This window comes from Rhipicephalus microplus, chromosome 8 (assembly GCF_043290135.1).
Source record: "Rhipicephalus microplus isolate Deutch F79 chromosome 8, USDA_Rmic, whole genome shotgun sequence".
NCBI classification, from domain to species: domain Eukaryota; kingdom Metazoa; phylum Arthropoda; class Arachnida; order Ixodida; family Ixodidae; genus Rhipicephalus; species Rhipicephalus microplus.
This window is the reverse complement of record NC_134707.1, coordinates 75,182,249-75,254,337: the sequence shown is the minus strand read 5'-3', so window position 1 is coordinate 75,254,337 and position 72,089 is coordinate 75,182,249. Positions and strand designations below refer to the sequence as shown.

General features: G+C 45.8%; 1 protein-coding gene across 2 annotated transcripts; it reads left to right on the top strand.

The window, feature by feature from the left end:
• The first annotated feature begins 31,574 nt into the window (after nucleotides 1–31,574).
• On the top strand, nucleotides 31,575–43,173 carry LOC142769170 (uncharacterized). 2 transcript variants are annotated; one of them, XM_075872141.1, is made up of 5 exons: nucleotides 31,575–32,096; nucleotides 37,099–37,153; nucleotides 39,307–39,395; nucleotides 42,568–42,727; nucleotides 42,825–43,173. In XM_075872141.1, exons 1-5 carry the CDS (start codon nucleotides 31,950–31,952, stop codon nucleotides 43,085–43,087), a joined length of 714 nt encoding a protein of 237 aa, XP_075728256.1. In that variant the 5' UTR covers nucleotides 31,575–31,949; the 3' UTR covers nucleotides 43,088–43,173. The 2 variants fall into 2 exon arrangements, with proteins under 2 accessions (XP_075728256.1, XP_075728257.1); XM_075872142.1 differs by having other exon boundaries at nucleotides 31,957–32,096; nucleotides 37,091–37,153.
• The last annotated feature ends 28,916 nt before the right edge of the window (nucleotides 43,174–72,089 follow it).

Sequence of the window (72,089 nt, the reverse complement as noted above, 5' to 3'; positions counted from 1 at the left end):
TGAAATAGCCGATTCACTATCTCGAGCCACACTTGATGGCCCTGTGATCTCGGTACTACCAGAATCGGAACACATAGTGTCGATCAGATATAGAAAATGGGCTATTTATACGGATATTATGGAAAATATTACTAAACATACGGACTATCAGCACCTAACATACCCCTGGAAACCTCAGTGGAGTCAATCTAAAAAGTTAGCAGTTATTTTAACCAAATTTCGATGCCGTGTCCCTCCATTAAACTTTTACTTGCACAGAGCTGGTCTGGCGATATCCCCCCTGTGTCCATTCTGTGAAGAAACGGAAACAATAGAGCATTACTTTATAACATGTAAAAACTATTCATTAATTAGGAAAAGACTTTTAATTGTTCCTTTTCAAGCAGTAGGTTTAAATTTAACTGCAGATAATGTTCTAAGTTTCGGTGCCTTTAGCTTGGGACATTGCCACAGGAGCGTATTCGATGCTGTATGCAATTTCATTCGAGAATCAAAGCGCATGTCATAATAATGCCTGCTTAAATATATTTCTGACGACACTTGTCTAATTTTGAATGAAATTTGCATATTCATTTGATTGTGACCGGGTGAGATAAGCTCGATTGTCTGGTCTACTCAAAATTTCTGTCTTCCACTGTAGTATTACCTCACCTTTTCTCTTCTTGATTCAATCTTTAATTATTTGTTTAGTTTAATATTCCTTTTTAGTTAATGATTATTTTCTATTACATCATTAGTTTTTTGATTAAGGATAAACCTTTTAATATATATCATTTAGGATACTTCTAGATTTCATGGCCAATCCCCCATAGTGGGTATGTGCCAGTGCGAAGGGGCAACAACAACAACAACGACTGTCGCTGTCGTAAATCATCGCTGAGTGTCCGCCAATAAACCGCTTAACAATTTGGTGGAGAGTGCTGAGAGTGCTGTGCCCTTCAAATACCTTCGGTCCGCATTCGATGCCCTTGGAGCTTCGATCCCGTACCGTGCCTCCAACCATGTACCAAGACACCGCCCAGCAAACGCTTCCTCCTACGGCGACGCCATGTCCCGGTGTCCCCCGCATCCGCGACCCTCCTGTCTTCACCGGAGTGGATGGCACCGACGTTGAGGATTGGCTGGCCACGTACAAACGTGTGAGCGTCCCCAACCATTGGGACGAGGCAGGTAAACTCGGCAACCTGTTTTTCTATCTCGCGGGTGTGGCCGGCATGTGGTACAACAACCACGCATCTAATTTCCCGACATGGTCCGCTTTTAAAACCGCTGTCGTCGACGTGTTCGGCCGCCCGGCCGTTCGTAAGCTGCAAGCTGAACAGCGTTTACGTGAACGAGCCCAGCAGACCGGCGAGACCTTCACAAGTTATATCCAGGACATCCTTGACTTGTGCAAGAAAGTCGACCTGAACATGTCAGAGGCTGACAAAATCACGCATGTTCTAAAAGGCATCGCCGACGATGCCTTCACCATACTCCTGGCAAAGAACCCCCGCACTGTGGCAGAAGTCATCATGTTATGCCAAAGTTACGACGAGCTGCGGCGGCAGCGCTTGATGACCCGTCGCCCGCCACCACGTGATGCTGATCTCTCGGCCTTGTCAGCAGTTCCTGACCACGCAACCTTGCTCGCCGAAATCAAGTCGTTCGTGCGTGAGGAAGTTGCCCGCCAGGTCTCTCTACTGGCTTTTGCTTCCCCACAACATGCTCAACAGCCATCAAGTACACTTCTACCTCCGCTCCGCCGAGCCATTCAGCAGGCAATCGCGGAGGTTGTCCCTGAATACCACCAGCCGCCTCCTGCATCTGTGCCACTCAGCTACGCCCAAGTTGTTGCAAGGCCGCCCCCACCGATTTCTGCAACTGTTCCCCTAAATTACACCGAAACCGTCGCGAGACCCCAGGCCTTTGGAGAAACGGTCTCGCCTACATACGCCGGCGTCACCCACGTGCCCCGAGTGCCGCCTACCATGCTCTCATATCAGCAGCCGGCTCGCCAATCGCGTTCTGCGACATGGATGCGACCCGCAAACCAATGGCGCACTGCTCACAATCGCCCCATCTGCTTTGCTTGTGGTTGCGTCGGTCATGTAGCACGCTATTGCAATCGTGTGCAGCAACCGCAGGTCGCCTCCAACTTTCCCAGCCAGTCAAGCCGCTCTTATGACCAACCGCCGCCTATGTCACCGTCGTCCCGCCCCGTTCCGTCTACCCGCTGTTCACCATCTCCACGACGTCGCTCACTGTCGCCAATGCGGCCACGTCCACTCGAGGGCGACCAGGAAAACTAGTCGTCGCAGTCCACGAGGCAAGGGCTGCGACGCTGTCGAACTGCGGAAGCCCTCAGGAAAGCCCGTCGAACGTGATAGACGTGCTTGTGGATGGCGTTCGTGCGTATGCCCTTGTAGATACTGGAGCCGCCGTATCCGTGATGGACGAAAAACGTAGCCGATTACTGCGCAAAGTGACCACGCCGCTTTGTGGGCTCTCCCTCCGTACAGCCAGCGCCCAAAGTATTCACCCTACGGCGATGTGCACAGCCCGCTTTATGATTCAGGACGTGATGTATGCGGTCGAATTCATTATAATTTCTTCATGCTCTCACGACGTCATCCTAGGATAGGATTTTCTCTCCCGCCACGACGCCGTCATTCATTGCGCACCAGCAGAAATAGAACTCACGCCATTCTCTTCTTTGACGCCGGCCGGCAGTCCATCCGCTGCAAGCAAGTTACTCGTCAGAGACGACACTCAAGTGCCTGCAAACTCTTCCGTTGCGGTGTCAATCTACTGCGCAAGCCTTTCTGACACTGCTGCACTCCTCTCGCCATCTCATCGTGTCTTCATAAAAAAAGCTTGCTGGTTCCTTTCGCGACCGTGCAACTCACTCACGGCAGCACCACTATTTTTGTTGTGAACTCATCTCCGTCGGCGTTACGTTGGTGCGAGGGGAATGTCTCGGCAGCGTGGAACCCATCGAAGACGCGCAAGTTATGGATCAACCCGATGACATGCACTGCTCAAGTTCCTGTACGCTTGGTGCTGTTTCGACATCTGCTTTATCATCCGATGATATATTCGGTCCCTGCATACCCGACGACCTTACGCAGGGCCAGCGTTCCCAGCTTTTGGGCCTGTTGGAAGAATTCCGCTCTTCTTTCGATGTCGCTCAACCTTCTCTCGGCCGCACATCCACCGTTACGCATCGCATCGACAGAGGCGCACAGCCACCGCTGCGGCAACGTCCATATCGCGTATCTCCCGCAGAACGCCGTGTAATCAACGAGCAAGTCGACGACATGCTTCGCCGCAATGTTATTCGCCCCTCTAGCTGCCCCTGGGCATCTCCTGTCGTTCTCGTCACGAAGAAGGACGGTTCTGTGTGGTTCTGTGTGGACTACCGACGCCTCAACAAGATCACTCGTAAGGACGTGTATCCACTACCGCGGGTAGATGACGCGATTGACAGCCTGCAAGGAGCAGAATTCTTTTCATCCCTCGATTTGCGCTCAGGGTACTGGCAAGTACCTGTGGCTGAGGACGCTCGACCGAAGACCGCTTTTGTCACTCCCGACGGCTTGTACGAGTTCAACGTTATGCCGTTTGGGCTGTGCAATGCGCCCGCCACCTTTGAGCGCATGATGGATACAGTTCTGCGTGACCTAAAATGGCACACGTGCCTGTGATACCTCGATGACGTCGTCGTTTTCGCTCCTGACTTTTCGACGCATCTTCAACGCCTTCGGCATGTTTTAACGCGTCTGAGCAACGCCAGTCTGCAACTGAACCTAAAGAAGTGCCAATTTGCAGCTCGGCAGCTGACAATACTCGGCTACGTCGGGTCCAAGGACGGAATTCTCCCTGATCCAGCCAAGCTTCGGGCCGTGACTGAGTTCACAAGCCGACATCCGTCAAGGAACTGCGCAGTTTCGTAGGACTGTGTTCCTACTTTCGGCGTTTCATTCGAAACTTCGCGACTATCATATCGCCGCTGACGAAGCTTCTCGGAAGTAACGGGCCTCTCCATTCGTGGTCATCACAGTGCGACGACGCTTTCAGAACACTTCGTCGTTTGTTGACGTCGCCTCCCATACTCCGCCACTATGACCCTACGGCCCCTACAGAGGTACACACGGATGCCAGTGGTGTCGGCCTCGGCGCTGTCCTTGCGCAGCGCAAACCAGGGTTCCCGGAATATGTCGTGGCGTACGCGAGCCGTACGCTTACTAAAGCCGAGACTAATTACACAGTCACCGAGAAGGAATGTTTGGCAATCGTCTGGGCCCTTGCAAAGTTCCGACTTTATTTGTATGGTCGCCCATTTGATGTCGTCACCGACCACCACGCACTATGCTGGTTGTCGTCATTGAAAGATCCCTCAGGCCGTCTCGCCCGGTGGGCACTTCGCCTGCAAGACTATGACATCCGCGTGCTACACCGCAATGGAAGGCAACATGCTGACGCCGACGCCCTGTCGCGCTCTCCCTTGCCTGACGACAATGCCAACAACTCAGTGTATCACCTTGCCATTTCTTCGATTAGCATTCATGCCATTGCTACTGAACAGCGCAAAGATCAATGGATTGCCTCACTGATAGAGTTGCTGACTGATCCATCCTCTCCATCCACTCGCGCGTTGTGTCGTCAAGCCCACCATTTCGCCGTTCGCGACGACCTCCTCCACCGACGCAATTACAACGGTGACGGCCGCCAGTGGCTACTAGTCATACCTCGCAGTCTGCGCTCTGACATATGCGAATTCTTTCATTCTGATCCGCAATGTGCGCACTCCGGGGTATCGAAGACTTACCACCGCATTCGCCAACGGTACTTTTGGCGCGGCCTGTACCGCTACGTGCAGAAATTCGTTCGCTCGTGCATAGAATGTCAGCGCCGCAAAACTTCAACGCAACTGTCACCGGTAGGTCTCAACCTCTACCTTGCCCTGCCAGGCCGTTTGGGCGCGTTGGCATTGATTTGTATGGGCCACTTCCACTAACGTCAGCTGGTAACCGCTGGGCCATTGTTGCTGTGGACCACCTCACGCGATACGCCGAAACTGCCGCTCTACCCGCGGCTACAGCGAGCGATGTGGCCTCCTTCCTGCTCCAACGATTCATGCTGCGACATGGTCCACCTCAGGAACTGCTCAGTGATCGAGGCCGCGTCTTCCTGTCTGAAGTCGTCGAAGCCATTCTCAAAGAGTGCAACGTTGTTCACCGCAAAACTGCTGCTTACCACCCGCAGACGAATGGCCTCACGGAACGCTTCAACCGTACGCTCGGCGACATGCTTTCCAAGTACGTCGCCGCCGATCACACAAATTGGGATGACATTCTACCCTTCGTCACCTACGCATATAACACCGCCCCTCAAAGCACTACTGGCTTTTCACTTTTCTTTTTATTATATGGAAGGCACCCGTCGCACACCATCGACACTATACTTCCGTACAAGCCAGATCCGTCCGAGTGGGCGCCTATTTCTGCTACAGCCAAGCTTGCTGAAGAGTGTCGAGAGCTTGCAAGGACATTTACAGCGCATGATCAAGAGCGGCAAAAAGTCATTCGCGCTGACGCCAGCACTACTGCGCCCACGTTCCTCCCTGGAGCGCTCGTCTGGCTCTCGATCCCTACTACTGCAACTGGCCTATCTTCAAAACTATTGCCCAAATACGAAGGCCCCTACCGTGTCGTCAAATGCACTTCCCCAGTCAACCACTTGATTGAACCCATCGAACCATCTTCGGACATGCGTCGTCGAGGACGCGACATTGTTAACGTGGAGCGCCTCAAGGCCTACCATGACCCGCTCATTGTAACCAGCTGTTAGGTCGCCAGGCGGCTCCCTTTTCGTACCCGGGGTAGTTGTGGTAAAGCCTTTGAACAGTGGGTCGTCCTCTTCAGCGCCTTCTAGTGGGTCGCCCTTTTCATAAGAAGAAGAGCAGCTCGCGCAGAGAGTCGATCCCCGCATTGACTGTCGCTGTCGTAAATCATCGCTGAGTGTCCGCCAATAAACCGCTTAACAATATACCGGGTGTTCAAAATTAAGCTTTATGATTTTTTTAAAATTAGGCGCTCGAAGGCACGTGAGAACCACTTGTGCAAATAAGTTAAGCGGCCAGGGGGACAGAAAGTTAGATGATAATTATCGCTGTCAGCAGCCCAATTAACTAAAATTTATTAATTAACTTTTTACTGGCTGCGGTAAGTTGGCATGTTTATATTGAAAAAATGTAGGCAGTGGTGTTTGTACACAGTTTCAGTTGGAAGATTTTTTCTAGCACGCCTGTGTTCCGAGATATCCGGCTCCAAAGTTTAATTGTCTTTCGCACGATTACGCATGCAAGAGGGTGAGGGTCCGCGCAAAGCTCCTCCCTAAAGTGACGCATCTGTTGCGTGTGGTGTTTAGTGTGTGAAGAGGGTGGAAGCGTAGGCATAGGTGATAGCAATTACCCTTGCCCTCTTCGGCCGGCGAAATCAAAATGTGACAGCGCGGTGCGCCATGAGCCTTACGCATGATCCTGATGAACGCGATAACAGGAGACCATTTTTCGCGACGTTTTTTCGTGACTTTAGATCACACTGAGACATCTTCTTGTGAACGCGTTAGCAGGACCGTCCTGCACTAGGGTGCCTCCGGTTAGAGCACAGCGTCTCTGCATTGAAGGTCTACCAAGGAAATCCACGTGGAGTCCTTTCGAGCTAATATGGCTGCTTCTGGCGTGAGGTATTCTACCAAAGTAAAAGTAGACGTGGTGCTTGCAATGGCTGAAATGAATGGCAACGCTTCGTTAGCAATGGAGCTTTACGCGTCTCGCCACCCACACCGTCCCCTTCCAACAAGGCCCACTTTCACAAACCTGTTTCGACGCTTCTGCACAACAGGCTCTGTCCACCTTCCGAGACGGACCAGGAAGGCAATCGTCGATGAAGACTTTGAAATCGACGTTGTCGCGTGCGTAACCTCGATGCCAGAGCTCAGCATCCGACAGATTGCCGATCAGTGCGGTCGCAGCATCGGAACAGTCACAAATGTTTTAAGAAAGCACAAGTTCCATCCATATCACGTTTACCTTCATCAGGACCTAAATGAGGCGGACTTTGAAAGGCGAGTTGACTTCTGCAATTGGGGCCTCATCAAAACTGATCAAGAAAATGACTTTTTGCACAGAATAATTTGGACTGATTAAGCTCGGTTTTGCCGAAATGGAAGTGTTAATCTTCACAACGCCCATTATTGGGCACAAGAAAACCCACACTGGCTGAGGCAGCACAAGCATCAAGTTCGCTGGAGTGTGAATGTGTGGTGCGGCATACTCGGGGACAGGATCATCGGACCTCACTTTTTTGAGGACAACTTGAACGGAAAGATGTACACAGAAGAAATATTAGGTGTTGTCATTGATGATCTTGTCTGCAGTCTTTCCCTGAATGACCTGCGCCAAGTATGGTTTCAGCACGATGGAGCACCACCACATTTTTCTACCAGGGCGAAGAACTGGTTGGACAGACGTTTTCCACAACAGTGGATTGGGCGCGCAGGAGCGATGTTTTGGCCACCAAGATCACCTGACCTTTCTCCGCTCGACTTTTTCCTTTGGGGCTACGTTAAAGATCGAGTTTACGTAACAGAGCCCAGCGATGTTAATGACATGAAGGACAGGATAACATCTGCCTGTGCGAGTATTCCTGCAGAAGTACTGCGCCGAGTCATCGAGTCGACGCGACAGCGGTTCATGCTTTGCGTTGCTGCCGAAGGCAGGCATTTTGAACACTTTTTGGGGCATTGACGTCTTGAGAGGTGAAGAGTTTCGATGAGATTTGTGCATGACCGAAATATGCTTATGTAGCAGCAGGAAATATGCGTTAGCAAGGATAAAACTGTTTCAGTTATTATTGGTGGAGTTGTTGCTCTTGTTTCAATAAAAGTTACAGTACTCGGACATCAGCAGTCACGCTATTCGCGTAGCCCAGGCAACGACCACGCATGCTTCTCTAGTGATTATTACGCACGCGCACTGGCATCCAGATTCTCCGCTCGCACCATTATCTCGGCATGGTATCTGCCACTATCGTTAGAGGCTCTGCAGTTGCGTGTTACGACACTGGTTGCAAGCGTTCTTCGATTTTTGATTTCGCCGGCCGAAGAGGGCAAGGGTAATTGCTATCACCTATGCCTACGCTTCCACCCTCTTCACACACTAAACACCACACGCAACAGATGCGTCACTTTAGGGAGGAGCTTTGCGCGGACCCTCACCCTCTTGCATGCGTAATCGTGCGAAAGACAATTAAACTTTGGAGCCGGATATCTCGGAACACAGGCGTGCTAGAAAAAATCTTCCAACTGAAACTGTGTACAAACACCACTGCCTACATTTTTTCAATATAAACATGCCAACTTACCGCAGCCAGTAAAAAGTTAATTATTAAATTTTAGTTAATTGGGCTGCTGACAGCGATAATTATCATCTAACTTTCTGTCCCCCTGGCCGCTTAACTTATTTGCACAAGTGGTTCTCACGTGCCTTCGAGCGCCTAATTTTAAAAAAATCATAAAGCTTAATTTTGAACACCCGGTATATATATATATATATATATATATATATATATATATATATATATATATATATATATATATATATATATATAAGGAAAACAAGTGTATACTTATACTTAAGGGCTCGTTTTTCGTGTTTTACACAATCATAATGAGATCTAACAGACAGTAATGCCAAGGAAAGTATAGGGGAAGTTAATAGGCCAATTGTAATGCAAACGAGAAGAAAGAGAAGCGGGTGAACAGATAACTTGCTGTGGCCAGGATCGTGGCCACAGCAAGTTTGTAGTCCCTTTTTGCAAGTTTGTAGTTCAGTTTGTAGTCCCTTCTATGTCTTGCTGTAGCTGAGGCAGGGTACGTTTAGCTTTTTTTATAAAAGCAGCTCGGCTTGATTCGTAAACGGGACATTGCCAAAGGATATGCTCCGTCGTTGCTGGCTCGTGGCAGTAGTCAAAGTTGGGGTCGGAGTACTTAGTCGGGTGTATCTTGTGAAGGACCGAGATTGTCGTTAAACTTCGTGTTTGCAATCTTCTGAGTGTGACCTCGTAGATGCGGGTGGATCCTGGGGGTGGGGCATCGTGTTTCGTAGCTTCTTCTAACTTGGACCTTAATTGCCGCCGGCGTTGAACTTTCGCTCGGTAATTGCCTTCATGAGTCTCATCTTGCGTCAATGTTGCGGCCTGCTTCGAGCTCGCATCCCCGAGCCGTTCCTTGCTATGATGCTGCAAGGCTCGTTGATGAAGTAGCTCGTGTACAGGTATGTTTGTGTGTCCAGGAATCCAATGAACTCGTACTTGGACTGATCGTTCTTGAAGTTGGGTGGCATAGTGCAGGATGTGCCTGGCGTACGCTGGTAGCTTTCTTCCAGTTTGGAGTGTTTGAAGCACTTGCTGCGAATCCGTGAAGATGTGAATAACTTTTGGTGATGATCCTGTTTGATTGTAATGAGCTAGAGCTTCCAAAATAGTGTACCCTTCGGCTGCTTCGGGCAGTAAGCAGGGTTGAGTTATAAAGAATTAGGATTCTTCCCCTGTTGTAAGGTTGAAAAATGCCCCTGTGTTGGAGCCTTCTAGAGTGCATGAGGCGTCTGTGTAGAATATATCTTCTTCGTTAGGTATACTTTCAAGGTGTTCAATATGCCGCAGAGCGTAGTATGCCCTTCGCTGATTGTCCGAGGCTTGGCTCATATGTTTTGGAAGCGGCCGATTGCCTGCCACGGTAATATCTACCCATGACGGAATGGTGGGTATAATTTGAGGGAGGTCTTATTTTCTTAGACTTAGATGGTTCCTGATGGCTCTTCCAGGACGGTTTAACTTGAGGCGCTCATTTTGAGCTTGCAGTGCAGGCTCTACATAGTCACGTAATGGAAGAAGTAGACCTGTTCCGTACAGGTCTTTGTCTTTGGTGTATTTCGGTAGCCCTGTGGTGATGCGAATGCATGTCGGAGGTTTGTTTGGTTTTGGCAGTGGTATAACATTTGAATGTTTCCACTCTTTAGGGAGATTGCCATTTTCCCAAGCTTGATTGATGATTGAAAGAAGAGGTGTTAGTTGGTTCTCAGTCAGTTGCTGTAATTGTTTGTAGGTAATCATATTAGGGCCCGAAGCTGTTTTACAATTTGACTCCTTTAGTGCTATTATAAGTTCTTGAATTGTGAAGGAAGTATCCATTATGTCGTTGCTTTGTTTTTTCTCTGGCCAATTTGGATTCTCCGGATGCCTTGTCAGTAGTGCAAAAAATGTGTTGGCGCACGTATTAGCGGTGGCTGGCGCTGATGAATGGGAAGCCAAACAGAGTTTTGCAGCGGCTGTTTGAGTTTTGCCCCGGCCTTCCAATGATCTGACAATGTTCCATACCCTTTGTTTAATGATCCTACCATGTAGCTGGTTGCAGCAATCCTGCCACTGTAGCCTACGTAGCTTGCATGCGTATTTTGATATTTGTCTCGTAGAAAACTAAAGCTTCAGGCGATTGCATGCAGATTTTTCAGTCCTGTATGCATATAAAGCAGCTATGCGTGCTTCCCACATGTTTAAGAGGTGCCTATCGGGCGCAGGCTTTTGGGGAATCTTTTTGTAGGTTTTGCTTGCCTTCCTTGACGCTTCTCGTATATGTTTTGTAAATTCGCCAAGGGTGACTCTTTTAGGGCATTCATCCTTATAAGACCGATACTTGTCCCAGTCAATGAAGGAACACTCCATTGACATAGTAAAAATTTTGCCGCAGGCAATCAAAATTGGTAAGTGGTCGCTTCCAATATTGTCGGGCCATAAGTCCCAGTGCGTACCTTTTGGTAGGTGCCTAACCCACGTGAGGTCTGGCAATGTATTATTCTGATTCGCGCCACCAACCCTTGTGTATTGGCCTGGCGTGTTGAGGAGGGTAAAGCCGGCGTCTTCCAAAGCTTTTTTGAGTTGCTTCTCTTTGGGAGAATCTTGTGAATATTCCAAAAGACGCATGGTGTGTTAAAGTCTCCCAGAATTAAGGTTGGACCTTTAGGGTCTATTTTACTGAGGGGTAGCTCAACATTACTTGATTTGGCAGGGTTGTAGCAGTTTAATATTTCGTATGTCTTGCCCTCTATTTCGGTACGTGTCTGAATGCACGAGAATGAAACTGAAAAAAGGAGGTCGTGGGCCGCCGGAAGGTTTTTCTTTGTATACGTAACACATCGACCAGATGAAACGCCAGCATAGCCTGGAATGGGGCAATATTTACCCGGTTCCTGCACGCAAATGATATCGGGAGTTTTTTAGAGAGCGTTTATGATGTAAAAGAAGTCATCAACTTTATTGGAAAGGCTTCTCGCATTCTACTGAACTATCAGAGGCATGATTCTGAATCTATGGTTTCTTCTTGATCTGCACTTGCATTAGGCCTGGCGCGTTTGTTACTATTAGCCGACGTTTTTGGTTTGAGTGTCTCAATAATGCGTTGCATGTGCTGTAGCTGTGCAGCGAATTGCTCGAAGCGACGCTCGTATTGCTCATGCTCGGACGAGAGTTGCCCTTGACTCAAGGTTAGAGTGTCTCTGGCAACGTTTTGTTCTTTCACTTGGACAATCACAGTTTTAAGTTCATCAATAGTTTTCTGTTGGTCACTGATAATTTGCAGATACTCCTTCTGGGTGTTTCGTAGTTCCGCTAGTTCTCGCAGAACGCTTGGATGCGTCTGTGGTGCAGGCGAGGCATTCGGTGGAGACTGCGTGTGATGCACCTTAGCTGCATATGTGGTGGGGGACGCTAGCTGCGTGTCGGAGGTTGTGTTGCCAACTGCGGGCGCGTCTGCGGTGTGATTGTTGGCTGATCAGTCGCAAAAGATGGAAAGTTTTGTTCCTGTGACTGCTGCGTCTTCTGGGTCTTTTTGCCTGACGCGCAGCGGTTTGGTGAGGAATAGGGTGCCGCTGGCTTGGGTGGTTTGTTCACTCGCTTGCGAAGAGCAGCAGTAGCTGCTGCTACCTTGGGACAGTCAGGCGAGCGTGAGTCATGGGGTCCATTGCAGTATATGCATTTCAGAGTACAGATAAAATCCTCCGCATGTTTCGTATGGCACTTTGTGCAAACTCCTGGGTCCCTTTTAGGAGCCCTGCAAACGTCAGCTCTGTGTCCTATGCCTAAGCAGTTCAAGCATGACGTTATCTTGGGTCTGTATTTGTGCACAGGGAAACGTACTGATTTGATAGCCACGTATTCTGGCAGGTTTGAACCGTTGAACCTGATTAGTGCTGTGTTAGACGACCCGAGAGGCCGTGCTGACACGATTTCATGAGTTGAACTTGGCAGGCCTTGCATTAACTGCTCTTCAGCTAATCCCTTAATTCTGTGAATGACGCCTCTTATGCGCCCTTCACGGAGCGCAACATATGTAATAAACTGCACGATTTTATCGTGAATGATCAGGTGGTCCAGGCTCAGCAATAGATGTGCAGCTTGCTCTGTGTAGAAATCAACTACTGCTAGGTTAGACTTGGTGAGGAGTCTGTAGTGAGTGTCCGACCCCTTTATTTGAGGAAGACTTAGACGGAGTCTATACGCAAACTGGCACGGCGGAATCTGGGTGATGTTAAATGCTTTAGGCCTCAACATTACGGTCTCAAATAGTGTCTGTGGCTGAGGAGAGGTTGGTGGCTTGGGTCGCGGGAGTTTTTGGTTCTGTACTACCGTCCAGCTTTTCTGGTCGTCCATAGCTGTATGCTCGGAAAGATGCGGGCTTACTTGGTTTCCTGTGGGGGTGGGGTCGTTTGTTGGTGTGTCGCTCGGAAGCCCTGACCGGGATAATTCTTGGGTGGTGGGGTCCACTGGATGGCTGTTAGAAGCATCTTCCAGTTGGCTGAGGGGTTGGAATCTCGACGGTGCGATCATCTCCTCTCTCCCTTAGGTGGGCTCCCCTACAAGGGGAGCCGCCTCGGTGATGAGCGGAAACAGAGAACCGCTGACAGACGCTAGAAGCGTTCGTTGCAGCAGTGCACCGCGACAACATTCCAGCTCGCCGGTCGAGAAGTGTCTCCACTGGCGGATTAGAGGATGGCACGTTCTGTAGTTGCCGGAGCCACCACGCGAGGCCGCGACTTTCTTAGGCATACGCGTGTGATCGCACTCAAAAGCCCTGCATTCGAAGAAGAAAAGAAAGGGAAAAGTGCTCAAGATCACAAATGTTTTTGCTCTGGCGAGTTTGTCATCCATGAATTCATATCCTATTAGCGTGGTACATATAAGACAGTTAGATAACAGAACAAAACGATGTGGTAAGATGTATCTTGAAAAACAAAGAAAAAATTCATGATAGTAAACGAAGTCAACATGAAGTTTCCTTCAGTGCTAAGTGCTCATTAACACATCCGCCTGCAGGGGCCACAATTCAAGCAGGCGTTTGGTGTGTGGCATCACCACGGAGCCAACGGGGTAGCTTTGTCTCAATGATATGTGGGGTTTAACGTCCCAAAACCACCATATAATAATGAGAGACGCCGTAGTGGAGGGCTCCGGAAATTTCGGCCACCTGGGGTTCTTTAACGTGCACCCAAATCTGAGCGCACGGGCCTACAACATTTCCACCTACATCGGAAATGCAGCCACCGCAGCAGGGATTCAAACCCACGACCTGCGGGTCAGCAGCCGAGTACCTTAGCCACTAGACCACCGTGGCGGGGCGGGGAGTTTTGACTGCCTCCCATGCCTAGCCGTACGTGGCATTGCCGCGGTATGGGAAAAGGGTATCTTGTGGTTGGAGCCGACGCTGGGTGACTTGAACCTTAAGGTCCCCCGGCTGAGGCAACACACCCCTTTGGCCCTGGCTTCACGTAGGCGGCACCTGGGCTTACCCTCCCAGGGGAAATCAGCAGTTGCCATTACCTACCTCCCTTTCTCTTCGTCTTTATCTTTCACTTTTTAGTTGTCTTGTCACCTTCTCTTTCCTGTTCACTTCCAAATTGCATGGCGGCTAGGGCTAACACTGGGAGCCGACCTTCTTTGGTCAGGAACTTGGGGTTCTACAGCAATGTATTGGTAACGTCTGTAAACGTTCCACTTGTTTGTCTCCAAGATGGGTGGCCAGCAGAGCTACCAAATGATCATTCTTATCTAATAAAAAAAGTACTTTCCCCTCCTTTTCACAATGATCGATCCCGTTAAAGTGGTCGCACTGAAGCAATTAGAAAATTACTGACTAACGAGAGCGATTACGCGAAATTTTTTGCCCGAACATCTTTTACCGAGTATACGATTCGAAACATATCACCCTTTCCGATTGCAAAAGCAATTAAGGGATCTATTGAAAGCAAGTACAGTGCAAAAAAAAATTAAATTCTAGACATGTCCTCATAGAATTGGAAAACAAAGAACAAAGTGGCAAAATCAGACACCTTGTAAAAAACGCACAATATGAAGTCCGTGTAACAACTCACCAATCTCGCATTAACACGCCAGGAGTAATATCCGACAATGAACTGCCCAAGTGCGCCAACGCAGAAAGTGAGAAACCTTTAGCGGATCAAGGTGTACTTGCCGCACGAGCAGTCATCATCCGTAGACATCAGAAGGAAACCCGTACAAGTAATGTAATACTAACCTTCGCAAGAACGACTATTCCTGGAGCAGATAAGATAACGTACCTATACCTACGGGTGCTTTTTCATCATGCCACTATCATTCACCTAGCTTCCATCCTGTTACCGTCATCCACCTGGCTCACTGAACCTTCCACCAAACACGTTTTGCCTCCCCATTATGAGCCGCCATTCTCCACCGTCACCACCACTGGCTCGCCACCCCCACCACCATCTGCCATCATTTTTTTCCGTCTTGCCATCATCAGCCAGTATGCTCACTACAGTTTCCACCATATCCAATATTATTTCCACCATATTCACCAAGGATTCCCGCATCCACTAATTCAGGATTTTCAATGAGGATGTACTCGCACGCGTGCGCCGCACTGCGTTGCTTTGACGCATGCGCGTTTGAGCGCACACGGCATCTCTCCGTCACAAAGAGAGGCAGACGCGGTGGTCTGTAAGCAACGTCGTCGGCGCGAAATGCAGCATGCCGCATTTCGCGCCAGTTGCCACCAGGCCACGCCGACGGACGCTGCTCGCGCCGCTCACGCCTGGCGTCACACTCTACAGTGCTCGCGTTTTGCTAGCGTGGCGTCGCTGCGCCCACCCTGCGCGTGCGTCGACGTTGCGTCGGAGTATCATGAGCCCTTCATGAAGCGCTCGCCGCCATATCGCTAGCTCCACACGTACCAAATCTGGTATCACGGGAAGTGAACAGACGGTGAAGGTAAAGGACACGTCCAAACCTGATAATCATAAAATGCGTTTCATGTAAAACATGCCTACATGGTACGCTCATAGTGTGCTCGTGGCCGTTTCACTAGTTCCACATATACCAAATTTGGTATTACGTGACTTGAATGAACGGTGAACGTAAATGACACGTCGGAATATGATAATCATAATATGAATTTCATGCAAAACATGACTACATGCTACGCTCATAGCACGCTCGCGGCCGTTTCGCTAGCTTTATATGTATCAAGGTTGGTGTCAGGTGATGTTAATAGATGAAAAAAAAATAAAATATCCGAACATGATAACCATGACATGGAAGTCATGTACGGCATATTGCATGCGTAGTCATGTCAAGCAAAGTAAGATGAGTGAAGCTTAGTTTATTACTAATCAAAACTGAGTTATTGTGGCAACTCGGTAATTAGCTACCTAGCCTTAGTATGACATGAGATGCAGATTACATGAGATGCAGCTTATTCAATGGCTTGTTCAGAAACATAAGATACTTGCTGCAGCGATTGCGAAGTAATTATTCTCAATGAAACCCGGTCAATACCTAGTCAATACTCGTGAATAACAATTAGATCACGTGAACATTCTATACATCGGCATGCGAATGAACGATTGTCTAGTCAAGCTTGGACCAGACTGTGCCGACTAGCTTTGCTCTGCCTCAGCCTTGCACGACTCTGCGATGATTGGAGAAACTTTTTACCGTGCCGAAAGGTTCAGCCCATGGCAGATCGTGAAGGAGTTTTATACATTTATTGACTTGACCGTTGATTGGTAGCATTTCGCGATGTCAAGATGCATGTTACATAGTTTGTAGCGTTTGTTAACTTGTCGTTGCCTTGTTTTTTGAGCTTTTCGCTGCTACTTTCCCAGGCTACGCAGAAAGCGCCAATGGTTCTCATAAAAAACCTAGGTGGTTCTGCGTGCAAAACGACAATATGAACGTGATAGTTGCCGCAGTGGAGGACCTGATATTTGGACGATGCGGGGTTAACGAGCATTTAAATCTGTGCCACACTGTTTTGTTCAGAGAATTGGCCACATTGTTTTAGAGCGAAAGCGGTTGTGAGATCACAACTCGCGTCACGCGCAGTTGTCTGCCACCACCTCCACCGGTGTCCGTAACCACATCGCGCAAATTTAAAAAACAAACCTATCCCCATTGATACAGTGGGGCTCGAGCCCGGGTCCGCTGGGTGCCAGTCCAGTATTTTACCACTGAGCCGAACCCTTGCTTGGCCTTTGTGGTTTGCCACAAAGGCCAAGCACCGGTTCAAAGGGCCAAGCACATAAGGCTTGACAAACTCGCCTTAGGCAAGTTTGTCAAGCCTTAGGCACGCTTGATGTCGGCAAAACAATCAGAATAATACGAATTATAAAGCGTTTTAAAACAGTGAAAGAACAACCAGTCATCGAACAATGAAAATAGCGTAACGAGCGGATTGTCCAATACTCCAACGCATTACAAAAGCTTGTTCTTGTTCCCTTAATAATTGTGGCGCATACCTATTTCAGCCATAATTCCTCATCGTCGTCAGCCACTTCATGAACAATATGCGCAAAATTCCTTGCAAGTGTTCAGCCGATACCATGCTTCTCAGAAGAACTTAGTGTGAGTGAAAAAAAATAGCATAGCTAATGCCAGACTACTACGCAAAGTTTTTTTTTTAAATCAATGCATAGTGGGTATCAAGCAAGTGTGCTTGCAGCAGTCATCCAATGAGTGTTTAAAAAAATTGCCCGCAGCTTCCCTCGGGTGAACACTGAGGAGGATGCGGAGCATATAATTGGTTAACGGGGTGTTAAAGTGCGACTTACTTGGGTCGATGGCTAAATTGGTTAACGTGGTTGTGAAATGGGGTGTTAAATTGCGACTTACTTGGGTCGATGGCTAAATTGGTTAACGTGGTTGTAGGAGGGGGTGTTTAATGAGTGAACACGTACACACGTATGCGAAAGGACGGCGCTGGTCGAAGGGACGTCGATCATTGTGTTTGTGGATTCGTTGGAATTCATTTCACCGCGACCTTGGACGTCGACGCGCCGTACAAACCAACCGACGAGCGGCAACTGAGCGAGCGAGCGCCGACCTTGAGTATATATACAGCGTGACAGCGCATGCACTGTCAGCTGTTGAATGTTCTCGAAGGAGAAGCGCGCGCGCGGCACAGATGGCGACGGCGCGACGGCGCATGCGCTGTCAGCTATCGAATGTTCTCGAAGGAGAAGCGCGCGCGGCACAGATGGTGGGCGACGGCGCGACGGCGCATGCGTGCGCGTCAGCTGTCGAATGTTCGACAAGCGGTGCGGACGGCGCGGACGGCGCGGACGGCGCACTACAAGGCGCGAGTATAAGATGCTTCCGCATCTAAAAGGCTAGAAAATGCCACTGTTCCTGTGACTGTGCTGCGTCTTCCGCGCAGGCCGCAGGCCTGGCGGAAGGCGCAGAATCACGGTGATGATTTTTTTTAGTCCACATGCTGCACATTGTGCATCGCAGAATCACAATGACGATGGAGGAATGTATGTGAAAGGTTAAATGCGTTAGCGATGCGTAACTCACAGTGACTGTTCTCGAATCAAAGGCGGTCACAGACGTCGCAGCCGTAAATGTGCCCTGAAGAAACTCCCACCGAAAGCGTGCGCTTGCCCAGGCTAACGCTATTCCGCAGTTATAACATTGATGCTGTTGGGCACGGCGTTCTTGCAAGCGTTTGACTCCGAGATAACACTCGGTGGCGGGGTGGGCAGGGTGCACCCGCCCCCGGCGCTTGTATTCCTGTTTCCGATCAGCGCGGCTTGTAAGGCTGCCGGATCGTCTGTACGCTGTTGTTGCTGGCTCTCGGCCTCCCGGTCCTGGTTTTCGTCGTCACTGCACCACCGGATCGTAAATCTGAGCTCTCACACGTGTTCACTGTCGACGTTCTTGTAGAATTGTCGGTGACTTACCCATGTGGAACCTTTGAGTAGAAACAGATCCGGGCGTACTCTCCGTCATGGCTGCGGCGATACGAACGAGGGCTCTCATAACGCAGCCAATGGCGCGCGTGCACAAGTACGACGCTGAGAACGACGTGACTGGATTGAACAGTCAATGGAGGCCTATCCTGGCACTGATTCAGAATGACTATTTTTTTCTCCTGGCCATACAGCTTTCGTAGTAGGACCACTTTGTATCAGTGTCACGAGCAGTCTCTATTGGTTCTACAATTAGTTACATTCTTTTCAGCCTTGTACCAAAGCACGGTAGAATACAACCTGTGCACAATAGCAGCATTCGTGAACTTGTCTGCGTCTACAGACACAGTCAGACATGACAATCCTCAGAAATATAAATAATGACGTAGGTGCTTTCTGCATTCGTAATTACTTTTTCGTAGGGGGAAGACATAATATTACACATCAAGCCAACAAGGGTGCAAGTAATTGAGGTAACTAAATTAGCCATCTAATTAGTTCATGCTGGCGATAATGTCATGAGAGAACAATATTTATGCTTTCAAACTTTATTAGTGTTTGGTAATTGAGAAAAGCTGTCTGTGACGATTACTGTGAACGAACGTCTGAACTGAAACTTCTTGAAAATCAGCTGAAGTAGCAAAGCACAACAGTCATCATCATTATCCTCATCATCACCATCATTACCATCAGCATAACCATGCCCACTTCAGGACAAAGGCCTCCCCCATGTTCCAACAGTCAAATCGGTCCTGTGCTTGCTGCTGCCACATCACACCCGCGAACTTCCTAAACTCCTCTACCCGCCTAACTATCGTCTCCCCGTAACCCGCTTGCCTTCTTTTGAAATTCAGAGTTACCCTTTATGACCATCGGTTATCCTGCATGCGCGCAACGTGCCTGACCCATGTCCATTTCTTCTTCTTGATTTGGACAATGATATCTTGAAGAGGCTGTGCGAGTGTTGCTAGCTATCAATCAGGCTTCTGACAACTCCCCGATTCTAAACGTTTTTTAAGGTTTTTGTAGACTTACCTACATGTGAAAGTGCGTTAGACATTATGAACGCTTCTGGCACCGACTAAGAAAACGACAATTCATCTTTGTAAAGCCGTGGCTTCATCAGACTCTAAACGGTCGGGCTCGTCTTTCTCAGACCGCTGACAGGTAAGCCGTACTTGGCTTCTGTGGCTCGAATTACCCATCACTGCAACAATACGCGCTGCCTGGCGCTATCTGATGCCACGCTACTGCCGCTCAACACAGATACGAACGCCTCTGCCCAAGTCACTGCTGCATTGAAAGCCCCCAGTAAGCGTCTACCTTCACAAACTGCACCAGACTTCCACAGTGAGCATGATTTGATCCGGAATGCACAGCGTGCTTGTACGACACCCTCCCTCCGTTCGGACACTCAGACGCTGACTCCTTACCAAGCCTGTATCAAAGCGCAGATTTGCATCGACCTTTCGGGTGTGCCATCCAAATGCGTTCAAGGTGTTCTGGATTCACGTCTCCAAACGAAGGGAATCGAGGATTCAACACCCTTCGACAAACACGGTATCAGTGTGGTTACCGTCACTAGATGCGGTTAGTCGCTTGTAGCAGCGTAGGCAGGTTGATCCTTCAGGCATCAACATTATTCCTGTCCAGGCCTATTTAGCCTCGGGCGTTGACCTCCGGTAGTATGTGGTTACTGGCGTCGACCCTAGAGCAAACTAAGACACTCTGCGCAGAGAGCTCTTTTTGCCCTCAACAAACCATTATTGCTGCACGCCTAATGGGGACGAGCGTTAGTTGTCACTGTTCAGGGTCCCTTGGCAACCCAGGAGAAGATATACTACCGCGTCAGCGTACTTCATCCTCGCCTCCTGGCATATTTTGCTATGAATGCTGTAGAAAATACCAATGAAAGCATCCAGCACTAACACAAAACCGGAAGCAGTCATGGATGCAGCAGCCAGCTCCAATTTTTGCGGTGAACATTGTAATTAAGGTGAACATTTCATAACATCACCTCCATGCCCGAAAAAAGGAAACACCACTCGAGAGCTTCGACATAAGCGCCAACAATTATGCCAGTGAGGCGGCGCCAGTGGCGTGCATCTGAATAGTCGTTTAGAGATCTCGACGGACTTAGAACTAGACGACTCAGACATCACCAAAACTATTCCATTCACTGGAAGGAAAAGTTTCAGTGCTGCGGACAAAGAGCCGCGCAAAGAGCCCCTCCCTACAAACTCTCAATCATTACTTCGTAAACAGATACACCAGATGACCTAGTATGAGTGGATATAAGGTTGGCCCGACTCTGAGACAGGTTATCTTTCGCCTGGTCGAGAATGTTTAGGAAAATGAATGGCGTTGTTGAGCTAACGACCGCAAGAAACCAATGTCTGGCCTACGCTACAGCCCTGTACTTTGTCCGTGAACCTGGCACATACACAGTAAAAATTTTTACACCCAGAAGGGTGTAAATGAGCTTGTCCCGTGGACGACACCCTAACGGTGTTAATTCAGCACCTTCCAAAAAGGGTGCTTTTTCATGCACCCTTAGAATAGGGTGTACATGTAAAAAAACTGTAGGGTGTTACAAAAACACCCTTAAGGAAGGGTGCCTTCGATGTCCATCACTTTTTAGCACCCTCTGAGAAGGGTGCGAGAAGGGTGCACAAGGGTGTTGAGTGCCCATGGCAGGGGTGCCAGTATTCTTTTAGACTGCACTAATAGATATCAGCATGCACTGATTACACACTACTTGAAGAAAGTGGTCCTGATTATCAATGGTGCGCCACCTGTCGAGCTCCATTCATTGCGTCTTGGCAAAAATTTAACGCGTACTATCGTGTATGAACTTGTGCTGGATCTATATATACTTCACAGTATATGCATAATGTGCGTTACAGAAAATGAAGCCTTGCTGCCCTTGCATATTGCGGTTATTTATTAGGCAAATAAAACACAAACTTTTCTTCTGCCACACAACTTTTTCACCAGATATACGTTCACGTATACGTACACTACACATGCAACACCTCAAATGTTTATTATATTTATTCAGTTTCACTTCATTGACAATTCTTTGCAACATACAATTACACAGGTTTCAGTTTAGTATACTGCTTCAAGTACATAGAGACTACAAATGAAATATACGCTAATATATCCCTATAATTCTTTCAAGTATCTACAATCCCAGTGGTTTCAGGTTTAATACTCCTTCATGTACACAATCGGTTAATAGGAATGAAATACAGGCAAATATATACTTATGATTCTTTCAAATATATACAATCACCATGATTTCACTATATACGCCTTCATGTACACAACCTATCCCGAGAAGTTATGCACACAAAAATGTATACCTATACCCAGGCAGCACAGAAGGTTGGCCCAATATTGGGGATAGATCGGCATTGCCTGGCCCATGAACGGCCCAGTTTTCACAACGTACCGCCAAGATTGGCTATGCCAGCCAAATAGAACGGCGACGTTGGACCAGCGTTGACAACGTACCCCCAATATTGGTTCTGCCAGCCGAATAGAACGGCTATGTTGGACCAGCATTAACAACATTCCGCCAATGATGGCTGTGCCAGTCTATTAGATTGGTTATATTGGGCCAGCTTTCAGAACTTTCCGCCCATATAGGCTGTGCCGGCCTATTAGAACGGACACATCGGGCCAGGTTGTACAAGTAGCAGCCAATATGGGCGGAGCCATCCAATAAGACCGGCATTATTGGCCCGCCGTTTGAACGTTATTGCCGGCGTGAGCTGAAAAGTCAACATCACGATGTCATAATATTAGAATATGAGCCAATTTCTGCGTGTGCTGCTTTTTCGCGCTGTTCTGGCCCCAATTCACGCGCCGATTTTTCAAGTTAGAGAGAGAGTAATATATGTGCCGGGCACAATATTAGAACTATCTTTTCGTCATTAAACCATGCCCCGCCGCGGTGGTCTAGTGGCTGAGGTACTCGGCTGCTGACCCGCAGGCCGCGGGTTCAAATCCCGGCTGCGGCGGCTGCATTTCCGATGGAGGCGGAAATGTTGTAGGCCCGTGTGCTCAGATTTGGGTGCACGTTAAAGAACCCCAGGTGGTCGAAATTTCCGGAGCCCTCCACTACGGCGTCTCTCATAATCATATGGTGGTTTTGGGACGTTAAACCCCACATATCAATCAATCAATCATTAAACCATGCACAGCTCGTTGAAATGCATAATCGTTGGTTGAAGTTGTGCAAGGTAGACTTTTTAAGTGAGAAAAAATTACCGATCAAGTTTCTCTGTCAGACGTGACGTCCGATGCGGTGCTATCCGTACGTATGACGAAGCTGCTGCGGATACCGCTGTCTTACGCGTGCATGTAGACGTCGAATATCTGACGCAAATCTTATCGTATCATGTGTCGGGCTAGCTATCTACGCGACCTATTCGAATCTGTTTTGCGTTCACAGCACAGTACGGTTAACGGCACTTGCTGCTGCTTGACGTGTGGGAAGAGCGGGGGTCGTCAGTTGCGTTATGGTGACTGAATCATACAACATATGCAGTTGCCGTGATCTAACACACAGACGCGCGTGCGCACGCACGCACGCGCTATATTCATGCAACGACCACACGAATTCCCAACAACATCGCAGCGAACGGTTGGTAAGGTGTTGCGGAGTGTGTGGGCGTCGTAGGGCACCCTGTCGGTGCCCAGCTCGTTGCGAACGCGAATTTCGGCGTGGAACGCATCTTTTTTATGTACTTTTTTTACGGGTGCCCAAAACGGTAGGCTGCGCGATACGAGAAGTACGACACACAAAAAAAGAAGAAACGTGAATGCATAGGGCAAATCGTTAATAACAACAACAAAAAAAAAAAACACGCACGCTCACGCCACTGCAGTGGCGTGAGCGTGCGTGTTTTTTTGTTATTAACGAAGCACATGTGCTTCCATAAAACATGACAGCCAAGAATGATGAAGTATTCATTTACATACAAATTACTATGAGTTGCTGAAACTCACGCAAAAGAACATAATTTTCTTCCTTGGATATTGATCGAGTGCCTTGGAATTATGCTATGTGAATTTGACACATCAACAGTGCATTATGATTCCCACCATAAGGGGCCACAATCTTGGCAAGTAATAGAAGTACTCTTCCCACCTGATGTGCACCTAACGTAAAAAGGCCTTGTTTCTCAAGTTAGCAATATATATATATATATATATATATATATATATATATATATATATATATATATATATATATAACCACTGGAAAATATACCAGGTGTAACCAGAAAAAGGTGCATCTGCAGTTTTAAAGTTTAAAAGAAGCAATGACATGCCAACCATCCAAAATAGAACGCCCGAGAAAGGAGCATCAATCAGTATTACAGCAGCTAAAAGCCTGCTAACAGCTGAAGGTAGTCATGCTGCTCTTCCATTCAATTATAGTGTACACTGAGAAAAGATACTGAAGATACACCATCAGCAAATGACAAAAGCAATACAGACAGAGCTTTCTCTTATAATACAAAAAGTCTTTAGCTGAGGAGGCAAATAAGTCATTGGCACACAATAAGTGCACAATAAAAAAAGCTGTCGCACGAGGCTGTCAGCGCTTAGACAACACAGGCAAAAATACAGTAGACTGAAGAAGGGAAAACCCATAGCAAAAGTTACCATACTCCTGAGTTCTTGCTTTGCGTGCAAATGAAGCTAGCGTGAAGTTGAACACTAGATTAAAGCACCACAATCAAAATCTGGAAGTCAATGCTTTAGGAATAATACAAAGTACTGAAGAAGCATGCAAAGAGCATTCCTGTGAAGGCAAATATAAAAAATGACTGAAAGCTCTTTGGCCCTGAACAAGACAACACCACAACCAATCGAAGAGCCGTTCGGACACACCAGCAGTTCTGGCCAACACTAAAAAGTCACAAAAACATACCTTTAATGCCTTTTTTACAAGAGAACTTCAAAAGAAATGTGCATACACCAATGCCAGAAGTATCGATAGAAGCTATTACTCATATTCAGCTCTTCATTGAAACACTGACAGAAGATACTTGTACCTGGATGCTTAATTACTTTGGTACAACTCAAGAACGTCGACGCCAAGTGGCAAAAAAATTATGATGGAAGACTACAATGTGATCAAATGCACACGTCAACCACCAACCAAGGTCCTATGCTAGAGTGAATATCGCAAAAAGTCTTGAACGCCTAATGTCACTGGCTCATACTCAGCGTTCTCAATCAAAATCTTGACCTCCCACACAGCATATTATTTAAACAACCTGCCACCTCTCACCATGTCATGAAACAAGCTCGAGTATACACAAACCCTCCTCACTGTTAGGTAGTTAGATAGCTCCACTAGTGCTTCACTCTCGGAACACATAGACCAGGGCCGTAACTAGACGGGTAGTGAGGAAGTTCTGAGCCCCTGAAGTATTTTCATGCTCTGACTTTTCGTCAACAATAGCTTAATCTGGGCAAGTTGGTTCATCGTGGTTGTGTTCTAGTAACAGTGAGAGAAGTTCAAGAAGAGACAAAAAGGACAGGAAAGAGCGCTGACTGCTAACTAAATTTTATTGAAGGTACTACGCCCACTTTTTTACAGAGTACAAGAACAGTGCTCATGCACAACGACACATGTGAGACCATGATAATATAATCTTAACTGAGAAAAGAATACTCTCTCTCCGAATGGATGAGTGAAGGTATACTGATGCACTGATCCATGGCCTTCCTGACAAGAAAATGCTTTCACAGTCTCTCTTTCATTTCTTGTTCTTGCTTTTTTCAAAAACAGTGTTTTATGAAACATAGAACTGCACTTACATTCTTTACAGTGTATGGCCATGCGACTACCATAGCCATTCTTAACATTTTAAGCATGCTGTCTTGCTCAAACATTGGGGCATTGCCCAGTTTGTCTTATGTTTACGTTTCCACGTGTCAATAGTATCTCATACACAACATTATATTGGCATTCAGTATACCTATTCTCGTGACGAATGGTGAAATAATGGCTATTCCTGTTGCTTCTTAGTACACACACTTTTGAAAACTTGCAAGGGATGGCAAATAACAAGATTGTGAAACACCTTATGTACGTACGGTATAGCATGCAAAGATCTTTGGTCATTCTGTTTTTATTTTGGTCCTGTTTTGTTTAACTTAACTTTCTGCAGGAGGGTTTAGCACACGGGTGTGATGGTGCTGTTGGGATATCCAGCATCCTTTAGTCTTTTAATCTGGTTTTTAAGGCTTACCTCATCCTTGTGCTCACATGACTTCTGAAGGGTGGCCTCAATGCACGTGGTGGCAATTCCTCTGTGTAAATTGTGTAAATGTGTAATTATGTGTTATGATGTACTAAAAAAGATGTCCCAAGAATCAGAATAAGTGACAGTAGTCAAAGTTTTTGTCACTGCCTTTATACAAATACCAGTTTATTTGTTGCCTCCTGCAGTATTTTAGGGCCTCTTATATAGATAGGATGTTTTCTCACTTTTATTACATTTTTGTATTGATGATGCTAATGCTCAGGAGGTAGAATGTCGTTATGTTCTTTCTGATAACTTCTAGCTTCTGAGCAAAGATAATGTTTCAGAAAAATGAAAAAAGACTAGCATAATATTAAGACATGGGAAGAAAGCAGAGTTTATCAAAAATGAATGCATTAGTTGGGAATGAGAAAAAAAGATGGATGACAGGTCAGTAATGTCAATTAATTTATATTAGGACACGTGAAATGTAGCAGAGGGTGGCAGGTGATTAGTTCCAATGAGATCGAGAAATTATCAGCCATAATATGAAATTGGCTCATACAGGACAGGGAACATTGATTGGACTTCCACCCTGCAGTGGACATAATATAGGCTTAACGCTAACAATGAGCAAAGCCTGTGAAATTAATGCTCCATGAAATGAGCAGTACTGCACAGATTGCTGTGCTAGACTTCCCATTTTGCATGTTTTTACCAGCTTATCCTGCTCGCTGTTCAGACACAAAGCTTCACCAGAAAAACAATGTTATACTTGGTGAGGATGATGCCAGTGAATCCAGTGTTTTATCTACACCTTTCCTTGCTTAAGTCCTCCTCCAAACTATACGATTTTTCTTGGAAATGTTCTGCTTACAGCACACCAACAGATCTAGTGAAACAACTTTATTGGGGTCCTGCAGGACGCACCCTAGTATGCAATCACCATTTCACTTCACGTTACAACATACTGGTGGTAAAAATATTCTCTGGCAGGGTACAGAAGTGCATGCACTGAGCTAGCTTTTGCAGCGCGGTCTATTCCAGAAAGCTGAACCTATGTTTGGTACAGAATTTTGTAACCACACGATGCTTGCACAGATTAAATGTGGCCACACATAGCAACTTCTGAGCTTTTTTATGAAATGATCTCGCAGTATCTGAAAACATTTGTTTTTTTGTTTACTTCATAGTTCCCAGTGAAATATTTCTCTTGTTCCTCTCATTGAATAATGGCATTTGGTGTGACTAAGGTGTTCCTAATGCCTCACTATGAGATCAGAAAAACGATTCTCCTTGAAATTGCTTCACAAGCATTTCCTAAGATATTGAATGACACTGCTTGCACATGTACAAACATTTGCTAGTTTTATTGAGGATTGATGATAAAGGGAATCAGTTGGTGCATCCAAGCCGGACAGAGATTGACTGGCCCTGAAAAGGGCCGTTTAGTTATATATCTTGCAGCTTGTTCCAGGTAGACAGGGCTTCATTCTGTAGAAATGGCAACTCATCACACTGGTTCCCCAGCATGAAGAACATAACTTGATGCTAACACTGACTCAGATGTTCTGAAATGTCATAGAGGGTACATGAAGGCTGGGTACATGAAGGTTGTAGTTATACTAACTGTACAGTCAGCATGCTTGTGTGATATGTGCATAGCTGCATCAAAGCCACGTGTGAGAATTGCGTGAACAGCTGAAAATCTCAATGGCAGCATAGCTTAAGAAGTCTGTCATCCCTTTTTTGCCAGTTTCCAATATCATCCTTCCCTTTTCATGCATCTTCTTTCAATATATCTGGGGTTTTAATTCCCAAAACCACGATATATTAATGAGAAGCAAATTTTGAACATCTGGTGTTCTTTAACATCTTCACTTGTTTGCAGCGCAACACCAGAAACACAGGACAGGGAAGGAGCAAAAGAGAAAGAAAAGACGGCGCCGACTCTGAAAAAGATGGCACTGACATCATGACACGCACATGTCCTGATGTAAGCTGCCCAAAGAGTGGCCTCCCGTGAGAATAGTGAAGAATTGGGAAAAGGATCTACCAGTAAGCGCTTTGTGTGCAATTCACAAACAGTGAAAAAGATCCACCAGGGGTGAACCACAGGTACATGGTGCACTCTGGTTGAGAGAGAGCAGAGTAAAACAGATGTGCCAGACAGGAGATTATAAATGGTTTTGTCTGGAGCTGGTGCCAGACCGAGCTCTGATTAAGCGTAAGGGAGTATTGAGCGCCAGGCCAATCTGATCCCATTCCTGTGATGGGGTGCAATGTGATGACAGGTGCGAATTCCATTTTCTTTTTTTTCCATGGGTTTAGGGAAATAATTTTTTAGGGATCAGATGAAAATACCTCCGACATACATAATAACATGCTTATTCCTGGGCGTAGTCATGCCTAGCCACCAGATTGGGAGAAAAAGGAATGTTTCCCGAAATATGCGATAAAGTGCTTGGTGCTACGCCTTGACGGAAGTATTGATAAGTGCTTTGGAAATCGGTACGCCATTTCTGTAATCGTTAAATATGCAACTGCATGTGCCACTGCTAGGGATAGCGTGACACTTCCAGCCATTTCGGGGTAAGCCGTTTCAATCTACATGAAGATGTTAATGAGCCCGTTCTCCATCACAGCAGTAGCTGTGGTCATTCCTTCAACTAGGCCTACTGCAGCGCCAACTAAACGTCTGCATGAATTTAGCGCTAGTACCGTACATAATAATCAGCACGTGCCTTGGGTTCACTTCGATGGTGTTGTGAATTCATCTTGCGTGACAATGGTTTAAGTTGCATACGTGCCTTAATCATTATTGCAATAGGAGACCATGATTTATCGTCACGCATGGTGTTGCTTAGCTCAGTCCTCAGTGTTCAAAGCAGGTTCCGCCTTGTGAGTGCATGAGAGAGGCACAAGAGTTGATTTCTGCTCTGTGTTTCTATAATTCCCTAGCCTGTATTATACAGGAAGCGGATAGTGCTGGTGAGCGTCAGCTGCCTCGGTGCGCTCTCAACCGCCTGCCTGGTAAGACTGATAGCTCATTCTATCAGCGCCTTGTCGTACTCCCTCCTCACACTGCAACATGTCCTCCACTTGGAGGACATGATGACGGAACAAGATGATACGAAGCCCAAAACCGCAATGTTTGCAAGCCACAACCCGAGCAAACAATTCAACGGTGAGACCAGAAAATCTACCTGACTAGGCCTGGAGCAACAAGCCAGAGAGCATATTCTTGGCTGGATAGATGGATGGATGTGGCCGTACCCTTTAGATCGGGCGGCGGCTAACGTCACCTAGCCGTAATGCTTAGTGAGCTAACCACTAGAAGTTGGACGGGTACTTTGAAGTGAAGGGTTTAATTTTCAATCGTGCCTTGACTTTAGCCACCAATCAGATAACCTCCTTCTAGTTAAGTCTACCCGCTTAAAGTCTATTTTGCCCTCCCTGTCCCTAAACACCAGTGCTTTGAAAAACTCTGCGCCATCATCTTGAACTATAAGGTGAAGCCCTTTACAGAGCATTGTCAAGTGTTCGGCAGTTTTTTCTTTCTTTTCGCATGCACTGCATATTGTGTCTACCTCTTCATATTTGGCCCGATATGTCTTGGTTCGCAATACTCCCGTCCTGGCCTCAAACAGTAGAGAACTACCCTGAGTATTATCACAGATTCTTTCTTTGGCAATTTCCTGCTTAAAAGTTCGATAGATCTCTAGTGCGAACTTCTTAATCATGCCAATTCTCCACATGTCAGTCTCCGTTTCCTGCAGTTCCTTTTTAACCGATAGTTCTTTCTGGTTTGGCCACCTGCTGTTTTCTGAGTATTTACCAGTCAATTTCCTGGTTCGCTTCCTCCATTTTGTATTGACATTCTTCATGTACAAGTAGCTGAAAACCTTCATAGCCCAATGCTCCTCCCCCATTTCTCTCAATCGCTTCTCAAATTTTATCTTGCTGCTAGCTTCGCTGCCATCAAATGATGTCCATCCCATATCACCTTGTACTCCCTGGTTTGGTGTATTCCCGTGAGCTCCTAAAGCAAGCCTACATATTTCACGTTGCCTAATTTCTAATCTTGCTTGAACTTCTGACCTCATGCACAAGACCGCGTTGCAGAACGTCAGCCCAGGAACCATGACCCCTTTCCATATTCCTCTCACAACATTATACCTATTGTAATTCCACAGTGCCCTATTTTTCATCACTGCTGCATTCCTGTTATCTTTAGTCGTCACGCATATTTCGTGTTCCCTCAGGTACTCGGTCCCATTGCTTATCCATACGCCCAGTTATTTGTATTTATCTGTTATCTCTAGCGTGACTTCCTGTATTCTAAGCTCACTACCTTTGTTATCATTAAAAATCATGACTACTGATTTTTCCTAACTGAATCTAAAATCTAACCTATCTCTCTCATTACCGCAGATGTCCATCAACCTCTGCAAATCTTCCTTGTTGTCGGCCATTAGCACTATATCATCTGCGTAGATTAATGCTGGTAGTGCCTGATCAATGAGTTTTCCTTGTTTGACTAAAGATAGGTTGAAGCCAAGTCCCCTTGCCTCTAATTTGGCCTCTAATCTTTGTAGGTACATTATGAATAAGAAGGGTGACAGTGGGCACGCCTGCCTAAGTCCACGTTTCACCACTGTGGGCTTGGATACTTGTTTTTCCCACTTTTTAACTACCTCGTTAGTTTTATAGATTTCCTTTAAACGATTAGTGACTCCATCTTTTACACCCAGTGTGTCTAGTATTCCCCACAAGTCCTCTTGAACCACGCTATTGTACGCTCCCTTGAATTTCTGCAGGCCGGTAGGAAGCTTCACAGCGCAGCGCCTGATCTTGTGAAACGGCGCAGCCATGCAGGCAGGGCATTCAATTCCCTCCCTATTTTTTGTATACTACTGTCCTTGTGTACATCGTAGAACACATAACAGTAATGATAGCAAACAGATCATTGATTTGGGTAGGCTTGGTGTTTTTATTTAAAATGGAACAACGAGGAAGCTGCTGAAGCTCGTGCCTGTATACAGCTGCTTTATATGGAGATGAAAATTTAACGAAAAAAAAATGTAATGATAAACAGTAGGCTCATAACAAACAACATTTCTCTGAGGGTGCATGGAATATATGTCCCATGCAAGGCTATGCATTGCAGTCCTTACTGCATTAATTATATACACGTACTGCAGGGCATGCAAGTGTATGCAGACACACGCTGACGAAATGACATTTTTTGCTACATACAAACGTGCACCGCACCAATTAAGACGCACGTGTTTGTATAGTCAGGGAACACTCGTGAATATTGATGAAATCACACAGCTCGCTTACAGTATAAAACAAACACAATTGCGAACAATAAAATGCGACGCTGTTTAAAGAGGCGGACCCAGGTTACGAGGATCAGTATGGCATACACACCACGTGTCAAGCTTTTGCAACATCTAAAGAGACTAAATATGGAAAGTTGCCTTTGTAAGTTAACATGACAGTACCAAATGGAGAAGCCACACGAGAGAACAATTCATCGTGGGCTAAAGAATGTGTTTTAAATATTATACACAGCTTTGCAAGATAATATCGACGAGTTTTACTCGTCTAGGTGTGGGAGGTGTAGGCCTGATAAAATGCGATGTTGCTTCAGAGCCTTTCTTTCGTAATATTGCAATTTTATTCAACTCTTTCAAACGCGGCACCGTAAATTTCTACTGGGTGCTCGAACACGGCAAGCAGGTCGCGGGGCAAAATCTTTGTAACATTCTATTACCGAAACAGCGATACTAGCAATGCTTGAGCTGCAGTTGCTGTTTTCTAAATTGTAACCTCCTCAATCTCATCACTGTGATCAGGAAACAGAGAGGAAAAGTACAGCAGTAGTACGTAGAGAAATATTCAATTTCAAGCCCTTTAGCAATATCATCTAAACAAATTGCCAGTTCACTGTTGAATTCTCGATGGAAACAAACAGCTGATCAGGGACGCAAGCTTGGCTTGGCACTGGCTTGGCCGTTCATACAGAGCCAAAAGCCGCTGCAGGAAACTGAATTGCGGATCGTATTGAGACAAAATATTTTATACATTTTTGTTTTCTTTGTTTCATTTCTCTAATTGCTCTTGTGATGGCGTGGACCGCGCTTAGTGATCTAATGTACCGGCGCACTGTTTTTAAGTTTAGTATGGTGCACGATAATACATGATTGCGTGCTTTAATTTAAAAAGGTTCGCGAGTATGGCAGCAACACTGCAATGTCGGGAAGAGTCACGGGGAAGAGGATAGTAGTAGAACCAGTAGCAGCTGCATGCCCGGGTGGAGCGGCTGATGCCCAGATGGAGGAATGTCAACCCGATGCCTTTTGTGTTGGCCGTTCTGGCAGTTCCGCCGACTTTATAGAAAGAGACGACCCCGTCGCTTGTCCTCTTCTCTTTTCCTTCGGGCATCAGCGACAACATTGACGGACGACGTGTTCGACTTCACCGTGCACGTGAGTATAGGTTGGTTTTTCATTCGAGTGAATTCTTGTTCAGATTTGCAACTTGTCGACTTCATCCTGATCACCTGTCACCGGCAATAAGTCACATACGTGTGATATTTAGGTGAAATAAATGATAATGCACATTTTCTGCTCCATTTGCGTGACTTAGCTACACCAGGACATGAGGTAAAGCCTTTGTCGCCTAGCCACTAGCAGGCAAGATCGATCACTCGCATCCTTCAGTTCACGAATCAACGCGCCTGTCTTAAAATTAGTAAGCTGCTCGCAAAGAAATCTTACCGAGGCAATTTTGTTTTCTGTGAACAATGCACCGTAGATTTGTCTTGAATAACAAAAAAAAAACTTGAAAAATAAATGTCGCGACCTTTTAGAAAACGCCGTGTCTAAGAGCTAGACGCGGCATTTTGTAAAAGGTTCATTAAATTCAGTATGTTTTCGTAGTTTCTGCTTGAAATTATTATTGTCTATGAATTTCATGGCCCAATCTTTTGCTTTGGCTGAAAATCTCGGCGGCAAAAACTTTGTTCAGTCTCCCTTTAAGGGCAGGTGTAGATGCCATCATTTCAGTCGCAAATCTTTTTGCTAGTCGGTCGGCTGGTTAACAATAAGGGTACTAACTAGAGTTCCAGATTTCATCAGCAACACATCGTCATGGCTTCATCAGATGCTGCATTTTATACATTCTATCCTCGTTTTTAAATAGGTGTACCGTATGGTCCACTGTTACAGGAAACAAGCGAGCTCATGGACAGTGAGCCATGTGGTGCTAACTGGCAGCGAGGCTTGTGAATGGGACGCATGCGCATAGAATCGGGGTGCGCCCAGTTTTGTCTGCCATTTCTCCGCCTGCACGCATGACAGCATTGGAAAGCGCATCCGTATTTTAGCTGCGCAATTTATCTAGCCCAGTGCCTCCTGCTTCAGGGATTTCCTGTGAGTACAAAAAATGCATGATTTTAATCGTTGCTGCAGTGTTTTGCAAGTTGTCACCGTAAAGCACATCATATTTTTCACATAATGCTCGCTGCAACTAGCAAGTTTCGATGACTCAAAATGCTGTTCAGGTCTGATGTAGCAAACATTTTAAGCTCGTCCTCGTGACCATGAAATATTGGTTTATTAAATAATGGAAGGAAGAGTTGGTATCAGTTGATTTACAGTGTGAAAATGAAAAGTGCGAAGGACCGTGCCTCGCAAGTAAGCCCCGAGAGCATGAGCAGAGAAGTAGCAGATGAGGATGCTCATGCGCTGCATTTCCAAATCTCACCAGCACTAATGCTTGACAGACTGCTGGCCACGCACTAGCGTGTTCTTTCTGAAACAGGACTTTGGCCCTGTAAGCAAGTTCTTGAAGGGCATAAGTAAAACGTAGAATGGGCCCCCTAAATGCACCCATCCTTGAACCATTGGGCTTATGAATTAGTGCCTTTTTCAAAATACAACTATTCTGAGCTATGAATTGTGACAGAACAGTGCACGAAGTTTATAAATGGGAAAAAAGTCTTTAAATGTCCCCTTTATACATAGTGTTCTTGTGATGTCACTTCTGCCGTTGTCGCCCTCTCCCGCCATGCCCGGGTAACTCCCTGGGTACCTACGGCAGTTCACGTGCTGCAGTGCGGTTTGTTGGGGGCTCGTCATCTGTTGCTGTGAACGATGTGGAAGCATTGTGGTTTTTTGTTGTCTTACTTTAACGAGCTCATTGGATTAGGAAGGCCTCGCTCGTTCACTCGATACAAGACCAGATAATCAAGATGTGCGACACATATACCAGTCACGGCGTACACCGGCTGCCCGCCACAACCTATGAGGGCCTATTATCTTGCTTTCACTACAAATTGCCTGGCCCGAAAACAAGTGAACAAGTGAAAGCTCAAAATCTTTCGAGCCGCAATTTTAAGAGTGGATGTGCGAAGCGCAGCTGCTCCCATCGAAAACTAGTCGTGCAGAGCTAGGCAAGTTTACAAGAGATATAATATTATGAATATATTGTCACGGCCTATGCCACCAAAGTAGCAATGCCCCCCCCCCCCCCCCCCAAGTGTTTTAAACAGTGCTGATGTTGAGCTTGAGCCTCTTTGATTGCAATTTGTGGAAATAGTCGAGGAAAATATTATACAAGGCAGATAGCGACTTTGCGTGGTGTGTGCCGCAGTAATGCCAGTCATCACTTTATTTTTCGCGTATGCTTTAACACACTTTTCACTTTGTATTTTGCTTTTGTTGTACGCTAATGTACAGTGGAGTCACTGAACATGATAGAGACCGTGTATGGAATTAATTGACTAATTCAAAAAAATCCTGACGCCCAACTTGAACCAATCGGCTATACTTCAAGGTGAACTAATATTGTTTCCCATTCTTTATAGTTTGTTTCAATGAAATACCAAATCTCCTCGATCGCCATCACGATTTTAACCGCCTTCCTCGCCATCATGATTTTAACTGCGGACAAGTTTGTATGTACAGTATCTTGGTAAGCTATATCTGTTTGCAGGTAAATACTTGGCTATGGCACTTACCCGTAATGAAGTTGCACCTGAAGATGCAAATATTGCAAAGTTTCTTCAAGTAGCTTTTGTTAATCTGCACCAGCCAATTACGCTGGTACTTTTAGGAAAATCGGAATTCGGAATGTGCGTTCTCAATTTCAGGTTATAACTTTCAGCGAAGAAACACCCTAAGCTCTGCTCCCTCTGCGTGGACTACTAAATCAACTTGCCTCACTAGCAGCTCATAATTTCTCAAACTTGCATCGTGAGGCAAAACTAAACGGGTGCAAGCACGAGGAGACAACATGGCAGTTGTAGGCGATAGATTCGGTTGGTGCCCGGGCATGTTGGCGGCGCATTTCGGAAGTGACGAAAAGGCGCTGCGAGATGCACGTGCACACTTTGTATAGTTGCTGTATTGGACAGCAAACTTTTTTTCTTATCTGAGCAGTTTTACCAAAGGAAGCTTCATCATATGGCGTGATAAATGAAGCGAATCCACAGGTTGAACCACATCATAGCCTCGCTGTGCTTTTGTACTTTTTTTAGCTCGCAAAATTTATTTGTACATATAAGTGACAACTTGCCAGTAATAAGGCAGCACTTGTTTCTTTACCATATGATCATCTCCGGTGTGCTGCTGCCTCAATATTTCAAATTCGAAGCATTTACACCATTGTATGCTAACTTTTCCTTCAAAGTGAGACAAGCCACATGTGTATCGTAGATCAATAAGCATGCCAGTTTTACGTACTTGCAAGGTAAACATCAGAAATGCACAGTTGATCAAAAATACTAGTTTAATGGTGCATCTACATAGCAAAGCACCTGTGGCACCTCGGGAACAAGATAATGCCACGTATGTTACAAGAGATAATTAAAAAAGACAGGGGACGTTCCGTGAACAAATAGAAACAAAAATAAAATTGCACGTGGCAGCGAGCGAAGGCGGCAAGGGGGGGGGGAGCCCGTGGGACTTCAGCGGATGAACGTAAGGTGTGTGTTTAATATGTGGAAGAAAAAAAAAATTCAAAATTTTGGCGACTGAAGTGAGGGTGACTTAGTGAGTGCGCTCATGACGAGAGTAAACACGGTTATTATTTTTTTTTTTTTTCAAATCTCTTTTGAAAGCCACAAAAAATCTGTATGTGGTGCAGCCTAACAGAAGGTCCGTGAAGGCAAATTATGAATTCGTCGTTGTACAAAGGCCTTTTTTTTTTTTTTTTCTTCATGCGCATCATTCCCGCCGCGGTGGTCTAGTGGCTAAGGTACTCGGCTGCTGACCCGCAGGGCGTGAGTTCGAATCCCGGCTGCGGCGGCTGCATTTCTGATGGAGGCGGGAATGTTGTGGGCCCGTGTGCTCAGATTTAGGTGCACGTTAAAGAACCCCAGGTGGTCTAAATTTCCGGAGCCCTCCACTACGGCGTCTATCATAATCATATAGTGGTTTTGGGACTTAAACCCCACATATCAATCAATCAATCATGCGCACCATAAATAGTGCTCAAAATTTAATTGCATATGTTGTTTTCATCCTCGCTGTATTCCGTGCTGTTTATGATGTAAAAAAAAAAAAAGTAGCACGCTGAAGTGGTGCTGTTTTTGGGCAACAGTTGAAAATGGCGGGGTGCATGAATGCGGAATACTGCCGCTTACACTCAAATCACTCTTGTGGTCACCTCCCACTGTTTGCAGCATGTGTTGTGTATACACAGCTGCATATTTCCTAGCTAGAAAAATTTGATTTTAGGTGTTTCACGCCATTTTCCATGTAACTATTCCACAATTGCACACACTGATCAGCAGGCTTTCAATTGCGCTGAAGGACACAGGTGCCATAAAATTCATAGTCGATTCTTTCAAGAAACCGTATGTAAAGGCTGAAGCTTCATGCGTACATACACACACACATACCATATTGTTTTTTGTACTTTATGAAAGCTGCGAAGGTCTCATGTGCCTCCAAGTGTAACCTGTCTTATTTATTCTCCATCACCATAAAAGTTTTGTGAGTTTCAAATAAAAGTACTTTGCGTATGGCCACTTTTGGGTAATTTTTTTGTGTAGGTGTTATTTGAGCAGCCTACAGTGTTTACTTTATAAGCCTGTATGTATATGTTGCATTATAAGGATGCAGAATGTGTGTAGCTGTACAATATAGATGAAGTGTAAAAATTGTGTCTATTGTAGTGTTCTTGCAACCAATCTTACCCCCGTATTCTAGAACGTCCCTCCACTCAACGCTTCACCTTCACTTGAGATGGCTGATGGGAGCGCCGTCTCTAAGCAGAGAAAATTGCTGCATGTCAGCAATAATCTGCTGTGATTCTCGAGTAGCGCAGCGTCGCTTTCAAACGAGCAGCGGCACAGTGCTCAACTCTGTCAAGTGAAGGGTGAAAGTCGAGTCGGGGAGCGTTTATGAATATGGGGGTTAGTTTTGTTGTCTTGTTAACCTGCCATTAACACTGGATTGATGCTACTTTGCTCTAGCTGTACAGTGCTCTCCAAGGCTCAAGGAGGCACCGCACGGGGAAGGCTCGGAGCAAATCATGCGTGAGTTTCCTTTCATTGTTACACTATGCATGTAATAAGTGATAGACTTTAATGTATGCTATTTGTATTGTGCAAGTTTTTGGGGACATACAACTTCCAACACTTATATGTTCTGACGAAAATCACGCAAGAATGAGAGAAGCTTGTGCAAAAATTATGCAAGAGTGTAAGAAGCTTTTGCAGAAGTCTGTGAAATGAAGTTTTGAAGTTTTGTGGCAATGTGTCATTGTACAGTGGTGAACAGTCTTGCTCAGCATGCTTGACTGCAGGGCTCCCGGCTGCACAGGCGCATCTACGGAGTGCCTGATGCATGATGGGCCAAATGTCAGCCTGCACACTGGTGCCTCTTATCCCCGTTTGTCTGTTACATCAGTGTCTCTTGTAAAGGGTATCAACTGTGCTACCTTTTTTTTTTTCGAATGTAATGAGTTCTTTTTCCAGATTATTGTTGTTTTAAGGTAGAGCCTCACATTTCTATCAAATACTGAAGATTCCATTTTTCCTTCTAGATGCTATAAAGTCACTCCTTGTGTTACAATAGAGTGAACACTGTTATGAGAAAAGCTACTTTATGGAGTTAACTCACTCCATATTGACTTAACACACAGAATTGGTGAAAACTACACTCCATTCCAGCTGCATTAGGAATAATATTTATTTGCATACTTCTGTTTCTTTTGTTTGTTTGTTGGCTGGAGGTTTGGAGTATAGGGTGGCCAGAGGGCACTGTGTAGTCTTTCTTCATCTTCCCAATTTTGTGAACATCAATTGATAGCCGTATGGGAAGCAGCCAGCATGCTGAAACAGCGGTGCAAGCATGCAAGATGTTCACCATTGCATGCAGTCAGTTGCTGTGAGCAACCTACTGCATACAATTAACTGCGAGTGGTGAACTAACGCTGCACTATGTGTGCCTCCTGCAAAGCTGCAATGGTAAAGTGCCACAATCGTATAGTAACATGGATAATATCGCAATTTGTTTGTTGAATAATTTTGCAACAGAATCAATGGAGTTTTGGATAAATTTGTGTATCTGCCTGGTTCATCAAAGCTACAGAGTCAAATGCGGTATATACTCGCGTATTATGTGTACTTTTTTTGTCAATCCGGACATGTGCGAAGCTAGTAGGAATCGCTGGCCTAAAAGCTCAACTGGGAATATATGTTGCAGGCGCTGTCACAGCTGTCTCAAAGCGGATTGTCATTTGTTTGCTAAGCCTGTTCAAATGCCCCCATTTTCTTGAAGTTCTTCCGAACAGTGCTCACAAAAACCAGTTCCCACGACAGGGTTATACCAGAGAACATAAGTACTCTCCAATAATTGTCGGGAACCCAACGTAAAGTAAGATGCAGACAAGGAAGCGCGATGCCAACACAGTGCTGTGTGTGTCGCCCTTCATGTGTGTGTGTGTCCATTCCTTGTCCCAGTCTTCTATTGCGTTGTGTTCCCTCCGATATCTAACCAACACACCCAAGCTTCTATGCTAAGTCTTATTCAACGCACTTTTCTGCTGGCTCCCATACTGAATATTGCATGTCGAAGAACTCCACGCTGAGGTGCTTAGCGGTAGCACGGTTTCAGTTTTCTTCGGTAAGCTTTATAACAGCAATCTGCCTCGTATATAATTATTGTAGCCTATCACAAGGAACGGTAAAAACGCAATGGCCAGATGGCGAAACCGAAAAAAAAAAATGAGTGCGAAAACCTGCCTCATCTAGTTGATGTGACAGGTCCTTGCACGCGTTCAACATCTGTGCTGTGTCTCGGGAATACATTCTTGCCGTGGAAGAGGTGGGAAGATAGGAGGCAAACCTTTAGGCATTTCGGACTACACATAAACAGGTTTCAGTTTTCAAGTTCGATATTCTAGGGAAAGCATAAAAGTTCATGGAAGAAGGGACCTTGCACTCAGTCCATTTTGTGTAAGACTGCACTCGCCTGCTCGACAAGAGATGTGCCTGACCAGAGCATCATGAAGTCAAATGTGTCTGTGTGTGTGCTGGCAAGGTGGCTCGGGCTGGTTGGGGAGGGCAAAGTATGCGAGCAAAAAGTTTCTTGTAGTAAAGCAGGCTGGCTAATTATACTGGTGAGCAAATTATGTGAGGATGCAAATTGTGCGAGTAAATATGGTATGTACTCTTGTATGTTTCAGCTCTATTGCTACGGATCCTGCGGATCCAACTTGGCATCCGGCAGCAACAAAGACAGGTTCTGCAGGAGGTGCGACAGCTGAAGCACAAGGTACGGCTCTTGTCCGTGCCTCAGCACGCCCAGCCAGCACAGCGCCCCTCTGACCTTCCCCGGCTGCCTGCTGGTACAATTGGAGAAGTGGAGGCAGCAGAGGCAGCTACGCAGAGTAAAGCTGTGGCTGCGGCTTTGGTGTATATTTCTTGATTTTTAATATGCCTATGTAACATGCAGAAATTTAGTACTGCTTTAAGATACTGTGTTTCGGGAAACAAACTAGTCAGGTTATCTCATGAGCCACTGTACTACAGTCGAATATGAATAATTCGTACTCAAAGAGGCCAGAAAATTTGTTCAAATTAAAAGTAGTTCAAAATAATGAAAGTTACCGTAATTACTTGAATCTAACACGCACCTTTTTTCCGGTTAAGAGAGTTCATAAATCGCATGTGCGTTAGAATCGAGTACGAAAAAAAAAAATGAATATGGTCATTCTATATCCATCGCCACTTACAAAATGGCCGCCCCCTACGTGCGTCGGCATGGCGCGTCGGTCATTTCTGCCTATGTGTTTCCCATGCGCGGCACTTCATACGTGTGCTGAGGAGTTCGTCATCTTGTAGTACATTAGCATCGACGGCATGGTAGGGCCGACTCCAAAAACTCGATGAGTGCACCACAATGCTGCTTCTAAAAGAAAAGTCGTCGCATGTGCCGGAACGGACAGAAATCGGGCCGCATCGCAGTCATTCGGAGTTCCCGAAACGTGCGTGCGGGACTGGCGGAAACAAAAGCAGAATATTGTCGACAGCAAAGATTCACGCAAAGGCTTCAGTGGACCACAGCAGGGTCGGTTTCCACAAATTGAACAGCTGCTCGGCGAGTATGTGAATAAGCAGTGAGCGGCACAGCGGCCCGTGACGACAGAACTGCTCCAAGTGCAGGCTATGCAGTTAGCCTTAGAAAAAGGGCTAATGCAGAGCCATTTTAAAGCGAGCAGGTGCTGGCTAACGAACTTTATGAAGAGAAAAGGCTTTTCCCTCCGAAGGCGAACGGGCATATGCCAGAAGTTGCCGGAGGAGTACGAAGAAAAGCTTCAGAGTCTTCAGAGGTTCCTCCTAAACTTGCGGCACAACAACGGCTACCTGCTTGGGCAAATCGGGAATGCCGATCACACGCCTCTTTACTTCGACATGCCTGGTACCACAACCGTCTAGGAGAAGGGGGCGAAGCAAGTTTGTGTACTGACATCGGGCCACGGTAAAACTAGAGTGACAGCAATGCTCTGTTGCACGTCAGATAGGCATAAACTTCCCCTGTTTCATATTTAAACAGAAGACGCTCTCAAAAAGAGTCGTTTTCGCGAGTGGTGTGATCAAGCGGGCCAACGAGAAAAAAGGGTGCGCGTTGCAACCGATGTCTTAGTTTTTTTTTTTTTTTTTGTCGTGGAAACCGGGCGCGCGTTACAATCGAGGGCGCGATAGAATAGAGTAAATACGGTAAACGAGCGGAGGGCTCACCATGCAGTGATGCATGTGCATGGAGAAGTTTTATTCACAAATTACAGGACATCCGTCATTAATTAAAGTAGTCAATACATGTCTGTACACGTTGGCCTTGCTACGAGTCAACAAGTTTTGCGTGCAGTTTGCAAAGCATTTGTACTTCGGCTTCAGTATTCTCCTGGCAAAAGAAGTTGCGCGCGGCAATGTCCAGTGCTGACACTCTTCGAAGACAACTGTGTTTCCACTGTTACCATCTGCGCTGCAGCCGGAGCGTGGCCAGCGCATGATGAGAATGGAGGAGCGTCTCCACCTGGAGAAAAGCAGATCGGCATTCGAGAAAGAAACACTCCGCGGCAGCTTTTTTTTTTTCTCTCTTCATGCGCGGTGTTGAAAGGAGAAGAGTCTCTTCTCTACATAGCCGGAACGAAAAACAGGGAAGCGTGACACCGGCGCGTTGCAGATCGGCATGAGAGAGCCAACTCTCTGCGACAGCTTTTTTTCCCCTCTTTCTCTTCATGCGCAGTGTTAAGAGGAGAAGGGTCTCTACGTGGCAGGGACGGAAAAAGCCGAAGCGGGGCACAGGAATGTCGCAGATTGGCATTTGGCAAACATTCCACCGCAGTCTTTTCTTTCCTTTTCTTCATTTTCTTCTTCAAGCACAGCGATGAGGTGTCTGAAGTGCCACCGCAGGATCGGGCGGGGTGCTGAGAGCGTTTTCGGAGCGCGGTATAGCTTTGATAGGACCACAGCGTCAGTTCGAATTAAGTGTGTTGGAATTAATGAGATTCGACTGTATTTACTATAGTCTGTGAAGTCCGAGTGAACTGTCCTAAGCTAGCAGACGATGTAGGCGGCATCGTGTGTTTGATGGGCAGTGACTAGCAATAGCCTGCTTAAAACAGACATTCAGTAATTTTGTTCATTTATCACCCTATTTCGTGTCCGCTGCGGCTCTCTCTACTTTGAGCTACAGTTCACCCTGCCTTGTGTTAGCCGATTTCTTACTTTTTTAAAAATCTAACATGCACCCAATTTCGCAGTGTGAAGAAAAATGCACCTTTGTTTATTGTAATGAGATTTCTATAGCGACATGCCTCTTTGTTGGCTATCACAGAAAAATATAAACAGCAAATGGTGCGACCATCTAGTGCGACCTTTATTTTTCTATCAGTTTCATCTATGACCAAGATTTGGTCGCTCTAAGGTTGCCTCTTAGTACGCCTTGATCATGTTCATTTATCTTGTTGTTCTCTGCTTACAATGCATTGATTAAAAACATGTCCCAGCTTCTTTTTGAATTCCACATATTTTATCGTTTTTCACCTGTAGAAGCTACTCCTGGTCAACATTCAGGCAAAGACATTGTAACCTCGAAGAAACGTGTATTGGAATTTGAGCGCTGTACAAAGTAATTATACTATTTCATAGCTAGAATCAATATTTATTAAGGGTTATAACAGTGTTGTATTTGATTTCATAACAGCGAAACTGCATTCAGAGAAGGACTCTGAAAGGTTCTCACACTGAGTGTGAGAGGGCTGATGTGGAAACCATTTTAGGTCAAGTGAGTTGAAGTTAGCGTAAAAAAACAATGAAATGTTGTGATGCCCAAAAATTCACGTTGTTGTTTTCAGTGTCCTCTTCTTGCAGATTTTTATCATGAAAACATTTCGATGTGCTGTTGCGTTCACCCCATCTATGCTTCTTGCATTTTTTTACAGTGCAAGCACCTCCTGCAGATTGGGGGACGTGGCCTCCGAGAAATTGGTGTGAATGCCATGAAGGCTGTATTGGTACATGACGTGCAAGTGCTGTACAGCCTTCATGGCATAAAAGGGAAAAGGGCCTTTGTGAACCTGAGGCTCTGTAGATTAGTGACAGGTTAGACTTGTTCATTGTTTTATGTGTGTGTACCCTTGTGTATTCTCTGCACTGCAGTGCTTCATGTGTACTATGGTATTTCTGTTCTTGTATGCAGATGTCATCTGCCAAAAAGCAGGGTGCGACCAGGCGGAGGCCCTCAACTTTATTAAGAGGTGGCTGCCAGGGTCTGGTGATCGCTGTGGGGGCAGGAAGCGGCGCTTCAGAGAAGCATTTGTTGTGGAGCAGCCCGATGATCCCCACTCTCAGAGTGCAGATTATCGGCTGCTCGCGGCAGCTGGCTTCCTGCCCAGCCACAGCAGCCAGGGCCTTGACAGCACCACTGTCACTGTGCCCCCAACGCAACCTGACCTGCAGTAGAGCGGGCCTTTTTTAGTTGTGTATATATATTTTTCAATGTATACATTTTTTGTTGTACCAAATAAATAAAAAAAACGCAGAATAAATAGTCTGCAGACTGTCGGTGGTGCACTGTTCGGCTAGCTTATGCTGATTCGGAAGCACCATCACCATGTTTTAGTTACAAAAAAATGCTCTAAACTATGAATATTCTCGATTACCATGTGGGGGACTTATGTGGGGATTGCAAGTGGGGGACATACGCTTTCAACATTTACTTCCTAATGACTTTTTTCGATCTGCTGTACCAAATACCAGTACCAAATAAAGCACTCGCTATTGCAAAAGATAAATTGGTAAAAAAATAAACTACACTTCTAGTGTTAGCAAAGGGAATGAGGTATAAAAGATAAAATAGATCGAGTAACTGCTTTCAGTTCTCAGCATTCAATTTTCTGTTGACCCAAGTATACAGGGCTGCAAAGCTACAAGAGCGGGTCATCGAGGCATATTGTTTAAATCTTCCGGTAAGAAAAATTCCCTACTAATAATGGTTACATAATGGCAAGCCAATCAGTAGTAGCCAATATTCGTCGTGCAGGAAACATCGGTGTAATAACGGCATTTGATTGGCTGCAATGTGGCCCTGGATTGGTCCAATGTCGGTCGTACATCCGTAGCCAATATTCGTCGTGCGGCAAACATCGGCGTAAAAATGGCATGTGATTGGCTGAAATATGGCCCAATGTTGGCCGAACATTGGCAGCTTTGTCGGCAATACGATGGGGCTTCGTCGGCCCAATGTTGGTTGCATACTGGCTAAAACATCGGCAAAACGTCGGCCCATCATTGGCTTGAACGTCGGCCCGACATTGGAAGAAGTTGCACTTCCGACGTCGGCCCGACGTCGGTGCCGATGTTAGCCGATGTTGGTCCAAGATTGGTCCAACGGCGGCGTGCTGCCTGGGTAGTGTTTTCAGTTGTATACAATCACAGTGGTTTAAGCTTTGTATTCCTGGATGAATAACAATTGGTTTTGAGAAATGATGTACATGCAAACATATACGGGTTTTCGCACATATAACTTTAGCGAATACTTAAAAAACCAATACAATGATCAGAAATACAATAAGCTAAAAACGAAGACAAAACTGAGTCAAAACACACAAAAAACAAAAGAGCATATGCATAATTATGGCTAATGACACAGCTGGATCACTTTATGCCAAATGTCCCAGCCATTTCGGCAACCATCTCAAATGTATTCGAAAAACTCGTGCTGCATTGAAAATAGTGAACTTCTGGAATATTTAGGAGAGGAAAAATATTTGGTCACGTGGCTGCCCTCTGAAATTCCTGGATGCCGTCTATGTGTTGTATGTGAAAAATTTTATTTTAAAAGCACCGCTCCTTCTTTCCATACGAAACTCGGTCTACGTGTTACGCAACAAGAGCTTAATCTGGGAGAGTTGGTTCATCGTGGTTGTGTGCTAGTCACAGCGTGACAACTTTAGGAAGAGACAGAAAGGACAAGAAAGAGCACCGACTGTCAAGTGAATTTAATGAATGTGCTACGAGCGCTTTCATATGGAGTACAAGAACCGTGTTCATGCGCGACGACACGTGTGAGCACTACAAAATAGTTTTAACTGTGAAAAGAATACTCCCTCCCGGAAAGGATAAGTGAACGTGTAGTGATGCACTGATCATTGGTTTACCTGATAAAAAATACTTCTACAAACGTTAAATTGGCATTAAGTAAACCTATTCTCGTGACGAATGGGGCAAGATTGACTATTCTTGTTGCTTTTTAGTACACACACTTTTGAAAGCTTGCAAAGGGTGGAAAACAACACGCTAATATCATATCTGCTGGCTATTTTTTAATTGTGAGACACGTGATGTGGTATAACATGCAAAGGTTTTGGTCATTGTTTTTTGTTGGTCCTGTCTTCTTTAACTTTACTTTCTCCAGGAGGGTTTTGCAAACGGGTGTGATGATTCTTTTGGGATACCCAGCAACTTTTAGTCTTTTAATCTGGTTTTTAAACCTGACCTCACCCTTGTGCTAACATGACTTCTGAAGGGTGGCCTGAGTACATGTGTTATCAATTCCTATTTCTACTAATTTTGAATGCCCACTATGAAAAGGCAGAACATTCTTAGCACTTCTGGGCTGATAGCACCAGCCAATACCCCAACAGCATCATCACAGTTGTTTGCGAAACCCTCCTGCAGAAAGTAAAGTTAAAGGAAACAGTACCAAAAGAAAAAAAGAACGACCAATCACTTTTGCATGTCACAGGTACTACGTACATAAGGTGTCTCACAATTTTAGGAAAAGAGCCAGCAGATATGACATCGTTGTTTTCCACTCCTTGCAAGTTTTCAAAAGTGCATGTACTTACAGCAACAGGAATAGTCAATCTTGCACCATTCGTCACTATAATAGGTTTACTGAATGCCAATCTAATGTGTATAAGATGCCGCTAACATGTGGAAAAGTAAACATAGGACAAACTGGGCAATGCTTCAATGATCAAGCAAGACAGCATGCTTTAAATGTTAAGAAAAGCTATGGTAGTCTCATGGCAGGGCACCGTAAAGAATGTAAGTGTAGTCCTAGGTTTCATAAAACACGGTTTTTGAAAAAAAAAGCAAGCAGAAAAAAGAGATTTTAGAAGTCTTTATCAGGAAGGCCAAGGATCAATGCATCAGTACACCTTCACTTATCTTTTCTGAAAGAGAGTATTCTTTTCTCGGTTAAAATTATTTTGTCATGGTCACATATGTGTTGTTGCAGATGAGCCCTGGTCTTGTGCTTAGTATAAAAACGCTCGTAGCACCTTCAATAAAATTCAGTTGACAGCGCTCTTTCCTGTCCTTTTTGCGATATGATTTTTATTTCAGAAAAAATTTCATTTTCTTACAATTTAGGTATAATGATAAGTTTTCATTGTATCACAACATGGAGCAAATTGCATCTCAATACGGACAAAAATCACAGTTTTGTGAAATTTGTGATATTTTCTCATATATTTCGGCAGCTTGAGATGTCTAAAGATATTTTTTCCTCAAAATATACCTTCTGTGGGGTAAGTATTCACTGCTCAGATATTCATACAAACTGCAATATTGCAATAAAAAATGCAAACATAACACATTTTGGCTTTATTCTTGGAAGCGAATGTGGCAAAAAAATTGCACTATTATTATTGAGCTTCAAATACCTTATAGAAGCACATTTACTTAACAGGTAGACCGAATTTGCTTTAGAAAAAATAAGCGGTAGTTTTAAAACGAAATTTTCCACAAACAGCACACAGACGGCATTATGCCAGGAAGTTATAAGCCAGCCACATGAACAAAAATTTTTTTCTCGCTGAAATATTCTAGCAGTTCACTGTTTTCAACGCAGTAAGTCAGCGCTTTTTTTTTCAAATACAATTCAGATGGTCGCCAAAGTGGCTGGGACGTTTGGCATGGAATGGTCCAGCTATATTTCAACAAAATAACTTACACAAATAACAATGTTTGTTCATCTACCATGACCACACTAAAAAAAGATGTTCAGGCATTGTGACACTAAAATTTTCAGCGTCGTACTGCCTGAACAACTTCTTTGATAAACTCCAAACTCACGCCGAGAAAAAGCCGCTCAATCACGGTGGATGTTAAAGGCCTTGCGGCCGTAGAGAATGTTGAAAATAAAAAAAATCAACTCATCAGTGCTGTCGCTCCCTCTTCGTCATTACTGACACGGAAGATTTTTCGGTTATCCATGTGGAGGTTCAGGAAGTAGGCTTGCTCTAGGCTGGGTCCGGGGGGTAGACTACGCAGGACGTCAGCGGCACCCTCTCATCCTGTAATAAGAGCAAATATGACTTCTCATAAAAGGATGTACGTGCTGTTCTCGCAGCACCATATATAAAGAATGTGTAGTGTGTATCCTTCGAAATGGCGTGTAATTGACATTACACTGAACTCGAAGCATACAACCCATACATTCCAATAATATCGTATGATAAAAATAAGAGTTTTCCAGCATACAGCAAATTCCCGAAATGAGGTGAAGTGTAAGACTACAGCTCAAAAATGGCACTTACGAAAGCCTGAACTCACCTAAGAATCAAATTCCTTCTAGGGCAGTGAGCCAGTGTGAAAAACAATTCCTAAAGTACAACGTTCAGATCACGTAACATTAATCAAAATGCACAAGAAACTTACCTTTTCATGTACAAACAGTGAAGACATCTCTGCTTTCTCTTTTACATGAGAACAAATGATCTCGGGCGTGGCACTAGCGAAGAGGTCCGCAAAAAGAAAGTAAAAGATTTACTGACTTTAATCACGCCTCTAACAATCTGAGGAATTGTTACAAGTCACCAATCAGTGCAATTCTGACTGCCTCTATAAGGGCATCAAAAATGAACAATTTTCTCGTTCTTTCTTCTCTCACAAGACGCTCCGTCAATGGAATCTAATCCAAATTTGACGCTGTGCTTCCTATTTGCCTGCTTTCTAGACGTAGGGCTGCGAACATGTGTTTTGGGCACCTAATCTAGCACAGAAATTCGTCATCTATAATTCAATCATCTTAATTCCTTGTAATTTGATAAAATATGTGATAGCTCGTCCAGTTTTTAAAGAGTTGCGGGCCTGCAATAGGCACTGCCTTGCACGTATGAAAGTACTTCTTTTTTTAAAAAAAATTCAAAGCTTGCTTTCAGAAAAAGCGTCTGGCATATTTCGACAACCAAGCCCATCCTCTGATGGCAATCAGGGGCACGCTATTAGCGATTATTGACTACGGGATTTACAAACGTAACCTTTGCCTTAATACTCAGTTAAACACAATCACGCAAGTAAGAGCGCTCGAACGACACCAACGCGCGCGGACGCCGTCTACGTTGCAGCAGCCATGGCTTATGCTGGAGCTACCGCACATAGCTCCAACAGTCACGTATACTCTCTCGATTCTGTTATAACGCCGAACATTATCGCAGATGAAAGCGAAGCACGAAAGCAGCAAACAGAAACGAGGGAAAACAACGCACGGCGATGGCCACAGCAACGCGCCTTTGGAAGTCTGCTAGATCTTTCCCTGTTGCTGGTGGCACTTGTCCTAAATAGCTTAAAAGACCGAGGCGCATGTGCTGGGAGCATCGCGACATATCAGCACCTCCAACTATACCGTCTTTAAGCAAAAAAAAAAGCCATTTCGTACAGTGCGCCACAGTACATTTTTGCTTTTTCTTTCTTTTTTTGCGGTTACACCTACAGAAGCACGTTGCACATTTGAGTATTAATAGAAATGTTATTACGATGTAGCCCAAAGCACATCTTAAAACAATATCAATCACTTTGTGCAGTGTAGAGACAATGTGCGATCAGCAACTAATCCCGCCCTTGTTAAGTGATCACATCACTCACTGTATGAGTGATGCAGGCACTTACACAACATCGCGCATAGCCGTGTGAACTCGTAAAGTCACATGTTTAATCAGGCATCTGCAACAGGCCCGCGAACGCATGCTGTTGTAAATGGCTGGCAGCCTACTTCGGCAGAGCTGCTGCAGGCGCCCAGCTAGCGCTGTATGATTACTATTTACGAAAACAGTACACTCACCCTTAACAGGCCCACGTTGTCCGTGTCCGCCACTCCATGAATATTCCTTAATCCGAGCGTCACTTCGAACACGGTGTCATGCGTGACCACCATTGAATATGCGCCTGTTCGCTAGAACACACACAGCGACCAAGACCCCAGACCAACGCAACGCATTTGAAAGACGATGAGACAGAGAGAGCGACGTTGAGAGAGAGAAGGAGGAGGCACTGGCGGCGGCGTTGCAGCTGTGGACGCAGGTGTTCGGTGACGCAACTATTCGCTTATCCACGCCGCCGTCGTGGGAGCAACGCTGGCCGGGGTGAGCGGGGGGGGGAGGAGCGGGAAACCCGCCAGGACGGCGCCGAAGAGCAAACGCTATGGCGCATACGGCGGACGGCCGTTCGTCGCGGAATGACTCCTTGTAAATGGCAACTCTCCTTCCAGCCAGTCGCACAGCGACGCAGGTTATTTACCAGCCTCGGGTTCTTGGAGTATTTTGACGGAATGCGATTGCAGTGGGCGAGAAATAGTGAAGCAAAACTTGCGGAAAACAAAGTGCACCATGGAATGGCCAGAAACAATAATTATTTCGTCCTCGGTGGCATTAGCGGGAGAGCATCGCTACACCTTTTTCCAGAGGAATTTCTTTTTGCATTGTCTCTGTCTGGCACTTCCGCGAATAGTGCCGCAAACACTGAATGCGCAGTCGAAGCTGGAACAAATTAATCCACAGTCGCGGATGTTTAGAAGGCTTGTCACGCACCACGAAACGTGCCGAGGTTGTTATAACAAACTTTTTGCTGACCACATGATCAGCGCATAATTCTATATGGTTACCCAATGAGTTAGCTAAGCACCTGTAGCAAAGGCAGGGCACGTTCTTGTTAAACGTTGTTAATATAAACGATGGTTGTGCATACGTGCACTGACAGCTTTCCGTGGGAATTGGTCATAACCCACGTTTTCGAGCGTAGAAGCACCTCAGCGGACCTAATCAGCTACCACAGCAAGTTCGTAAGCAACGATCAGGTACGAAAATGTGCAGCTGTTTTCCATGTACTGAATAGTCCATGTACAGTGCGTTGACAGCCGCCATTCCTTAAGCCACCTCCCATATAGACTCCCAGTCTGAACAGGTGTGGGACCTTAAACAATAAGAAGCAGTGCCTCCCCCAGCACACACACGACATTCGAGGGCGCACGGGCTGATACACACGCACACTTATTCACAGGCGCACACACATACGCGTATACACACATACGGCCACACACACACGCGACCGTAAACGCACGCATGCATGGGCGTACACATGTGCACAGGCACGCTTAACACAAGCACGGACTCGCACATACACGCGCACGTACACATGCACGGGTGTGCACACAATCGCGCTTACACGCACACACACCCATACTCGGGCGAACATTATTTGTGTGTATATAACCCATAGCAAACATGCAGCTTATAACCAACGCTAAGGAAAGCTTTCGTAACATGGATTGCAGTTAATTGCCATTATAGATGAAACGCGATTTGCTTCTGCTGACATTCTGCTGTATTCGGAGAGTACCTTCACACATTCTAAGTCAATTAGGCCGTCATTTAACGCAAGGTCCACATATTCGTGCAGTAGCTGCGCTGCTCGGCCGCCAATCCGAAGGTCGCGGGTTCGATGCCGGCCGTGGCAGTCGAATTAAGGCGGAGGCGAAAAGGTAGAAGCCTTTGCACTGTGCGATATGAGCGCTCATGAAAGAACACCAAATGGTGAAAATCTCTGCAGCTTTCCACTACGACGACCCTCATAATCATATCGAGGTTTTTGAGACGTTAAATCCCAAATATTATAATTATGTGTTCTTCCTATGCTGCATATTCCATCTGATGAATCGGCGCCTACACCCTTCTCAGGCACAAAAGCACCCTTAGAGCCTATTTTAGGGTGCTATTGAGGTGAGCACCCAAACAAAGGGGTGCTTTTTTTCAATCGACCATTTATGGGTGTTAAAGGGTGTTGCAAAGGGTGCTTTCTCGTAAAAGTACCCTTTTTACACCCTTCTGGGTGCAAAAATTTTCACTGTGTATAAAGCATTTACAAGTCACGGGTAAACAGCTGATGTTACTGTTGCATGATCTGGCCACAAATCATCCTGAATAATGGCGTCGAAACACTTCCGGCCACAAAACGTCCTGGAATAGAACTGTAGCGGTCTTTCGGGCAAGCAAAGTGAACTCTGTCAAAGGGTTCACCTCGTACGTCATGTGTTTTTGGCAGTAATGCTACAAGAACCAAATGCTCAGCACAGTATTCAATGCTTCACGTTATACACTAATTTGAATATACGAGATCGACGTTGTATCTCTAGTATTATCCTTCCAGGTAAAGCCACACTACATATACTGATAAGTATGCCTCAAAAGCGCATCGTTCTGTCAAAATGACTTTTGTAATGACAGGAAGTCACCGCGGTCAAAGTCCGCCTTCAGAAAATCTACTTATTTTTGTTATCGTTTTATGCCAAGCCACCCACTGGCTCATCTACCCGAATGAGGCTGCGATGAATTCCCTTTTTTTTGGACTCAGCACTCAAGGTGCCGTATATTAGCCGGAAAAGGTTTTAATGCTTTGCACGTGCATGGAGTATCCGACACCATTAGATCGTGGGAATCGTATAAAGCGCACATTTATGGATGCGAACTTGCGGCTGCTAAATGATTTTGCCGTCTCAACGTGCCCTGCTGACCAATTACACGCTTCGTCGTACTCGCCTGATTTGTCCCGATGGTTGCGTTCCGGCACAGTTGGATGGTGACGAGAAGTGAACTGCTGAGGAAGTCACCATTCTCCCTTTTATGGGAATATTAATGCTCGCTTGCTCGTATGGCCCGCATGAGTGTGTTAGGACATTTCACGATTACCTTTGAAAAGCGTTGTTTGCACGACGGGCTCGCTTCGACAGCCTTCCAGTTTACGACGAACTAGTTTGCAGTTGGCACCACGCGAAGTCACCTTATGTTTTCGTATTTTAACGTCTGTGACAACATGGTGGTGTTCAAAGTGGTGTCACCCATTGTTTCTGTATTTCAACGTCTTTGACAACAGGGTGGTGTTCTAAGTGGTGTTTGGTGCGTTGTGGGGTATCTTTGTTGTGCGCAGTGTCATGTCGTAAAAAGTAAATTCTTCAAAAACACTCGCACTAATTTATCTTATAAATCACTTTTACAATGCGCCGCTTTTTACACCATTAGATTTTGTATGTCAAGTACTCAGCATTTTTATACAAACATGTGCTGCTTCTCTACTATTAACGTAATAATGAAGAAGCAGTGACGGTACCGACAAGAGTTCTCAATATTTTTTTCAGTGACTGACTTCGATAGTGACGACCCGCTTGTTATTCAACACCTTGATAATTGCCCGCAGCATGATCTTACCATGGAAAAAACGGCTCTTTACCGTCCGTTTCTCCACACACGTCGAAAAAGTACCACATTGATTTTTTCTAAGGTAAGATGAATGGTATGGTTCCCATTTGATTTTCGACTTCGAAATTATTAAATATCTTTATTTCAGTTTTAGTGCATGTGTCTGCGTTGACATGCATGTGTGTGCGCGCTCGTGTGTGTGTGCGTAGATGGGGGTGATGTGTGTGTGTGTGTGCCTGTGTGTGTGCATGTACGTGTGTGAAGGGGGTGGGTATGGAATCTTTTAATCTGCATTTGTATGTAAACATATATTATGGGTTGTAATGCGTTCCATCTAATTTGAGCTGCAAATGCACCAAAACTCCCACAACAGCAATTCAAATGTTTTAAACACTCCCTTACAAGCTTGCATGAGTAAGCGCGTTTTAGAATGAAATCACAATATATGAAGTCCTTCTCGCTTTACTGTTTTAACACCTATTTGCTGAAACGTTTCTTTCTCGTTTTTTGAAGTTATACAATGCTGTACAGAATGACCAGATCTTGACGTCAACATGGAAACAAGTCTTCCAGCGTCAAAAGACTGTGGCGAAGGCTCCCTAAACGGCCAACTGAACCCCATAAGAACACAGTTCTGGAACTAAGTTCCAGCAATCGACCAAATTACTACTACAATGACCTCCACAGGTCAGGTAGCTACGTAAGCACTGACGTTTCGCGATACTAATTCCGTAGTTTTGCTAAGCATGTCAAAGGATAGCATCCAGGTAGCATCAGTAATAGTACAACTTCACCACTAGCATAATCTTGACGAACAGCTTACATCAAGCGACAATTTCTCTTTCTTGCACATGTTTTTCTGAGTTGACCATTGAGATTCGCACGTGTGGGAGATTAATAACTGATGAGACCTAATACTGCTTGTGAGTACCGGTTATTCTTGTTACTTATTCTGGATCATCAGTGTATCCCTAATGTGTTGTTGTTGTTGTTGTTAGTATACAAATTTTATTCCCTATTCTGTGTTAAGTCTTGTTTGCGATGACGTTGTATTATCTGAAGAAACGAAGAAACCAGCATAAGGACACGTTTTCACGTAACCATGTGCCAGAAAGTGTTCTGTGAAATAAATTGTTGAAAATATTTTCTTCTTTGTTTTACTGTCAGCCGAAATGGAAGGCGGCTTTCTCAGCAATATTGTTTTCTGTGAATATCATTTTGCCTTCAGATCACCGGCTGCATTTATGATGGATGTGGAAATGTTGTAGGCCCGTATACTCAGATTTGGGTGCACGTTAAAGAACCCCATGTGGTCGAGATTTCCGGAGCATTTCACTACGGCGTCTCTCATAATCACATTTTGGTTTTGGGACATTAAACCCCACAAATCAATCATTATGCCTTGAGATCATGCACACACAAAGCAAAAGCAACAGCTGTAGTAGTTGTATCTTCACACTTGCATTGTAAGGTTGATGTTTTGTATTATGTAGGATAATGTGGGTATGCATGTAAACCAAATGATAAGCACGAAACGGCAAATGCAATTGCTGTAGTTTTACTACGGTCATTTTCACAATTTTGCAAGTTATTGATTGGTGCGATTTGGCTCTCTCTGACAGCAAGGTTGCTTCCAGATTCGTCTAAATAATCTAAATTACCATTTAAAGTTCAAGAAGTATGTGAAAGCCTTACCTTTTGGTTATCTCGACGTATGCTTGTATGCCTACTATGGTTACCGTAACTGATATCTCGCATAACTGTGCTGATATGACACTTAAGGGAGCCAACTCAACATTACATTTCTTCTATATTTTGTCGTATACCTGAACTAACAACTGAGGTGTTATTATTCAATACACTATCTTAAAAGAATGGGCAGGTATGTTTTGATGGAGCATAAATACCGGCATGTTACACGGTGACATACCTGCACAGCAATTCAGTAAAATGTTTTTTTTCAGCTTTATCATATTGTCACGGGGTCGTGACGTGGCCGAAGACAGGAGACTTCGAGTTGGGATTTAACTGTTTATTTGGGCGAACCTGTGCCCGGTAAACGAAAAGTCTAATTACAGCCGCAGTCTCGCACAGATAGCAGTCTCGGACTGATAGCGGCAAACGAAGCGTCGGCCTTCGATCAACAACTGACAAGCGGCGAAGCGCCTCGGCATTTATACTCTTGCCGTCGAATGTTCTGGCGTTATCGCTGGCGGTGGCGTAGGTTTCAGAACAATCTGTACCGTTCGCACAGTGGGCGTGATCTTATCGAAATGATCTACTACATTCCGGAACCTTCTCGAAAACTGCAGGCGCGGTTTGCGCTGAGAATCGTGTGGTGTTTTGGGACGATAACAAAAACTTGGGAACGTGGCGATGCCCCCCTCTGAAAAAAGGCATCGTTCCGATGCTTTACCTGAAGATGAAGGTACAATAATAATGCAAGAAAATACAATGAATAAATTACGATACAACTATAATACAAAAACACTGTTTCAGTTTGTTAACGCGCATGAAACGGCTTGAGGCCCGCGACATGGATGACTTCAGGTCGCGATCGGCGTCGTTGAGAGTTCGTGATGCCATCGGGGACAACCTCGTAATAAAGTGGGCCGAGACGTCCAACCACCCTGTACGGTCCGAAGTACCGTCGCAGAAGCTTTTCACTTAGTCCACGTCGGCGTATCGGCGTCCACACCCAAACACGTTCCCCGGGCTGGTATTCCACGAAGCGTCGTCGACGGTTGTAACGGTGGCTGTCGGTCGTCTGTTCATTCTTGATACGGAGACGTGCAAGTTGTCGAGCTTTTTCGGCGCGTTGAAGGTACTCGCTCACACCGAGGTTTTCTTCGTCGGTGACGTTGGGTAACATGGTATCGAGCGTCGTTGCCGGGCTCCTTCCGTAGACCAATTTGTATGGAGATATCTGCGTCGTCTCCTGCACCGCCGTGTTGTATGCGAAGGTCACATACGGAAGAATTGCGTCCCACGTTTTGTGTTCGACATCGACGTACATTGACAGCATCTTGGCGATCGTCTTGTTTAGCCGCTCGGTGAGGCCGTTGGTCTGTGGGTGGTACGCTGTCGTCCGGCGGTGGTTTGTTTGGCTGTATGCCAAGATCGCTTGAGTGTCGTCGGCAGTGAATGCCGTTCCTCTGTCGGTGATAAGGACCTCCGGGGCGCCGTGACGTAGGACGATATTTTCGACGAAGAACTTAGCTACCTCGGATGCACTGCCTTTTGGCCGGGCTTTTGTCTCAGCGTAGCGGGTGAGGTAGTCGGTAGCTACCACGATCCTCTTGTTTCCGAAAGCCGACGTCGAGAATGGCCCCAGTAGGTCCATACCAATCTGCTGGAAAGGTCGGCAAGGTAGATCGATTGGCTGCAGAAGTCCCGCTGGCCGTGTCGGCGGTGTCTTGCGTCGCTGACAGTCCCGGCATGTCCTCACATAACGAGTGACGTCGGCGGTAAGACGTGGCCAGTAGTACCTTTCTTGTATCCTCGCGAGCGTGCGAGAAACACCGAGGTGCCCTGCCGTCGGATCGTCGTGCAGGGCCTGCAGGAGTTCTGGTCGCAGAGCTGAAGACACCACAAGGAGGTACTTAGCTCGAAGCGGTGAAAAGTTTTTCTTTTGTAGAAGACCGTTTCGTAGAAAGAACGACGCAAGTGCACGCTTGAATACCTTCGGGACTTCGGCGGTCCTGCCTTCGAGGTATTCAATTAGGGCCTTAAGGTCCGGGTCGGCCCGCTGTCGTTCAGCGAAGTCGTCGGTAAATATCGTTTCCAAGAAGTAGTCGTCATCTGGGTCGTCGGGTAGCGGTTGGTCGACAGGCGCACGAGAGAGACAGTCGGTGTCGGAGTGTTTTTTGGCAGACTTGTAAATGACAGTTATGTCATATTCTTGAAGTCTCAGGCTCCATCGTGCGCGGCGACCTGAAGGGTCCTTCAAGGTGGCTAGCCAACACAAGGCGTGGTGGTCGCTCACAACTTTGAAGGGCCTGCCGTAGAGGTAGGGGCGAAATTTCAACGTAGCCCAGATGATGGCGAGGCACTCCTTTTCTGTTGTGGAATAATTTGCTTCTGCTTTGGATAGCGATCGGCTGGAAACTAATAACCCTTTCAAGTCCGTCAGCCCTCTGCACAAGAACGGCGCCAAGACCTACGCTGCTTGCGTCAGTATGTATTTCTGTCTCGGCGAATTCGTCGAAATGGGCGAGTAACGGAGGCGTCTGGAGGCGATGTTTAAGCTCCTCAAAAGCGTGTTCCTGTGGCGTTTCGCACTTGAACTCCACGTCAGCCTTGGTAATGTTAGTGAGAGGATCGGCGATGCGGGCGAAGTTTTTCACGAACCGCCTATAATAGGCGCACAGGCCCAGAAATCGGCGCACGGCTTTCTTGTCAGTGGGCAGCGGGAAGTCAGCGATGGCGGCTGTTTTCCGTAGATCGGGACGAGCTCCAGACTTGCCGATAACGTGCCCCAGAAACAAGAGCTCCTCATGCGCAAATCTGCACTTTTCTGGCTTCAGTGTGAATCCGGAAGTCTTGATGGCTCGAAGTACAGTTTCAAGGCACTGAAGATGCTCGTCGAAACTCGAGGGAAACACGACGACGGCGTCCAAGTACACAAGGCAAGTCCGCCACTTCAATCCTGCCAGTACTGTATCCATAACGCGTTGAAAAGTTGCAGGCGCTGAGCAAAGGCTGAGGGGCATTACCTTAAACTCGAAGAGGCCGTCCCGTGTTATAAACGCCGTCTTCTCTCGGTCTCTTTCGTTGACTTCGATTTGCCAATAGCCAGTCTTGAGGTCCATTGACGAAAAGTACTTATTGTTATGGAGCCGATCAAGTGCGTCCTCTATTCGTGGGAGAGGATACACGTCCTTTCTTGTGATTTTGTTCAGACGGCGATAATCGACGCAGAAACGTAGGGTCCCATCCTTTTTCTTCACTAACACCACGGGGGATGCCCATGGACTCTGGGACGGCTGGATAATGTCATCCCGCAGCATTTCATCAACTTTTCTCTTCATGGCCTCACGTTCTCGCGTCGAAACCCTGTACGGACTCTGACGGAGTGGTCTGGCGTTTTCTTCGGTTATGATGCGATGTTTCGTGATTGGGGTCTGCCGAATTTTCAATGACGACGAAAAGCAATCTTCGTATTGCAGGAGCAGGGCCTTGAGCTGTTCTTGCTTATCGTTCGGAAGTCTGGGATTGACGTCGAAAGCTATGGGAGGGGCTTGGTTTCTCTGAGCAGGTTCCGCAGAATCGGTGAGGACGAAAGCACTGGTGTCTTCGACAATTTCTTCGATGTATGCGACCGTTGTTCCTTTGTTCACATGTTTGTACTCATTGCTGAAATTCGTGAGCATAATCGTTGCTTTGCCTCCCTGCAGCTCTGCAATTCCTCTTGCGACGCAAATATTTCGGGTGACCAACAGATGCTGACTGCCTTCAACGACGCCTTGCAAGTCAGGTGATTTAGGAGCGCCGACTGAAATAATGACGCTTGAGCGAGGCGGAATGGTGACTTGTTCGTCCAGCACATTCAAGGCGCGGTGTCCTGATGGCGTGCGCGGCGGTAGTGCTTCTTCTGTGGATAACGTTATCGACTTTGTTTTTAGGTTCATGACAGCACCATGGAGGCATAAGAAGTCCATGCCAAGGATGACATCTCTCGAGCAACGCTGTAGGACTACGAAGTCTCTAGGGTAAATACGGCCGTTAATGGTGACTCTCGCTGTGCAGATTCCTGCAGGCGTTACGAGATGACCTCCGGCTGTGCGGATTTCAGGGCCTTTCCAAGCTGTCCTAACTTTCTTTAACTTCGCGGCGAACGACCCACTGATGACAGAATAGTCGGCTCCAGTATCAACGAGAGTGGTTACACTGTGGCCGTCGATAAGAAAGTCGAGGTTGCTAGTTCGCCATCTCGCATTATAGTTAGGGCTTGGCGTCGGGTCACGGCTATGTCGGCTTGTTCCGCTGCTTCCTTGTTGCGTCGTCAGGCCACCTTCGGTAAGTGAGCTTTCGCCGTCAGGGCTTTGTCTGGTTGGCGTTGTGTTCGGAAAGCTCCGTCGCGGCATCGTCATCGTCGGAGGATCTTCGGTAGTTCGTCGCAGAGCAACCGCACCTCCACCGGTTGCTGCCCTTAGTTTCCCGGATACGGGCTAGGAGATCGGCCCCGCGTTGGGCCAGAGTACTGCCGGTGGTGCGGTGACGTGCGGCGGCTGGGCGACGGCGAACGCGAAGGGCTTCATGGTGTCCACCGAGTTCCTGTCAGGTAGTCGGCGATGTCACGTGGTCATTCTCCTGGCTGTGGACGCGGTGCATTGACGGCGAAGCCACGCAGTCCCATCTCTCGGTACTGGCAACGGCGGTATGTGTGTCCGGCCTCGCCGCAGTGGTAGCAGAGCGGGCGATGGTCAGGGGTGCGCCAGACATCAGTCTTCCTCGGTGCACTGCGCTGGGCCGCTGGCGAACGGTATGACGTCGGTGGGGGTGGTGGCGGCGGTGGTGTCTGTCGACGGAAGTGCGATGGGGCGGCGTTTTGGCGTGGACGGGGAGGAGCGTTTTGGCGCAGTGCAGCGTTTTGGCGCAGTGCATAACTTCCGGCTCGGGCAGTGGTGCGTGGGGAATTTGAAGCGATTGCCGAACTTCTTCTCGCACAATGTCGGCAATTGAATCCACTTGAGGCTGCGCTGACGGCAACAGCTTGCGCAGCTCTTTCCGCACGATCGCTCGGATCGTTTCACGCAGGTCGTCGGAGTCACTGGCTGGAGCAGCAGCGCAGTCTGCAGTCAGGCGACGATTATACTGTCTGGTGCGCATGTCCAGGGCCTTTTCGATAGTGGTCGCTTCGGCTACAAATTCTTGGACGGTTTTCGGTGGGTTTCTCATCAGTCGCGCGAAGAGCTCCTGTTTGACGCCTCGCATGAGGAAATGAACTTTTTTCTCCTCAGGCATGTCTGGGTCAGCGTGACGGAATAGTCGGGTCATTTGTTCAGTGAAAATGGCGACATTTTCATTTGGTAGCTGAACCCGTGTCTCTAATAAAGCAGCGGCCCTCTCTTTGCGAGCGACGCTCGCGAACGTTTGCAGAAATGCGCCGCACAAGACATCCCACGTTCGGAGCGTGGACTCCCGATTCTCTAGCCAGGTCCTTGCGGTGTCTTCCAGGTAGAAGTACACACGACGGAGCTTTTCTTCGTTGTCCCAGTGGTCGAGGGCGGCCAGGCGGTCGTATGTTTCTAGCCTGGACTCCGGGTCTTCCAACGATGACCCATGGAAAATTGGTGGTTCCCTGGGTTGATGCATGACCATCGTAGGCTGGGACGCTGCGGTTGTCATTGTCGCTGCAGTCGTGGTCATGGCCTTGGTCTTCCGCGCCTTGTCTTGTAGAAGCCCGTACTCCGGTGGTAGCCCTTGCTGTCGGCGGCTTGTTCGCTGTTCCTGGTTGGCGTCGGTGTCTTCTCCGCGACGTGGGCTGGGTTCACGGCTTGACGGGGGCGTCCGGTACATGAACGAAGCAGCACCTCCACCAGATGTCACGGGGTCGTGACGTGGCCGAAGACATGAGACTTCGTGTTGGGATTTAACTTTTTATTTGGGCGAACCTGTGCCCGGTAAACGAAAAGTCCAATTACGGCAGCAGTCTCGCACAGATAGCAGTCTCGGACTGATAGCGGCGAACGAAGCGTCGGCCTTCGATCAACAACTGACAAGTGGCGAAGCGCGTCGGCATTTATACTCTTGCCGTCGAATGTTCTGGCGTTATCGCTGGCGGTGGCGTAGGTTCCAGAACAATCTGTACCGTTCGCACAGTGGGCGTGATCTTATCGAAATGATCTACTACATTCCGGAACCTTCTCGAAAACTGCTGGCGTGGTTTGCGCTGAGAATCGTGTGGTGTTTTGGGACGATAACAAAAACTTGGGAACGTGGCTATATCATGCTGAGAAATTAACCCTAATTCGTTTGTTAAAGTATGCAGCAAATATTTGAGAAAATTGAATGCACAATTTCGTCACTTAAGTGTCATACCTCTTTACTTAAGCCTGAAATACGGGTGATGCTATTCATGGTGCGCATAAACTCTCTGGGATGCATGAATTCTTTAGATACCGAATAAGTGGAACTCTGCAATGTACACAACCCAGTGACCAATGAGTAGAACAGTGTTCCTCATACTCGAAGCGTTAACTGGGGCGCATCTCCACCTAACTAAATGAAACTTAAAAAAAATGTTTCGCTTACTAGCTGGAACCCATGTGGAACCAAGATTAAGAGTGTTTGTGGGCAATCGGACACGGCGGGTGCGAGCAATATTAGCTTTGAATGGGCAGAAGGCATATGATTTAGCCACTGTGGCTTCACAGTATGCGTGCGTGTGATTACTGGAGTGCGTATGTAGCTTCATCTTACAGGTTCTTGACTGAACTAACGTTTGTTATTAGTAGCGGGTAACGCAACCGGCACCTTTAACTCAAAACGCAGAGCGCCTGAAGTAGCAATGCTTGCATCATCGATATTTAACCTGGCATTGTTACCCCTTAAATGGGCTCTGGAAGCAGTCTCTGACGTGTACTGCACTGTACATTCCAATGATATTAGAGTCTAGAGTGTTCAAAACAACCTTTAATGAAAGTCATCTGGTTTACAAGAAGCACTAAACATAGTAGACGAATGGTGTACATGCATAAGACGTACCCTTGGAACGGAACAGACTCTTCTTGTCAGTTGCCATCTGCTGGGGCCGGGGACGGCTCGAAAACACGCCTATTCAGCTGCATTTATCTAGGCTTCTTTTTCTGCCAGCTAACGAGCTACGTATATTAGGCTTGCCATTACGGCAAATGGCTCTACAAAAGCTTGGATTCACTAAATTACGCAACAAGCGCACCAGGTGGTTCATCTAATACGACGAATCAGCTTCGAGGTTGGTGGTGCTCTAACGAAGATTGCCCGTTGACGTGTTCGAGCAGAGCGGCAGCCTTGTCTTATATGTACGAAATAATTTAATCGTTTAACAAATATAGATTGAGCCAATTTAGCATGCGTCAACAGAAAAGTGATGCACGTCATTTTCGGGCTTTTACGATGCACCGCTATCCTGATAATTCAGGAAAATGCGCAACTACACAATATCGACGAGTTCATTTATCAACGCCAGCAAGCAAGGGACTTAAAGCCTTTATTTCTAGCACTTTCTGCTGACTTAGAGGCACACATGAATTGTCTGGTGTCGGGATCGCCACCTTCGATAAAAAGCCTTCCATTCTGAGAGGACCAATAACTCATGGATAATAAACTCATCGGCTTCCTCCGAAATCCAGCCCCTCTTTCAACGACTACTTTTTGTTATCACGTTAAAGAAGTAGACGCCGCACTCCCGACAGGCTCACTGGTGGTGCATACTGATGCGAGCTGCACGGACACAATTGTGGTTATGTCTAACGTAATGCAAAGGCACCAAAACGTGAGTGCCACTCAATTTTAGCTCTTGAAAGCTCCGGTTCCATAGGTTAGTGCTGACCTTCTGGCACAACGAGACGCAGCAAAGTTGGTGTCCGTGGCTTCTGCAACATCGACATCCAATTATACCATAGATGCTGACTCGACATCAGCCATAAATGAGCTCAATGAAGCCTACAATGCGCAGCCTTTTGTAGAACGCTTTTGCGTCGCCCAAATGTCCGAGAACCATTCAACCATTGGAAGCATGTCTTTCATAGAGAGCTTTCTTGTTGAATTCGCTAAGTCAATACATACTCGAAATGCCGCCTGAAGTGCAAGCTTGTCAAAGCGACAATTTTCGTGATTTTTTTCCATTGTGTGAGCAAAACACGAAGGGAACCTGGTTTTCCGAACGCTATGACAGCTTCTTCGACATTCAAGTTGGGAGATGCCAGGACGCGTCGACATTAAACACCCATGCATTAAAAAGCGTTCGTACCCGAACCTGGATGGTAGCTTGATGCAATCCTGTAGCACAGGCATAGTGCTTAAAACGTGCAATCTAGGTGAACCATGAACTTGGATCGTTGAAGTCAAAGCTCGGTTGTTGTTGGGTTCCAAGTACCCCAGGAAACGCAGCATCTCGCTTGACCACCCCTAAAAATATTGAAAGGGGGCCACTTCTGACACCATTTTTGATGCAACGTGCAGACAGATAATAGGCGCGTCTACATACGCGACTCGGAGGCACATTGAGCGAATGTATCCCTTCGACTTTATTAGATTATCGCATAATTGAAGGCATGGTGTGTGGCGCCATCTACATCAGTGGGAGGTACTAACGCGAAACATCAATACATAGCTTGTTTCAGATACTCCTGTTGGGGGCTCTTGCAGTGGAACTGCCTTAGAATATGAAGAATCAAGTATAACTTTAAAGTTGACTACCATTCCGGCCACGCTTACTTTAGACTTCTTACTTCATGAGACTGGTACTATCAGTCCCAAAATAACTCAACCCAAACCTAAGTGCACGCCTTCCATTGAATTTCAGCCTAGGGCACATAAATTTTGCCCAATATTTAACGAAGTTGTATTCATTCATACAAGACTTAGCAGATCTTTGATAGATTAAAACCGGCTTATGATAATAGTCATTGCTGATATATATGCCTCACACCAACCCTGGGACTAGGAAAAGAAACAAAATATTTATAAAAATTGTGATCAAATAAAGATATTATGAATAATGAGGTATAGAATAGTCAAGAGAAATTAAAATTGCTAAATATATATTTCAAATAAAACTCCCCCTGAATTCTTAAAAAAAAAACTTTCTACTGCAGAACCGAAATCCTGGTGACAATGATTTGATAAGGGGTCCCCGAACGCCAGAATATTGGAAATAACAAAGATTCACTGTAATACCAATAAACGATGCTTAGAGATGGAATATTCTCAAAATATTGAAGTAGTTTAAATATAAGAAATAGTGATTGATCTGTCCTTCTTAAAAATTACCAAAGGGGAAATTAGCCAGACTAGCTTTGTGCATATATTACTTTATTTTGTAAAGATACCTTCCTTTTTTGTTTAACAGAAACTCCTATGCCAAAGAAACAAGAAATGTTGATGCTCGTTTGGACGAGTCATTACTGTTTTCCTGGATTTTTGAAATATGGCCCACATTCTAAGTCTGTCACTTATGATGAGGGCTGATGTCGGAACAATTGCAAGTACCCGACCAGTGAGAGAGCGTCCTCATTTTTATTTTTTATCTTTCTATGGCCTAGGCAGCTGCTCTATTTGGCTTCATCTCTCTTGTGTTCTCAGTGCATAGCGCGCGCCTGCACCTAAGGGCACTGTCACCCTCACAGCGAATAGATGATTGGGTGCGCAACCTGATAGGAAGGTTCTTTACGCTGGGCACCTGAAGATGCAGACCACTAAAACCTTTAAATACAGTGGAGAGTGTGAGTGCAAGGAAAGACACAGAGTCGTTTGGTCCTCGTGTTCTTTTGCGCTCTCCCCGCTTTCTTGTGGTCGTTAGCCAAGCCAATAAAGAAGACAAATCCCTATCGGAAAAAAACGAATGGTGGGCATGGTGGAAACCACCACCCACCATTATAGTGGATTAATGTAGTGGGTGAATGGTGGGAAACACCCACCATGGCGCATGGTGGGTATGGTGGGTGCTGCAGTGCCGGCAACACTTGAGCGCAAAATGACGTCAGAATCACCGTTACGAGCTGCCACAAAAAATAAAAAAGAATTCTATAAAAACGGTATAAAAAAACACCCGTCCCGTAAAAAAAAACGAGGCGCCACGGAGGATCGAACTTGCAACCTGCGGATTCCCATTCGAAGACGCTAACCACTGCGCCACACTATTTTTTTTTCTTTATTTCACTGCGCCACACCAACATGACAGTGGTTGCGTGTTAAATACTTAGTTGCCGTACAAACTTAAGGTTCAACTTAAGTTATGTTTGTCGTGTACACAACATAGACAAGATCTACACCTGCTACTAAAAATTGCACATTTATTAAACACAAGCAACTGCGCCCTGTAACGATTGCCACTATGTTATTGGCACTAGTGCAATTTTTTTTTACAATTCACAACTTAAAGGAAAAAAAACAAGTGGACTGGGGAGCAGCAACAGTTTACCGGCGGGGTCTGCCAAGTTTAATATCCGTTTTGCGCTCGTTCTAAAGGGCGACATCTGCTCACGCTTTATGATGCTTCTAGGCTCATTTCATAGATACGCCCGCCTAATTTATTTGATTGAGTATTGGGATGCTTTTCGCGCAATGTAGAGGGCGGTCGCGCCAGCGCAATGCTGTTGCTCTTTGGCTAAAGCAACAACTACATAATGGCTTGGCCAAAACGAATGCAGTGTACCGGAAACATTACGCTATCATAATGGTTCACCAAGCACACGAATTGCCACGACTGAGTTCTCGTACAAAAGCTAGAGAAGTGCCGGCGAGTGCGACCGGCGGCTGTCGGTGAGAAGACACTAAATTACGTTCTCTGGGAGTGCTCTAATCGCGTCGCATCGATGCTTGTTGCTTCTTGAGCGAACAGCATACACAATGAAAAATGCTTCATTTAGGTTAATTGATGCCATATGGCTGCGCTGTATTGTCATACTTAATCGTCGTAATCGTGTATTCTGAAACCCGGAAGCACGGATAACACAATTGTACGGGCTCGGTCAGTAGGCCTAACCTTTGGTGGAAATCATGATGGTAGAACATGTAGTGTACAGATCCCAGCTTGGTACACTATATAATTTGCCCGCCATTATAAGCCCACCCCTCATCTGCTTACTGCTTCCCAGCATTGTCGTGATGGTGGGCAGAGCTTCTCAGCTTGGTACACCATGTGGCCCACCATAACAAGCAGCACCCATCATCTGCTTAGTGCTTCCCAGCATTATCGCAATGGTGGGAAGAGTTTCTCAGCTTGGTACACCATGTTGCCCACCATAATAAGCACCACCCACCATATGCTTAGGGCTTCCCAGCATTATCACAATGGTGGGCAGAGTGTCCCATTATCGCCCACTATCTAGCCTCTGCTTTCCACCATCATTTCTACTTTACCCATCATCTGTACACCATACCACCCAGTATGTCCCGGCATAACCACCATATTTTCCACTACGTCCCACCATAGACATTATAATTTCCACCATGCCCACTATTATTTCCACCATGCCCACTATTATTTCCACTACGCCCACCATGTTTTCCAGTATCCACCATGGCAATTTTTCCAATAGGGATACTTGGAGGGGAAACTGGCTGTTCTCAGATGTCAGTGCTTGTAGTTCCGTGAGGTCAAGCATAAGTACGAGCAGCATCTTAATGAGCAGGTACTGGAGGATGGTGGCTTCAATTGTGTCAATGCAAGCTATACCTGTAAATCCATCCAGTCAAAAACGCGGAAGTTGTCGAGAAGATGCGGTGATCCTTGGCCTCAGGGTCCTCGGCTAGTGCACTCGTTTGTCAGCCTAACTCACAGACATCTTATCCTTGTCGTCGCAGCCTGTGATTCGACTATTTTATCATCATCATCGTCATCATTATCAACCTCATCATTGTGTCCACTGCAGGACAAAGGCCTCTCCCACGTTCCGCCAGTCAAGTTCGTCCTGTGCTTGCTGCTGCGAATTTATACCCACAAAGTTCTTATTCTCATCTGCCCACATAACCTTCTGCCTCCCCCTTTCCCGCTTGCCTTCTCTAGGAATTCAGTTAGTTGCCCTTAATGACCAGCGGTTATTTTGTCTATGTGCTGTACGCCCGGCCCATGTGCATTTCCTCTTTTCGAGTTCAACTATGATATCCTTAACCCCAGTTTGTTTCCTAATCCACTCTGCTCTCTTCTTGTCTCGTAGGGATAAACCTACATTTTTCTTTTCATTTCTCGCTGCGTCGTCCTCAATTTAGACTGCGCCCTCGTTGGAAGTCTCCAGGTTTCTGCTCCGTGGCTTAGTACCAGCAGGATGCAGCTGTTATATACCTTCCTCTTGAGGGATACTGTTAATCTTCCCCGTCATTTTTTGAGAGTGCTTGTCAAATGTGCTCCGCCCCATTCTTATTCTTCTAGTTACTTCAGTATCGTGGTTCGGCTCCGCGGTTATTACTAGAGCCGAATTTTCAGGCAGCATTGAAGTGTGTTTTAGACGCCAAAAATGTAGTGAAGAAGATGAGTGCTACTCAGAAAGGCAGGGGGTATGACTTAGTCGGTGAAGAAGACGACGTTTGGTTGGCTGGGTTGTGCAGTCTACGTTCCAAGCAGCCGTTGAAGCTTGCCAAGAGCCGTTGAAGCTTGCTCTCGGGGTGTGGCCAAGAATTAAGTAGCTGTTGTTGGTTAATTGATCTACCATCGTTTCTTATACTGCAATAGTTGTTTGATCAGTGTTTTTTGTGCAGTTCAGACAAGACAAGATGCCCTTATCTTCGCCAGGGCCAGGGACTTTTCTTTGGTCTGCTTCTACGGATCCAAAGGAGGTGCCAGTGTATCTTTTTTTGAACAACGGAATATCATCGATTCCAGTGGCTCTAGTCCCGAACAATGACGGCATCATTCGGATGAAAAACCCGAAGATCATTCAGGCGGAATTACGGTCAGTGACGGCCCAATACCAGTCCATAACGGAGGTCCGCCAGTTCGGCAGAGGAGGCATACTGTGCTTTTCGCCAGACCAGTCCTGTGTCCTAGATCTGCTAAAGTGCTCAACGTTTGCATCCCAGCCGGGGAGCGCGTTCATACCTTCTCATTTAGCATGTACCCGAGGTCTAGTGCGTGGCGTCGATGCCAACATGCCACCCTCCGAAGTACTAGAGCTGTTTTCGCCAGCAGGTGCTATTTCAGTCTATCGGTGTGGACGGGTGGTTGCTAACAACAAAATACCAACTGAGTCTGTAATTGTGACCTTTGCGGGATCAGTCTGACCATCAGAAATTAAGGCTTGGCCTTTATTTACAGAGTAGAGCCGCTCTCTCCTCGTCCGCTCCAATGCATAAAGTGCTGGCGTTATGGTCACACAATGAAAGGTTGTAGGTCAGCGGTCAGGTATAAGGTATGCGGGGAAGGTCACAATTCTAGCGACTGTCTGAGTGATAAAGAAAAGTGTTGCCTATGTAGCGAAGCTCATGTGGCCGATAGCTCTAGTTGTTCGGCAAAGGTACGTGAACTGCAAATTCTAGAGATAGTAGAACGAATACGGTGTTCACGGAAGGAAGCAGCACTTGAAATACAAGCACGAACACAAGGCTACGCCGGTGTTACAGCTCGTACTATGCCAACAATGGAAGCTCTCTCTGTCCCTATTGCGGAAGCGATTGAGAAGGCAGTGGAGAAGGCAATGGAGCGCATCGCTGGGAATATTTGTGAGTCCTTGGCCCAGATTCTATCGAACCAGGTGGCTCAAATGTTGGGTACAGCGGAAAACAACCACAGTGCACCACGTAACATTAGTGACTCCTCGGAGTTTGCAAAGGAGTATGACTCTGCTACGCCACATCAGGCTACGGAAGCCCTTTACATTCGTGACTCCCTTAAAATTTCAAAGAAGTATGGCTCCGATACGCCACAGCAACCTATGGTAGCTGCAGATTCAGTAGAGGAAGTTAGCGTATCTCAATGCGAGCTTACCAAGAAAGTGGAGGACTCAGACGAAATGGAGATGGATCCCCGATCGCTAAAGCGCTCGAGATGCCCTTTATACAAAAAAGGCATCGCACCTGTCGATTCAAAAACCAAAAAGTACCAGAAGAACACCCTGTCTAAAGCTGATTTTCTTAAAGAAAATATTCTAAACAAGGCCATCACTGTGGCTATTTTAAAGCGAAAATAGGGTCACTTAAAATTCTTCATTGGAATTGCCGATCAATTCACTCTGCAGCAACTGATCTAATATATTTGGCATCGAAATTTTCTCCACATATTATTGCACTGCTAGAAACTTGGCTTCCAATGCATCAGTCTTTTCAATTAAATAGATTCAGATCTTTCCGTCTAGACCGTCCATCGAAAGGTGGAGGTTTGGCATTTTTTATTAATAATAGAATAAGTCTCAAAGCAAAAATTGCGTATAAGCTCATGTCACCTGACAGTGAAATTCTCGCCTTAGAAATAACTTTACCAGGCTGCATGTCTTTTTTGGTGGTGAAAGCATACTTTCCTAAAGGCGTAATAGATACTCGATGTTTAGACGCTGCAGTGACTTCTAGTTATCAAAATAAAATTCTAATCGGCGATTTCAATTCTCATCATACGTGCTGGGGTTTCCGAACTGATCAATGCGGTAAGAGATTGTGGGAGTGGACAGCGGATAATAACTTGTGTTGCCTGAATTCAAGAACACCCACTTACATTAGTGATAGGTCTCGTTCAGCCTTAGATTTAAGCTTTGTGAGTTCATCACTCACTAGTTTGTCGTGGAGTGCGTGTGATTGTGCAACTAACAGTGATCATTTGACAATATTATTCGAGATTGCTTGCCACGTTATAATGTCAGGCTCTCAGACTCGAGTGTTTATTAATTACACCAAATTTAGGAAAGATTTAGAATCTGCTTTGGCAACTCATTCTGAAGAGCAAGAAGATACAAAAGCCATGAGACTAAATGCACTGATCAAAAGAACATATAAAAATGCAGAATTCGTTGTGGAATCCGCAAAGAGCACAACTCACAGTCCGTGGTGGAACTCGGACTGTGCCCGGGATTTCCGACGAAGAAAGGCAGCTTGGAAAAAACTTAAGTATAACCAGTGCCCTCAAAACTGGTCTGATTACAAGTATCACGCTGCAATTTTCAAACGCACGGTCTCTTTAGCTAAGGAACAATATGATAGAAAACATTATGATCACCTTTCAAAAGCTTGTAACAAAAAGGCGCTGTTCAGGTTCATGAGATCACGTAAAATGATGCCATCTCAAAATAATATAGGGTTTGAGATTATGTCCTTGGAAGAAACAAAGAAATCCTTGGAAACCATGGCTAAAGGCCTGGTGTGTAGATTTACATCAACTAAGCCTTACGATCCACAAAAACCAGCGTCAACGATTGAAGTTACTGAAGTTACAGAGGAAGAGTTAGCACAAGTGATACAAGGTTTGCCCTCGTCAGCTCCTGGTCCGGACGGAATCACAACTGCTATGATAAAAATATTATTCAAATTATCACCATGTGACCTACTAAACACTGTAAATTATTCGTTAAAATATGCCTGGATTCCGTATGAGTGGAAATTAGCTAAAATAGTGCCGATACAAAAAAGACAAGGATTCGGATATGTCATAGAAAACATTCGACCCATTTCTCTTACATCTAATATGGTGAAGCTCATCGAAAGAGTGCTCAATAAAAGAGTTACAATATGGATGGAGGAAAATTCGATATTAAATCCAAATCAAATTGGCTTCAGAACAGATTGTTCAATCTGGTGTGCACACGCAGATTTAGAAAGCCGCATTCAGCTTGCTCGCAAAAAAAGACAACATGCGGCACTAGTGACATTGGATATTGCTAAGGCATACGATAGTGTAGGACATTCAGTAATATTAGACATATTAGAGAGCCACAATCTCCCAAAATATATATTGGCGTGGGTGAGGGAATTTTGAGAGGAAGGGAGTTCTATTGCTTTAAGGATGGTTGCGCATCGTCAAAGTGCAAACAAACACGTGGTGTCCCCCAAGGCGCTGTATTATCGCCAGTTCTATTTAACATCTTAATGAGCACTATACCGCATTGCCAGGACGTGAAGGTGTTTGTATATGCTGACGATATTGCATTTTTCACGGCACATAGTGACATATATTCTTTATATCAAACGCTACAGAGATATGTCAATACGCTGGAGAGATGGCTAGATGCTGTCTGCATCACCTTAAATGTAAATAAGAGTGCAGTATTGATATTCCCGTTATCCGATCCCATCTCAATTTCAATATGTTATAAACAAGAGCCCATTCCACAGGTGAAATCTCTTAAGTATTTGGGAGTAACTTATAATGCCAACCTAAACTGGACTCCTCACATAGAAAGCATGGCATCTAAAGCACAACGCGCCTTAGGAATTCTTCGTAGACTGAGCAGCCGCCGATATAATCTACGCAGAAGCACAATGGTGATGATCTATAAAATGTATATGCGACCAATCCTAGAATTCGGGTGCGTATTGTTCTCAGGTGGCCCTGCCTATAAAATAAAGCCTCTGGTTATGCTGGAATGAAAAGCCTTGAGATTGTGTCTAGGACTTCCGAGGTTTGTAAGAAACAATGTTTTGTATCAGGAAGCACGATTACCTACATTGCCTTGCCGTTTTCGTATCCTAACGGTTCAGACGTTTCTGAAATATTATAGCTATGCGCCAAGACGATCTGAGTATGATTTTATAAATGACCCAGACAGCTTTTTTCTTGCCCATTGGCCACGCTTTCGAACACCTCAAATTGCTTTTGTCCAGAAACAACTAGATTGGTTAAATGTAAAAATTCGAGATGTGATTGCTGCGCAGGATACAAATCAAATTCTTAAGATTGAATTCGATGACATTTTTCCCTCTAAGCCGAAATTACAATCCTATAGGGTCTTAAATAGCCGACTGAAGGATTATCTTGCACACGCGGAAACGAATAACATTATAGCCACAGATGCTTCAGTATTGGATGAAAAGACAGGTGTAGGTATATACTCACATTCGCTTGACTGGTCTTTTTCATTAAGATTACCGGATTTCACCCCAGTTTTTGAAGCTGAGCTGTTGGCAATAGTTCTAGCGCTGCGAAAGCTACCTTTGAATGCCGCTAATGCGATCATAATAACGGATTCCCTGTCAGTAGGTACGTCGATTACGGCGTCAACAAAATCGATGGCCTTAAAGACGCTCCTTATGCTAGTTCCTCCTAAGCTGCAGCTACTGAAATTAGTATGGGTACCCGGTCATTGCGGCTTAGAAGTAAAGGAAATCGCCGACTCTCTAGCACGAGCAGCACTGGAAGGGCCAGTACTATCAGTCCTTCCCGAAGTGGCCACTATAACGGCGACAAGATACAGAAAGCTTGCGCTCAGTGCAGACGCTATGGAAGCAATATTGTCAACACCAGAATTTACTCACTTAAGATTTCCATGGAAAAGTCATTGGTGTCCTACAAAACAGTTGGAAACCATAATAACCAGATTTCGATGTCGTGTCCCCCCGTTAAATTTCTATTCACATAGGGCTGGTCTGGCGATATCACCACTATGCAACTTTTGTTCAGAATTGGAAACAATAGAGCACTATTTTTTATCATGTCGCCGATACAAATTGCTTAGGAAAACATTCTTAGCCTACCCATTTGCTAGCCTGGGGTTGAATTTCACTATAGAAAACATACTTTCCTTCGGTGCTTACGATCTGGGCTTCAGCCACGAGAACGTTTTCTACGCAGTTTGCAAGTACCTGAATGAAAGTAAAAGAATTAAGCTTTTAATTGCGTGATTATTAATCATGCAAAAAAAATTCCAACGAACACAAGAGCATTGTTTAACTATACTGATTCTTATTCAAGGTAATGAATAGTTGTCTTATCTGCACGAGTGACAAGCAACTATTGCACTCCATTCATTCTGACTAGGGTGTCTACTTTTTTCATTCTTTTTTTCTGGTGGGTGGTTTCGATATTTAAAAAAAACTTACTTAATTAAGGCATCGATTCTTGGCCAATCCCCCTGAGTGGGTACGAGCCATGTCTGTGGATTCATCATCATCATCATCATGGGTACTCAGACTGGTTCCACCATTACCACTCGACGTGTCGTAACCGCTCTCCTGTTTTATAAAAGAGTGCCACTCTAAAACGCCCCATTTTAATTGGTGGAGAGTGCTGGGTAACGCCTAATACTGGAATTGCGGAACCGTTCGTTGCCTCCAGTTGCTACATTGTCCATGGACGACGAGCAGCAGGCAGGCCGCCTCGGCTCCAACTAGTGCAGCTCCTGTCTGTCTCGGCTCCTTTCAGCAAC

What these genes read in the sequence shown, in the direction of transcription:
- LOC142769170 (XM_075872141.1), top strand. Translation starts at nt 31,950, where the DNA reads ATGTCAACCCGATGCCTTTTGTGTTGGCCGTTCTGGCAGTTCCGCCGA. An exon ending in AGGCTCGGAGCAAATCATGC is followed by an intron (nt 37,154 to 39,306) that starts GTGAGTTTCCTT and finishes TGTATGTTTCAG; the next exon opens with CTCTATTGCTACGGATCCTG. An exon ending in GCTCTGTAGATTAGTGACAG is followed by an intron (nt 42,728 to 42,824) that starts GTTAGACTTGTT and finishes TCTTGTATGCAG; the next exon opens with ATGTCATCTGCCAAAAAGCA.